Genomic DNA, 72089 nt, shown 5'->3' on the forward strand with positions numbered 1-72089 from the left:
TATATGGGCTTCCAAATATCACTTTGCCAATTCCACAAGAACTGTCTTAGCGAAAGGCTTCTTGAGGGGAAAGCTGTAACTCTGTGAGATGATTTCACAGAACACGAAGAAGTTTCTCAGAAAGCTTCTTTCTCTTTGTTATGGGAGGATATTTCCTTTGGCCATATAGTCTCCAAAGGGATCCGAAATATCTGTTATCAGATTCCACAGAAATAAGGCTAGCAAAGAGATCCACGAAATACAGATGTAACTCAGTGGGATGAATTAACAGAACAATAAGCAGTTTCTCAGAAAGCTTCTTTCCATTTTTCATCTGAGGATATTTCCTTTTTCACCATAGCCCTCTATGGGCTTCCTAATATCACTTTGTCAATTCCACAAGAACTGTCTTAGCGAAAGGCTTCTTGAGGGGAAAGCTGTAACTCTGTGAGATGATATCACAGAACACAAAGAAGTTTCTCAGAAAGCTTCTTTCTCTTTGTTATCGGAGGATATTTCCTTTGGCCCTATAGTCTCCAAAGGGAACCGAAATATCTGTTCTCAGATTCCACAGAAATATGGCTAGCAAAGAGATCCACGAAATACAGATGTAACTCTGTGAGATGAATTAACAGAACACTAAGCAGTTTCTCAGAAAGCTTCTTTCCAGATTTCATCTCAGGATATTTCCTTTTTCACCATAGCCCTCTATGGGCTTCCAAATATCACTTTGCCAATTCCACAAGAACTGTCTTAGCGAAAGTCTTCTTGAGGGGAAAGCTGTAACTCTGTGAGATGATTTCACAGAACACAAAGAAGTTTCTCAGAAAGCTTCTTTCTCTTTGTTATCGAAGGATATTTCCTTTGGCCATATAGTCTCCACAGGGATCCGAAATATCTGTTCTCAGATTCCACAGAAATAAGGCTAGCAAAGAGATCCACGAAATACAGATGTAACTCTGTGAGATGAATTAACAGAACACTAAGCAGTTTCTCAGAAAGCTTCTTTCCAGATTTCATCTGAGGATATTTCCTTTTTCACCATAGCCCTCTATGGGCTTCCAAATATCACTTTGCCAATTCCACAAGAACTGTCTTAGCGAAAGGCTTCTTGAGGGGAAAGCTGTAATTCTGTGAGATGATTTCACAGAACACAAAGAAGTTTCTCAGAAAGCTTCTTTCTCTTTGTTATCGGAGGATATTTCCTTTGGCCATATAGTCTCCAAAGGGAACCGAAATATCTGTTCTCAGATTCCACAGAAATAAGGCTAGCAAAGAGATCCACGAAATACAGATGTAACTCTGTGAGATGAATTAACAGAACACTAAGCAGTTTCTCAGAAAGCTTCTTTCCAGATTTCATCTCAGGATATTTCCTTTTTCACCATAGCCCTCTATAGGCTTCCAAATATCACTTTGCCAATTCCACCAGAACTGTCTTAGCGAAAAGCTTCTTGAGGGGAAAGCTGTAACTCTGTGAGATGATTTCACAGAACACAAAGAAGTTTCTCAGAAAGCTTCTTTCTCTTTGTTATCGGAGGATATTTCCTTTGGCCCTATAGTCTCCAAAGGGATCCGAAATATCTGTTCTCAGTTTCCACAGAAATAAGGCTAGCAAAGAGATCCACGAAATACAGATGTAACTCTGTGAGATGAATTAACAGAACACTAAGCAGTTTCTCAGAAAGCTTCTTTCCAGATTTCATCTGAGGATATTTCCTTTTTCACCATAGCCCTCTATGGGCTTCCAAATATCACTTTGTCAATTCCACAAGAACTGTCTTAGCGAAAGGCTTCTTTAGGGGAAAGCTGTAACTCTGGGAGATGATATCACAGAACACAAAGAAGTTTCTCAGAAAGCTCCTTTCTCTTTGTTATCGGAGGATATTTCCTTTGGCCCTGTAGTCTCCAAAGGGAACCGAAATATCTGTTCTCAGATTCCACAGAAATAAGGCTACCAAAGAGATCCACGAAATACAGATGTAACTCTGTGAGATGAATTAACAGAACACTAAGCAGTTTCTCAGAAAGCTTCTTTCCAGATTTCATCTGAGGATATTTCCTTTTTCACCATAGCCCTCTATGGGCTTCCAAATATCACTTTGCCAATTCCACAAGAACTGTCTTAGCGAAAGGCTTCTTGAGGGGAAAGCTGTAACTCTGTGAGATGATTTCACAGAACACAAAGAAGTTTCTCAGAAAGCTTCTTTCTTTTTGTTATCGGAGGATATTTCCTTTGGCCCTATATTCTCCAAAGGGATCCGAAATATCTGTTCTCAGATTCCACAGAAATAAGGCTAGTAAAGAGATCCACGAAATACAGATGTAACTCTGTGAGATGAATTAACAGAACACTAAGCAGTTTCTCAGAAAGCTTCTTTCCAGATTTCATCTCAGGATATTTCCTTTTTCACCATAGCCCTCTATGGGCTTCCAAATATCACTTTGCCAATTCCACAAGAACTGTCTTAGCGAAAGGCTTCTTGAGGGGAAAGCTGTAACTCTGTGAGATGATTTCACAGAACACAAAGAAGTTTCTCAGAAAGCTTCTTTCTCTTTGTTATCGAAGGATATTTCCTTTGGCCATATAGTCTCCACAGGGATCCGAAATATCTGTTCTCAGATTCCACAGAAATAAGGCTAGCAAAGAGATACACGAAATACAGATGTAACTCTGTGAGATGAATTAACAGAACACTAAGCAGTTTCTCAGAAAGCTTCTTTCCAGATTTCATCTGAGGGTATTTCCTTTTTCACCATAGAACTTTATGGGCTTCCAAATATCACTTTGCCAATTCCACAAGAACTGTCTTAGCGAAAGGCTTCTTGAGGGGAAAGCTGTAACTCTGTGAGATGATTTCACAGAACACGAAGAAGTTTCTCAGAAAGCTTCTTTCTCTTTGTTATGGGAGGATATTTCCTTTGGCCATATAGTCTCCAAAGGGATCCGAAATATCTGTTATCAGATTCCACAGAAATAAGGCTAGCAAAGAGATCCACGAAATACAGATGTAACTCAGTGGGATGAATTAACAGAACAATAAGCAGTTTCTCAGAAAGCTTCTTTCCATTTTTCATCTGAGGATATTTCCTTTTTCACCATAGCCCTCTATGGGCTTCCTAATATCACTTTGTCAATTCCACAAGAACTGTCTTAGCGAAAGGCTTCTTGAGGGGAAAGCTGTAACTCTGTGAGATGATATCACAGAACACAAAGAAGTTTCTCAGAAAGCTTCTTTCTCTTTGTTATCGGAGGATATTTCCTTTGGCCCTATAGTCTCCAAAGGGAACCGAAATATCTGTTCTCAGATTCCACAGAAATATGGCTAGCAAAGAGATCCACGAAATACAGATGTAACTCTGTGAGATGAATTAACAGAACACTAAGCAGTTTCTCAGAAAGCTTCTTTCCAGATTTCATCTCAGGATATTTCCTTTTTCACCATAGCCCTCTATGGGCTTCCAAATATCACTTTGCCAATTCCACAAGAACTGTCTTAGCGAAAGTCTTCTTGAGGGGAAAGCTGTAACTCTGTGAGATGATTTCACAGAACACAAAGAAGTTTCTCAGAAAGCTTCTTTCTCTTTGTTATCGAAGGATATTTCCTTTGGCCATATAGTCTCCACAGGGATCCGAAATATCTGTTCTCAGATTCCACAGAAATAAGGCTAGCAAAGAGATCCATGAAATAGAGATGTAACTCTGTGAGATGAATTAACAGAACACTAAGCAGTTTCTCAGAAAGCTTCTTTCCAGATTTCATCTGAGGATATTTCCTTTTTCACCATAGCCCTCTATGGGCTTCCAAATATCACTTTGCCAATTCCACAAGAACTGTCTTAGCGAAAGGCTTCTTGAGGGGAAAGCTGTAATTCTGTGAGATGATTTCACAGAACACAAAGAAGTTTCTCAGAAAGCTTCTTTCTCTTTGTTATCGGAGGATATTTCCTTTGGCCATATAGTCTCCAAAGGGAACCGAAATATCTGTTCTCAGATTCCACAGAAATAAGGCTAGCAAAGAGATCCACGAAATACAGATGTAACTCTGTGAGATGAATTAACAGAACACTAAGCAGTTTCTCAGAAAGCTTCTTTCCAGATTTCATCTCAGGATATTTCCTTTTTCACCATAGCCCTCTATAGGCTTCCAAATATCACTTTGCCAATTCCACCAGAACTGTCTTAGCGAAAAGCTTCTTGAGGGGAAAGCTGTAACTCTGTGAGATGATTTCACAGAACACAAAGAAGTTTCTCAGAAAGCTTCTTTCTCTTTGTTATCGGAGGATATTTCCTTTGGCCCTATAGTCTCCAAAGGGATCCGAAATATCTGTTCTCAGTTTCCACAGAAATAAGGCTAGCAAAGAGATCCACGAAATACAGATGTAACTCTGTGAGATGAATTAACAGAACACTAAGCAGTTTCTCAGAAAGCTTCTTTCCAGATTTCATCTGAGGATATTTCCTTTTTCACCATAGCCCTCTATGGGCTTCCAAATATCACTTTGTCAATTCCACAAGAACTGTCTTAGCGAAAGGCTTCTTGAGGGGAAAGCTGTAACTCTGGGAGATGATATCACAGAACACAAAGAAGTTTCTCAGAAAGCTCCTTTCTCTTTGTTATCGGAGGATATTTCCTTTGGCCCTGTAGTCTCCAAAGGGAACCGAAATATCTGTTCTCAGATTCCACAGAAATAAGGCTAGCAAAGAGATCCACGAAATACAGATGTAACTCTGTGAGATGAATTAACAGAACACTAAGCAGTTTCTCAGAAAGCTTCTTTCCAGATTTCATCTGAGGATATTTCCTTTTTCACCATAGCCCTCTATGGCCTTCCAAATATCACTTTGCCAATTCCACAAGAACTGTCTTAGCGAAAGGCTTCTTGAGGGGAAAGGTGTAACTCTGTGAGAAGATTTCACAGAACACAAAGAAGTTTCTCAGAAAGCTTCTTTCTCTTTGTTATCGGAGGATATTTCCTTTGGCCCTATAGGCTCCACAGGGATCCGAAATATCTGCTCTCAGATTCCACAGAAATAAGGCTAGCAAAGAGATCCACGAAATACAGATGTAACTCTGTGAGATGAATTAACAGAACACTAAGCAGTTTCTCAGAAAGCTTCTTTCCAGATTTCATCTGAGGATATTTCCTTTTTCACCATAGCCCTCTATGGGCTTCCAAATATCACTTTGCAAATTCCACAAGAACTGTCTTAGCGAAAGGCTTCTTGAGGGGAAAGCTGTAACTCTGTGAGATGATTTCACAGAACACAAAGAAGTTTCTCAGAAAGCTTCTTTCTCTTTGTTATCGGAGGATATTTCCTTTGGCCCTATAGTCTCCAAAGGGATCCGAAATATCTGTTCTCAGATTCCACAGAAATAAGGCTAGCAAAGAGATCCACGAAATACAGATGTAACTCTGTGAGATGAATTAACAGAACACTAAGCAGTTTCTCAGAAATCTTCTTTCCAGATTTCATCTGAGGATATTTCCTTTTTCACCATAGCCCTCTATGGGCTTCCAAATATCACTTTGCCAATTCCACCAGAACTGTGTTAGCGAAAGGCTTCTTGAGGGGAAAGCTGTAACTCTGTGAGATGATTTCACAGAACACAAAGAATTTTCTCAGAAAGCTTCTTTCTCTTTGTTATCGGAGGCTATTTCCTTTGGCCCTATAGTCTCCAAAGGGATCCGAAATATCTGTTCTCAGATTCCACAGAAATAAGGCTAGCAAAGAGATCCACGAAATACAGATGTAACTCTGTGAGATGAATTAACAGAACACTAAGCAGTTTCTCAGAAAGCTTCTTTCCAGATTTCATCTGAGGATATTTCCTTTTTCACCATAGCCCTCTATGGGCTTCCAAATATCACTTTGCCAATTCCACAAGAACTGTCTTAGCGAAAGGCTTCTTGAGGGGAAAGCTGTAACTCTGTGAGATGATATCACAGAACACAAAGAAGTTTCTCAGAAAGCTTCTTTCTCTTTGTTATCGGAAGATATTTCGGTTGGCCCTATAGTCTCCAAAGAGAACCGAAATATCTGTTCTCAGATTCCACAGAAATAAGGCTAGCAAAGAGATCCACGAAATACAGATGTAACTCTGTGAGATGAATTAACAGAACACTAAGCAGTTTCTCAGAAAGCTTCTTTCCAGATTTCATCTGAGGATATTTCCTTTTTCACCATAGCCCTCTATGGGCTTCCAAATATCACTTTGCCAATTCCACAAGAACTGTCTTAGCGAAAGTCTTCTTGAGGGGAAAGCTGTAACTCTGTGAGATGATTTCACAGAACACAAAGATGTTTCTCAGAAAGCTTCTTTCTCTTTGTTATCGAAGGATATTTCCTTTGGCCATATAGTCTCCACAGGGATCCGCAATATCTGTTCTCAGATTCCACAGAAATAAGGCTAGCAAAGAGATCCACGAAATACAGATGTAACTCTGTGAGATGAATTAACAGAACACTAAGCAGTTTCTCAGAAAGCTTCTTTCCAGATTTCATCTGAGGATATTTCCTTTTTCACCATAGCCCTCTATGGGCTTCCAAATATCACTTTGCCAATTCCACAAGAACTGTCTTAGCGAAAGGCTTCTTGAGGGGAAAGCTGTAACTCTGTGAGATGATTTCACAGAACACTAAGAAGTTTCTCAGAAAGCTTCTTTCTCTTTGTTATCAGAGGATATTTCCTTTGGCCCTATAGTCTCCAAAGGGAACCGAAATATCTGTTCTCAGATTCCACAGAAATAAGGCTAGCAAAGATATCCACGAAATACAGATGTAACTCTGTGAGATGAATTAACAGAACACTAAGCAGTTTCTCAGAAAGCTTCTTTCCAGATTTCATCTGAGGATATTTCCTTTTTCACCATAGCCCTCTATGGGCTTCCAAATATCACTTTGTCAATTCCACAAGAAATGTCTTAGCGAAAGGCTTCTTGAGGGGAAAGCTGTAACTCTGTGAGATGATATCACAGAACACAAAGAAGTTTCTCAGAAACCTTCTTTCTCTTTGTTATCGGAGGATATTTCCTTTGGCCCTATAGTCTCCAAAGGGAACCGAAATAACTGTTCTCAGATTCCACAGAAATAAGGCTAGCAAAGAGATCCACGAAATACAGATGTAACTCTGTGAGATGAATTAACAGAACACGAAGCAGTTTCTCAGAAAGCTTCGTTCCAGATTTCATCTGAGGATATTTCCTTTTTCACCATAGCCCTCTATGGGCTTCCAAATATCACTTTGCCAAATCCACAAGAACTGTCTTAGCGAAAGGCTTCTTGAGCGGAAAGCTGTAACTCCGTGAGATGATTTCACAGAACACAAAGATGTTTCTCAGAAAGCTTCTTTCTCTTTGTTATCGAAGGATATTTCCTTTGGCCATATAGTCTCCACAGGGATCCGAAATATCTGTTCTCAGATTCCACAGAAATAAGGCTAGCAAAGAGATCAAAGAAATACAGATGTAACTCTGTGAGAGGAATTAACAGAACACTAAGCAGTTTCTCAGAAAGATTCTTTCCAGATTTCATCCGAGGATATTTCCTTTTTCACCATAGCCCTCTATGGGCTTCCAAATATCACTTTGCCAATTCCACAAGAACTGTCTTAGCGAAAGTCTTCTTGAGGGGAAAGCTGTAACTCTGTGAGATGATTTCACAGAACACAAAGAAGTTTCTCAGAAAGCTTCTTTCTCTTTGTTATCGGAGGATATTTCCTTTGGCCCTATAGTCACCAAAGGGAACCGAAATATCTGCTCTCAGATTCCACAGATATAAGGCTAGCAAAGAGATCCACGAAATACAGATGTAACTCTGTGAGATGAATTAACAGAACACTAAGCAGTTTCTCAGAAAGCTTCTTTCCAGATTTCATGTGAGGATATTTCCTTTTTCACCATAGCCCTCTATGGGCTTCCAAATATCACTTTGCCAATTCCACAAGAACTGTCTTAGCGAAAGGCTTCTTGAGGGGAAAGCTGTAACTCTGTGAGATGATTTCACAGTACACCAAGATGTTTCTCAGAAAGCTTCTTTCTCTTTGTTATCGGAGCATATTTCCTTTGGCCCTATAGTCTCCAAAGGGAACCGAAATATCTGTTCTCAGATTCCACAGAAATAAGGCTAGCAAAGAGATCCACGAAATACAGATGTAACTCTGTGAGATGAATTAACAGAACACTAAGCAGTTTCTCAGAAAGCTTCTTTCCAGATTTCATGTGAGGATATTTCCTTTTTCACCATAGCCCTCTATGGGCTTCCAAATATCACTTTGCCAATTCCACAAGAACTGTCTTAGCGAAAGACTTCTTGAGGGGAAATCTGTAACTCTGTGAGATGATTTCACAGAACACAAAGAAGTTTCTCAGAAAGCTTCTTTATCTTTGTTATCGGAGGATATTTTCTTTGGCCCTATAGTCTCCAAAGGGATCCGAAATATCTCTTCTCAGATTCCACAGAAATAAGGCTAGCAAAGAGATCCACGAAATACAGATGTAACTCTGTGAGATGAATTAACAGAACACTAAGCAGTTTCTCAGAAAGCTTCTTTCCAGATTTCATCTCAGGATATTTCCTTTTTCACCATAGCCCTATATGGGCTTCCAAATATCACTTTGCCAAATCCACAAGAACTGACTTAGCGAAAGGCTTCTTGAGGGGAAAGCTGTAACTCTGTGAGATGATTTCACAGAACACAAAGAAATTTCTCAGAAAGCTTCTTTCTCTTTGTTATCGGAGGATATTTCCTTTGGCCATATAGTCTCCAAAGGGATCCGAAATATCTGTTCTCAGATTCCACAGAAATAAGGCTAGCAAAGAGATCCACGAAATACAGATGTAACTCTGTGAGATGAATTAACAGAACACTAAGCAGTTTCTCAGAAAGCTTCTTTCCAGATTTCATCTGAGGATATTTCCTTTTTCACCATAGCCCTCTATGGGTTTCCAAATATCACTTTGCCAATTCCACAAGAACTGTCTTAGCGAAAGGCTTCTTGAGGGGAAAGCTGTAACTCTGTGAGATGATTTCACAGAACACAAAGAAGTTTCTCAGAAAGCTTCTTTCTCTTTGTTATCGGAGGATATTTCCTTTGGCCCTATAGTCTCCAAAGGGAACCGAAATATCTGTTCTCAGATTCCACAGAAATAACGCTAGCAAAGAGATCCACGAAATACAGATGTAACTCTGTGAGATGAATTAACAGAACACTAAGCAGTTTCTCAGAAAGCTTCTTTCCAGATTTCATCTGAGGATATTTCCTTTTTCACCATAGCCCTCTATGGGCTTCCAAATATCACTTTGCCAATTCCACAAGAACTGTCTTAGCGAAAGACTTCTTGAGGGGAACTCTGTAACTCTGTGAGATGATTTCACAGAACACAAAGAAGTTTCTCAGAAAGCTTCTTTATCTTTGTTGTCGGAGGATATTTTCTTTGGCCCTATTGTCTCCAAAGGGATCCGAAATATCTCTTCTCAGATTCCACAGAAATAAGGCTAGCAAAGAGATCCACGAAATACAGATGTAACTCTGTGAGATGAATTAACAGAACACTAAGCAGTTTCTCAGAAAGCTTCTTTCCAGATTTCATCTCAGGATATTTCCTTTTTCACCATAGCCCTATATGGGCTTCCAAATATCACTTAGCGAAATCCACAAGAACTGTCTTAGCGAAAGGCTTCTTGAGGGGAAAGCTGTAACTCTGTGAGATGATATCACAGAACACAAAGAAGTTTCTCAGAAAGCTTCTTTCTCTTTGTTATCGGAGGATATTTCCTTTGGCCCTATAGTCTCCAAAGGGAACCGAAATATCTGTTCTCAGATTCCACAGAAATAAGGCTAGCAAAGAGATCCACGAAATACAGATGTAACTCTGTGAGATGAATTAACAGAACACTAAGCAGTTTCTCAGAAAGCTTCTTTCCAGATTTCTTCTGAGGATATTTCCTTTTTCACCATAGCCCTCTATGGGCTTCCAAATATCACTTTGTCAATTCCACAAGAACTGTCTTAGCGAAAGGCTTCTTGAGGGGAAAGCTGTAACTCTGTGAGATGATATCACAGAACACAAACAAGTTTCTCAGAAAGCTTCTTTCTCTTTGTTATCGGAGGATATTTCCTTTGGCCCTATAGTCTCCAAAGAGAACCGAAATATCTGTTCTCAGATTCCACAGAAATAAGGCTAGCAAAGAGATCCACGAAATACAGATGTAACTCTGTGAGATGAATTAACAGAACACTAAGCAGTTTCTCAGAAAGCTTCTTTCCAGATTTCATCTGAGGATATTTCCTTTTTCACCATAGCCCTCTATGGGCTTCCAAATATCACGTTGCCAATTCCAGAAGAACTGTCTTAGCGAAAGGCTTCTTGAGGGGAAAGCTGTAACTCTGTGAGATGATTTCACAGAACACAAAGAAGTTTCTCAGAAAGCTTCTTTCTCTTTGTTATCGAAGGATATTTCCTTTGGCCATATAGTCTCCACAGGGATCCGAAATATCTGTTCTCAGATTCCACAGTAATAAGGCTAGCAAAGAGATCCACGAAATACAGATGTAACTCTGTGAGATGAATTAAGAGAACACTAAGCAGTTTCTCAGAAAGCTTCTTTCCAGATTTCATCTGAGGATATTTCCTTTTTCACCATAGCCCTCTATGGGTTTCCAAATATCACTTTGCCAATTCCACAAGAACTGTCTTAGCGAAAGGCTTCTTGAGGGGAAAGCTGTAACTCTGTGAGATGATTTCACAGAACACAAAGAAGTTTCTCAGAAAGCTTCTTTCTCTTTGTTATCGGAGGATATTTCCTTTGGCCCTATAGTCTCCAAAGGGAACCGAAATATCTGTTCTCAGATTCCACAGAAATAAGGCTAGCAAAGAGATCCACGAAATACAGATGTAACTCTGTGAGATGAATTAACAGAACACTAAGCAGTTTCTCAGAAAGCTTCTTTCCAGATTTCATCTGAGGATATTTCCTTTTTCACCATAGCCCTCTATGGGCTTCCAAATATCACTTTGCCAATTCCACAAGAACTGTCTTAGCGAACGACTTCTTGAGAGGAAATCTGTAACTCTGTGAGATGATTTCACAGAACACAAAGAAGTTTCTCAGAAAGCTTCTTTATCTTTGTTATCGGAGGATATTTTCTTTGGCCCTATTGTCTCCAAAGGGATCCGAAATATCTCTTCTCAGATTCCACAGAAATAAGGCTAGCAAAGAGATCCACGAAATACAGATGTAACTCTGTGAGATGAATTAACAGAACACTAAGCAGTTTCTCAGAAAGCTTCTTTCCAGATTTCATCTGAGGATATTTCCTTTTTCACCATAGCCCTCTATGGGTTTCCAAATATCACTTTGCCAATTCCACAAGAACTGTCTTAGCGAAAGGCTTCTTGAGGGGAAAGCTGTAACTCTGTGAGATGATTTCACAGAACACAAAGAAGTTTCTCAGAAAGCTTCTTTCTCTTTGTTATCGGAGGATATTTCCTTTGGCCCTATAGTCTCCAAAGGGAACCGAAATATCTGTTCTCAGATTCCACAGAAATAACGCTAGCAAAGAGATCCACGAAATACAGATGTAACTCTGTGAGATGAATTAACAGAACACTAAGCAGTTTCTCAGAAAGCTTCTTTCCAGATTTCATCTGAGGATATTTCCTTTTTCACCATAGCCCTCTATGGGCTTCCAAATATCACTTTGCCAATTCCACAAGAACTGTCTTAGCGAAAGACTTCTTGAGGGGAACTCTGTAACTCTGTGAGATGATTTCACAGAACACAAAGAAGTTTCTCAGAAAGCTTCTTTATCTTTGTTGTCGGAGGATATTTTCTTTGGCCCTATTGTCTCCAAAGGGATCCGAAATATCTCTTCTCAGATTCCACAGAAATAAGGCTAGCAAAGAGATCCACGAAATACAGATGTAACTCTGTGAGATGAATTAACAGAACACTAAGCAGTTTCTCAGAAAGCTTCTTTCCAGATTTCATCTCAGGATATTTCCTTTTTCACCATAGCCCTATATGGGCTTCCAAATATCACTTAGCGAAATCCACAAGAACTGTCTTAGCGAAAGGCTTCTTGAGGGGAAAGCTGTAACTCTGTGAGATGATATCACAGAACACAAAGAAGTTTCTCAGAAAGCTTCTTTCTCTTTGTTATCGGAGGATATTTCCTTTGGCCCTATAGTCTCCAAAGGGAACCGAAATATCTGTTCTCAGATTCCACAGAAATAAGGCTAGCAAAGAGATCCACGAAATACAGATGTAACTCTGTGAGATGAATTAACAGAACACTAAGCAGTTTCTCAGAAAGCTTCTTTCCAGATTTCTTCTGAGGATATTTCCTTTTTCACCATAGCCCTCTATGGGCTTCCAAATATCACTTTGTCAATTCCACAAGAACTGTCTTAGCGAAAGGCTTCTTGAGGGGAAAGCTGTAACTCTGTGAGATGATATCACAGAACACAAACAAGTTTCTCAGAAAGCTTCTTTCTCTTTGTTATCGGAGGATATTTCCTTTGGCCCTATAGTCTCCAAAGAGAACCGAAATATCTGTTCTCAGATTCCACAGAAATAAGGCTAGCAAAGAGATCCACGAAATACAGATGTAACTCTGTGAGATGAATTAACAGAACACTAAGCAGTTTCTCAGAAAGCTTCTTTCCAGATTTCATCTGAGGATATTTCCTTTTTCACCATAGCCCTCTATGGGCTTCCAAATATCACGTTGCCAATTCCAGAAGAACTGTCTTAGCGAAAGGCTTCTTGAGGGGAAAGCTGTAACTCTGTGAGATGATTTCACAGAACACAAAGAAGTTTCTCAGAAAGCTTCTTTCTCTTTGTTATCGAAGGATATTTCCTTTGGCCATATAGTCTCCACAGGGATCCGAAATATCTGTTCTCAGATTCCACAGTAATAAGGCTAGCAAAGAGATCCACGAAATACAGATGTAACTCTGTGAGATGAATTAAGAGAACACTAAGCAGTTTCTCAGAAAGCTTCTTTCCAGATTTCATCTGAGGATATTTCCTTTTTCACCATAGCCCTCTATGGGTTTCCAAATATCACTTTGCCAATTCCACAAGAACTGTCTTAGCGAAAGGCTTCTTGAGGGGAAAGCTGTAACTCTGTGAGATGATTTCACAGAACACAAAGAAGTTTCTCAGAAAGCTTCTTTCTCTTTGTTATCGGAGGATATTTCCTTTGGCCCTATAGTCTCCAAAGGGAACCGAAATATCTGTTCTCAGATTCCACAGAAATAAGGCTAGCAAAGAGATCCACGAAATACAGATGTAACTCTGTGAGATGAATTAACAGAACACTAAGCAGTTTCTCAGAAAGCTTCTTTCCAGATTTCATCTGAGGATATTTCCTTTTTCACCATAGCCCTCTATGGGCTTCCAAATATCACTTTGCCAATTCCACAAGAACTGTCTTAGCGAACGACTTCTTGAGAGGAAATCTGTAACTCTGTGAGATGATTTCACAGAACACAAAGAAGTTTCTCAGAAAGCTTCTTTATCTTTGTTATCGGAGGATATTTTCTTTGGCCCTATTGTCTCCAAAGGGATCCGAAATATCTCTTCTCAGATTCCACAGAAATAAGGCTAGCAAAGAGATCCACGAAATACAGATGTAACTCTGTGAGATGAATTAACAGAACACTAAGCAGTTTCTCAGAAAGCTTCTTTCCAGATTTCATCTCAGGATATTTCCTTTTTCACAATAGCCCTATATGGGCTTCCAAATATCACTTTGCCAAATCCACAAGTACTGTCTTAGCGAAAGGCTTCTTGAGGGGAAAGGTGTAACTCTGTGAGATGATTTCACAGAACACAAAGAAGTTTCTCAGAAAGCTTCTTTCTCTTTGTTATCGGAGGATATTTCCTTTGGCCATATAGTCTCCAAAGGGATCCGAAATATCTGTTATCAGATTCCACAGAAATAAGGCTAGCAAAGAGATCCACGAAATACAGATGTAACTCTGTGAGATGAATTAACAGAACACTAAGCAGTTTCTCAGAAAGCTTCTTTCCAAATTTCATCTGAGGATATTTCCTTTTTCACCATAGCCCTCTTTGGGCTTCCAAATATCACTTTGCCAATTCCACAAGAACTGTCTTAGCGAAAGGCTTCTTGAAGGGAAAGCTGTAACTCTGTGATATGATTTCACAGAACGCAAAGAAGTTTCTCAGAAAGCTTCTTTCTCTTTGTTATCGGAGGATATTTCCTTTGGCCCTATAGTCTCCAAAGGGATCCGAAATATCTGTTCTCAGATTCCACAGAAATAAGGCTAGCAAAGAGATCCACGAAATACCGATGTAACTCTGTGAGATGAATTAACAGAACACTAAGCAGTTTCTCAGAAAGCTTCTTTCCAGATTTCATCTCAGGATATTTCCTTTTTCACCATAGCCCTCTATGGGCTTCCAAATATCACTTTGCCAATTCCACAAGAACTGTCTTAGCGAAAGGCTTCTTGAGGGGAAAGCTGTAACTCTGTGATTTGATTTCACAGAACACAAAGAAGTTTCTCAGAAAGCTTCTTTCTCTTTGTTATCGGAGGATATTTCCTTTGGCCCTATAGTCTCCAAAGGGATCCGAAATATCTGTTCTCAGATTCCACAGAAATAAGGCTAGCAAAGAGATCCACGAAATACAGATGTAACTCTGTGAGATGAATTAACAGAACACTAAGCAGTTTCTCAGAAAGCTTCTTTCCAGATTTCATGTGAGGATATTTCCTTTTTCACCATAGCCCTCTATGGGCTTCCAAATATCACTTTGCCAATTCCACAAGAAGTGTCTTAGCGAAAGGCTTCTTGAGGGGAAAGCTGTAACTCTGTGAGATGATATCACAGAACACAAAGAAGTTTCTCAGAAAGCTTCTTTCTCTTTGTTATCGGAGGATATTTCCTTTGGCCCTATAGTCTCCAAAGGGATCCGAAATATCTGTTCTCAGATTCCACAGAAATAAGGCTAGCAAAGAGATCCACGAAATACAGATGTAACTCTGTGAGATGAATTAACAGAACACTAAGCGGTTTCTCAGAAAGCTTCTTTCCAGATTTCATCTGAGGATATTTCCTTTTTCACCATAGCCCAATATGGGCTTCCAAATATCACTTTGTCAATTCCACAAGAACTGTCTTAGCGAAAGGCTTCTTGAGGGGAAAGCTGTAACTCTGTGAGATGATTTCACAGAACACAAAGAAGTTTCTCAGAAAGCTTCTTTCTCTTTGTTATCGGAGGATATTTTCTTTGGCCCTATTGTCTCCAAAGGGATCCGAAATATCTCTTCTCAGATTCCACAGAAATAAGGCTAGCAAAGAGATCTACGAAATACAGATGTAACTCTGTGAGATGAATTAACAGAACACTAAGCAGTTTCTCAGAAAGCTTCTTTCCAGATTTCATCTCAGGATATTTCCTTTTTCACCATAGCCCTCTATGGGCTTCCAAATATCACTTTGCCAATTCCACAAGAACTGTCATAGCGAAAGGCTTCTTGAGGGGAAAGCTGTAACTCTGTGAGATGATTTCACAGAACACAAAGAAGTTTCTCAGAAAGCTTCTTTCTCTTTGTTATCGGAGGATATTTCCTTTGGCCCTATAGTCCCCAAAGGGATCCGAAATATCTGTTCTCAGATTCCACAGAAATGAGGCTAGCAAAGAGATCCACGAAATACAGATGTATCTCTGTGAGATGAATTAACAGAACACTAAGCAGTTTCTCAGAAAGCTTCTTTCCAGATTTCATCTGAGGATATTTCCTTTTTCACCATAGCCCAATATGGGCTTCCAAATATCACTTTGTCAATTCCACAAGAACTGTCTTAGCGAAAGGCTTCTTGAGGGGAAAGCTGTAACTCTGTGAGATGATATCACAGAACACAAAGAATTTTCTCAGAAAGCTTCTTTCTCTTTGTTATCGGAGGATATTTCCTTTGGCCCTGTAGTCTCCAAAGGGAACCGAAATATCTGTTCTCAGATTCCACAGAAATAAGGCTAGCAAAGAGATCCACGAAATACAGATGTAACTCTGTGAGATGAATTAACAGAACACTAAGCAGTTTCTCAGAAAGCTTCTTTCCAGATTTCTTCTGAGGATATTTCCTTTTTCACCATAGCCCTCTATGGGCTTCCAAATATCACTTTGTCAATTCCACAAGAACTGTCTTAGCGAAAGGCTTCTTGAGGGGAAAGCTGTAACTCTGTGAGATGATATCACAGAACACAAACAGGTTTCTCAGAAAGCTTCTTTCTCTTTGTTATCGGAGGATATTTCCTTTGGCCCTATAGTCTCCAAAGAGAACCGAAATATCTGTTCTCAGATTCCACAGAAATAAGGCTAGCAAAGAGATCCACGAAATACAGATGTAACTCTGTGAGATGAATTAACAGAACACTAAGCAGTTTCTCAGAAAGCTTCTTTCCAGATTTCATCTCAGGATATTTCCTTTTTCACCATAGCCCTCTATGGGCTTCCAAATATCACGTTGCCAATTCCAGAAGAACTGTCTTAGCGAAAGGCTTCTTGAGGGGAAAGCTGTAACTCTGTGAGATGATTTCACAGAAAAAGAAGAAGTTTCTCAGAAAGCTTCTTTCTCTTTGTTATCGAAGGATATTTCCTTTGGCCATATAGTCTCCACAGGGATCCGAAATATCTGTTCTCAGATTCCACAGTAATAAGGCTAGCAAAGAGATCCACGAAATACAGATGTAACTCTGTGAGATGAATTAACAGAACACTAAGCAGTTTCTCAGAAAGCTTCTTTCCAGATTTCATCTGAGGATATTTCCTTTTTCACCATAGCCCTCTATGGGTTTCCAAATATCACTTTGCCAATTCCACAAGAACTGTCTTAGCGAAAGGCTTCTTGAGGGGAAAGCTGTAACTCTGTGAGATGATTTCACAGAACACAAAGAAGTTTCTCAGAAAGCTTCTTTCTCTTTGTTATCGGAGGATATTTCCTTTGGCCCTATAGTCTCCAAAGGGAACCGAAATATCTGTTCTCAGATTCCACAGAAATAAGGCTAGCAAAGAGATCCACGAAATACAGATGTAACTCTGTGAGATGAATTAACAGAACACTAAGCAGTTTCTCAGAAAGCTTCTTTACAGATTTCATCTGAGGATATTTCCTTTTTCACCATAGCCCTCTATGGGCTTCCAAATATCACTTTGCCAATTCCACAAGAACTGTCTTAGCGAAAGACTTCTTGAGGGGAACTCTGTAACTCTGTGAGATGATTTCACAGAACACAAAGAAGTTTCTCAGAAAGCTTCTTTATCTTTGTTATCGGAGGATATTTTCTTTGGCCCTATTGTCTCCAAAGGGATCCGAAATATCTCTTCTCAGATTCCACAGAAATAAGGCTAGCAAAGAGATCCACGAAATACAGATGTAACTCTGTGAGATGAATTAACAGAACACTAAGCAGTTTCTCAGAAAGCTTCTTTCCAGATTTCATCTCAGGATATTTCCTTTTTCACCATAGCCCTATATGGGCTTCCAAATATCACTTAGCGAAATCCAAAAGAACTGTCTTAGCGAAAGGCTTCTTGAGGGGAAAGCTGTAACTCTGTGAGATGATTTCACAGAACACAAAGAAGTTTCTCAGAAAGCTTCTTTCTCTTTGTTATCGGAGGATATTTCCTTTGGCCCTATAGTCTCCAAAGGGAACCGAAATATCTGTTCTCAGATTCCACAGAAATAAGGCTAGCAAAGAGATCCACGAAATACAGATGTAACTCTGTGAGATGAATTAACAGAACACTAAGCAGTTTCTCAGAAAGCTTCTTTCGAGATTTCTTCTGAGGATATTTCCTTTTTCACCATAGCCCTCTATGGGCTTCCAAATATCACTTTGTCAATTCCACAAGAACTGTCTTAGCGAAAGGCTTCTTGAGGGGAAAGCTGTAACTCTGTGAGATGATATCACAGAACACAAACAAGTTTCTCAGAAAGCTTCTTTCTCTTTGTTATCGGAGGATATTTCCTTTGGCCCTATGGTGTCCAAAGAGAACCGAAATATCTGTTCTCAGATTTCACAGAAATAAGGCTAGCAAAGAGATCCACGAAATACAGATGTAACTCTGTGAGATGAATTAACTGAACACTAAGCAGTTTCTCAGAAAGCTTCTTTCCAGATTTCATCTGAGGATATTTCCTTTTTCACCATAGCCCTCTATGGGCTTCCAAATATCACGTTGCCAATTCCAGAAGAACTGTCTTAGCGAAAGGCTTCTTGAGGGGAAAGCTGTAACTCTGTGAGATGATTTCACAGAACACAAAGAAGTTTCTCAGAAAGCTTCTTTCTCTTTGTTATCGAAGGATATTTCCTTTGGCCATATAGTCTCCACAGGGATCCCAAATATCTGTTCTCAGATTCCACAGTAATAAGGCTAGCAAAGAGATCCACGAAATACAGATGTAACTCTGTGAGATGAATTAAGAGAACACTAAGCAGTTTCTCAGAAAGCTTCTTTCCAGATTTCATCTGAGGATATTTCCTTTTTCACCATAGCCCTCTATGGGTTTCCAAATATCACTTTGCCAATTCCACAAGAACTGTCTTAGCGAAAGGCTTCTTGAGGGGAAAGCTGTAACTCTGTGAGATGATTTCACAGAACACAAAGAAGTTTCTCAGAAAGCTTCTTTCTCTTTGTTATCGGAGGATATTTCCTTTGGCCCTATAGTCTCCAAAGGGAACCGAAATATCTGTTCTCAGACTCCACAGAAATAAGGCTAGCAAAGAGATCCACGAAATACAGATGTAACTCTGTGAGATGAATTAACAGAACACTAAGCAGTTTCTCAGAAAGCTTCTTTCCAGATTTCATCTGAGGATATTTCCTTTTTCACCATAGCCCTCTATGGGCTTCCAAATATCACTTTGCCAATTCCACAAGAACTGTCTTAGCGAACGACTTCTTGAGGGGAAATCTGTAACTCTGTGAGATGATTTCACAGAACACAAAGAAGTTTCTCAGAAAGCTTCTTTATCTTTGTTATCGGAGGATATTTTCTTTGGCCCTATTGTCTCCAAAGGGATCCGAAATATCTCTTCTCAGATTCCACAGAAATAAGGCTAGCAAAGAGATCCACGAAATACAGATGTAACTCTGTGAGATGAATTAACAGAACACTAAGCAGTTTCTCAGAAAGCTTCTTTCCAGATTTCATCTCAGGATATTTCCTTTTTCACAATAGCCCTATATGGGCTTCCAAATATCACTTTGCCAAATCCACAAGTACTGTCTTAGCGAAAGGCTTCTTGAGGGGAAAGGTGTAACTCTGTGAGATGATTTCACAGAACACAAAGAAGTTTCTCAGAAAGCTTCTTTCTCTTTGTTATCGGAGGATATTTCCTTTGGCCATATAGTCTCCAAAGGGAACAGAAATATCTGTTATCAGATTCCACAGAAATAAGGCTAGCAAAGAGATCCACGAAATACAGATGTAACTCTGTGAGATGAATTAACAGAACACTAAGCAGTTTCTCAGAAAGCTTCTTTCCAAATTTCATCTGAGGATATTTCCTTTTTCACCATAGCCCTCTTTGGGCTTCCAAATATCACTTTGCCAATTCCACAAGAACTGTCTTAGCGAAAGGCTTCTTGAAGGGAAAGCTGTAACTCTGTGATATGATTTCACAGAACGCAAAGAAGTTTCTCAGAAAGCTTCTTTCTCTTTGTTATCGGAGGATATTTCCTTTGGCCCTATAGTCTCCAAAGGGATCCGAAATATCTGTTCTCAGATTCCACAGAAATAAGGCTAGCAAAGAGATCCACGAAATACCGATGTAACTCTGTGAGATGAATTAACAGAACACTAAGCAGTTTCTCAGAAAGCTTCTTTCCAGATTTCATCTCAGGATATTTCCTTTTTCACCATAGCCCTCTATGGGCTTCCAAATATCACTTTGCCAATTCCACAAGAACTGTCTTAGCGAAAGGCTTCTTGAGGGGAAAGCTGTAACTCTGTGATATGATTTCACAGAACACAAAGAAGTTTCTCAGAAAGCTTCTTTCTCTTTGTTATCGGAGGATATTTCCTTTGGCCCTATAGTCTCCAAAGGGATCCGAAATATCTGTTCTCAGATTCCACAGAAATAAGGCTAGCAAAGAGATCCACGAAATACAGATGTAACTCTGTGAGATGAATTAACAGAACACTAAGCAGTTTCTCAGAAAGCTTCTTTCCAGATTTCATGTGAGGATATTTCCTTTTTCACCATAGCCCTCTATGGGCTTCCAAATATCACTTTGCCAATTCCACAAGAAGTGTCTTAGCGAAAGGCTTCTTGAGGGGAAAGCTGTAACTCTGTGAGATGATATCACAGAACACAAAGAAGTTTCTCAGAAAGCTTCTTTCTCTTTGTTATCGGAGGATATTTCCTTTGGTCCTATATTCTCCAAAGGGATCCGAAATATCTGTTCTCAGATTCCACAGAAATAAGGCTAGCAAAGAGATCCACGAAATACAGATGTAACTCTGTGAGATGAATTAACAGAACACTAAGCAGTTTCTCAGAAAGCTTCTTTCCAGATTTCATCTGAGGATATTTCCTTTTTCACCATAGCCCAATATGGGCTTCCAAATATCACTTTGTCAATTCCACAAGAACTGTCTTAGCGAAAGGCTTCTTGAGGGGAAAGCTGTAACTCTGTGAGATGATTTCACAGAACACAAAGAAGTTTCTCAGAAAGCTTCTTTCTCTTTGTTATCGGAGGATATTTTCTTTGGCCCTATTGTCTCCAAAGGGATCCGAAATATCTCTTCTCAGATTCCACAGAAATAAGGCTAGCAAAGAGATCTACGAAATACAGATGTAACTCTGTGAGATGAATTAACAGAACACTAAGCAGTTTCTCAGAAAGCTTCTTTCCAGATTTCATCTGAGGATATTTCCTTTTTCACCATAGCCCTCTATGGGCTTCCAAATATCACTTTGCCAAATCCACAAGAACTGTCTTAGCGAAAGGCTTCTTGAGGGGAAAGCTGTAACTCTGTGAGATGATTTCACAGAACACAAAGAAGTTTCTCAGAAAGCTTCTTTCTCTTTGTTATTGGAGGATATTTCCTTTGGCCATATAGTCTCAAAAGGGATCCGAAATATCTGTTATCAGATTACACAGAAATAAGGCTAGCAAAGAGATCCACGAAATACAGATGTAACTCTGTGGGATGAATTAACAGAACACTAAGCAGTTTCTCAGAAAGCTTCTTTCCAGATTTCATCTGAGGATATTTCCTTTTTCACCATAGCCCTCTATGGGCTTCCAAATATCACTTTGCCAATTCCACAAGAACTGTCTTAGCGAAAGGATTCTTGAGGGGAAAGCTGTAACTCTGTGAGATGATTTCACAGAACACAAAGAAGTTTCTCACAAAGCTTCTTTCTCTTTGTTATCGGAGGATATATCCTTTGGCCCTATAGTCTCCAAAGGGATCCGAAATATCTGTTCTCAGATTCCACAGAAATAAGGCTAGCAAAGAGATCCACGAAATACAGATGTAACTCTGTGAGATGAATTAACAGAACACTAAGCAGTTTCTCAGAAAGCTTCTTTCCAGATTTCATCTGAGGATATTTCCTTTTTCACCATAGCCCTCTATGGGATTCCAAATATTACTTTGCCAATTCCACCAGACCTGTCTTAGCGAAAGGCTTCTTGAGGGGAAAGCTGTAACTCTGTGAGATGATTTCACACAACACAAAGAAGTTTCTCAGAAAGCTTCTTTCTCTTTGTTATCGGAGGATATTTCCTTTGGCCCTATAGTCTCCAAAGGGATCCGAAATATCGGTTCTCAGATTTCACAGAAATAAGGCTAGCAAAGAGATCCACGAAATACAGATGTAACTCTGTGAAATGAATTAACAGAACACTAAGCAGTTTCTCAGAAAGCTTCTATCCAGATTTCATCTGAGGATATTTCCTTTTTCACCATAGCCCTCTATGGGCTTCTAAATATCACTTTGCCAAATCCACAAGAACTGTCTTAGCGAAAGGCTTCTTGAGGGGAAAGCTGTATCTCTGTGAGATGATTTCACAGAACACAAAGAAGTTTCTCAGAAAGCTTCTTTCTCTTTGTTATTGGAGGATATTTCCTTTGGCCATATAGTCTCCAAAGGGATCCGAAATATCTGTTATCAGATTCCACAGAAATAAGTCTAGCAAAGAGATCCACGAAATACAGATGTAACTCTGTGGGATGAATTAACAGAACACTAAGCAGTTTCTCAGAAAGCTTCTTTCCAGATTTCATCTGAGGTTATTTCCTTTTTCACCATAGCCCTCTATGGGCTTCCAAATATCACTTTGCCAATTCCACAAGAACTGTCTTAGCGAAATGCTTCTTGAGGGGAAAGCTGTAACTCTGTGAGATGATTTCACAGAACACAAAGAAGTTTCTCAGAAAGCTTCTTTCTCTTTGTTATCGGAGGATATTTCCTTTGGCCCTATAGTCTCCAAAGGGATCCGAAATATCTGTTCTCAGATTCCACAGAAATAAGGCCAGCAAAGAGATCCACGAAATACAGATGTAACTCTGTGAGATGAATTAACAGAACACTAAGCATTTTCTCAGAAAGCTTCTTTCCAGATTTCATCTGAGGATATTTCCTTTTTCACCATAGCCCTCTATGGGCTTCCAAATATCACTTTGCCAATTCCACAAGAACTGTCTTAGCGAAAGGCTTCTTGAGGGGAAAGCTGTAACTCTGTGAGATGATTTCACACAACACAAAGAAGTTTCTCAGAAAGCTTCTTTCTCTTTGTTATCGGAGGATATTTCCTTTGGCCCTATAGTCTCCAAAGGGATCCGAAATATCTTTTCTCAGATTTCACAGAAATAAGGCTAGCAAAGAGATCCACGAAATACAGATGTAACTCTGTGAAATGAATTAACAGAACACTAAGCAGTTAATCAGAAAACTTCTTTCCAGATATCATCTGAGGATATTTCCTTTTTCACCATAGCCCTCTATGGGCTTCCAAATATCACTTTGCCAAATCTACAAGAACTGTCTTAGCGAAAGGCTTCTTGAGGGGAAAGCTGTAACTCTGTGAGATGATTTCACAGAACACAAAGAAGTTTCTCAGAAAGCTTCTTTCTCTTTGTTATCGAAGGATATTTCCTTTGGCCATATAGTCTCCACAGGGATCCGAAATATCTGTTCTCAGATTCCACAGAAATAAGGCTAGCAAAGAGATCCACGAAATACAGATGTAACTTTGTGAGATGAATTAACAGAACACTAAGCAGTTTCTCAGAAAGCTTCTTTCCAGATTTCATCTGAGGATATTTCCTTTTTCACCATAGCCCTCTATGGGCTTCCAAATATCACTTTGCCAATTCCACAAGAACTGTCTTAGCGAAAGGCTTCTTGAGGGGAAAGCTGTAACTCTGTGAGATGATTTCACAGAACACAAAGAAGTTTCTCAGAAAGCTTCTTTCTCTTTGTTATCGGAGGATATTTCCTTTGGCCCTATAGTCTCCAAAGGGATCCGAAATATCTGTTATCAGATTCCACAGAAATAAGGCTAGCAAAGAGATCCACGAAATACAGATGTAACTCTGTGAGATGAATTAACAGAACACTAAGCATTTTCTCAGAAAGCTTCTTTCCAGATTTCATCTGGGGATATTTCCTTTTTCACCATAGCCCTCTATGGGCTTCCAAATATCACTTTGTCAATTCCACAAGAACTGTCTTAGGGAAAGGCTTCTTGAGGGGAAAGCTGTAACTCTGCGAGATGATTTCACAGAACACAAAGAAGTTTCTCAGAAAGCTTCTTTCTCTTTGTTATCGGAGGATATTTCCTTTGGCCCTACAGGCTCCAAAGGGATCCGAAATATCTCTTCTCAGATTCCACACAAATAAGGCTAGCAAAGAGATCCACGAAATACAGATGTAACTCTGTGAGATGAATTAACAGAACACTAAGCAGTTTCTCAGAAAGCTTCTTTCCAGATTTCATCTGAGGATATTTCCTTTTTCACCATAGCCCTCTATGGGCTTCCAAATATCACTTTGCCAATTCCACAAGAACTGTCTTAGCGAAAGGCTTCTTGAGGGGAAAGCTGTAATTCTGTGAGATGATTTCACAGAACACAAAGAAGTTTCTCAGAAAGCTTCTTTCTCTTTGTTATCGAAGGATATTTCCTTTGGCCATATAGTCTCCAAAGGGATCCGAAATATCTGTTATCAGATTCCACAGAAATAAGGCTAGCAAAGAGATCCACGAAATACAGATGTAACTCTGTGGGATGAATTAACAGAACACTAAGCAGTTTCTCAGAAAGCTTCTTTCCAGATTTCATGTGAGGATATTTCCTTTTTCACCATAGCCCTCTATGGGCTTCCAAATATCACTTTGCCAATTCCACAAGAACTGTCTTAGCGAAAGGCTTCTTGAGGGGAAAGCTGAAACTCTGTGAGATGATTTCACAGAACACAAAGAAGTTTCTCAGAAAGCTTCTTTCTCTTTGTTATCGGAGGATATTTCCTTTGGCCCTATAGTCTCCAAAGGGAACCGAAATATCTGTTCTCAGATTCCACAGAAATAAGGCTAGCAAAGAGATCCAAGAAATAGAGATGTAACTCTGTGAGATGAATTAACAGAACACTAAGCAGTTTCTCAGAAAGCTTCTTTCCAGATTTCATGTGAGGATATTTCCTTTTTCACCATAGCCCTCTATGGGCTTCCAAATATCACTTTGCCAATTCCACAAGAACTGTCTTAGCGAAAGGCTTCTTGAGGGGAAAGCTGTAACTCTGTGAGATGATTTCACAGAACACAAAGAAGGTTCTCAGAAAGCTTCTTTCTCTTTGTTATCGGAGGATATTTCCTTTGGCCCTATAGTCTCCAAAGGGATCCGAAATATCTGTTCTCAGATTCCACAGAAATAAGGCTAGAAAAGAGATCCACGAAATACAGATGTAACTCTGTGAGATGAATTAACAGAACACTAAGCAGTTTCTCAGAAAGCTTCTTTCCAGATTTCATGTGAGGATATTTCCTTTTTCACCATAGCCCTCTATGGGCTTCCTAATATCACTTTGCCAATTCCAAAAGAACTGTCTTTGAGAAAGGCTTCTTGAGGGGAAAGCTGTAACTCTTTGAGATGATTTCACAGAACACAAAGAAGTTTCTCAGAAAGCTTCTTTCTCTTTGTTATGGGATGATATTTCCTTTGGCCATATAGTCTCCAAAGGGATCCGAAATATCTGTTATCAGATTCCACAGAAATAAGGCTAGCAAAGAGATCCAAGAAATAGAGATGTAACTCTGTGGGATGAATTAACAGAACACTAAGCAGTTTCTCAGAAAGCTTCTTTCCAGATTTCATCTGAGGATATTTCCTTTTTCACCATAGCCCTCTATGGGCTTCCAAATATCACTTTGCCAATTCCACAAGAACTGTCTTAACGAAAGGATTCTTGAGGGGAAAGCTGTAACTCTGTGAGATGATTTCACAGAACACAAAGAAGTTTCTCAGAAAGCTTCTTTCTCTTTGTTATCGGAGGATATTTCCTTTGGCCCCATAGTCTCCAAAGGGACCGAAATATCCGTTCTCAGATTCCACAGAAATAAGGCTAGCAAAGAGATCCACGAAATACAGATGTAACTCTGTGAGATGAATTAACAGAACACTAAGCAGTTTCTCAGAAAGCTTCTTTCCAGATTTCATGTGAGGATATTTCCTTTTTCACCATAGCCCTCTATGGGCTTCCAAATATCACTTTGCTAATTCCACAAGAACTGTCTTAGCGAAAGGCTTCTTGAGGGGAAAGCTGTAACTCTGTGAGATGATTTCACAGAACACAAAGAAGTTTCTCAGAAAGCTTCTTTCCCTTTGTTATCGGAGGATATTTCCTTTGGCCCTATAGTCTCCAAAGGGAACCGAAATATCTGTTCTCAGATTCCACAGAAATAAGGCTAGCAAATAGATCCAAGAAATAGAGATGTAACTCTGTGAGATGAATTAACAGAACACTAAGCAGTTTCTCAGAAAGCTTCTTTCCAGATTTCATCTGAGGATATTTCCTTTTTCACCATAGCCCTCTATGGGCTTCCAAATATCACTTTGCCAATTCCACAAGAACTGTCTTAGCGAAGGGCTTCTGGAGGGGAAAGCTGTAACTCTGTGAGATGATTTCACAGAACACAAAGAAGGTTCTCAGAAAGCTTCTTTCTCTTTGTTATCGGAGGATATTTCCTTTGGCCCTATAGTCTCCAAAGGGATCCGAAATATCTGTTCTCAGATTCCACAGAAATAAGGCTAGCAAAGAGATCCACGAAATACAGATGTAACTCTGTGAGATGAATTAACAGAACACTAAGCAGTTTCTCAGAAAGCTTCTTTCCAGATTTCATGTGAGGATATTTCCTTTTTCACCATAGCCCTCTATGGGCTTCCTAATATCACTTTGCCAATTCCAAAAGAACTGTCTTTGAGAAAGGCTTCTTGAGGGGAAAGCTGTAACTCTTTGAGATGATTTCACAGAACACAAAGAAGTTTCTGAGAAAGCTTCTTTCTCTTTGTTATGGGAGGATATTTCCTTTGGCCATATAGTCTCCAAAGGGATCCGAAATATCTGTTATCAGATTCCACAGAAATAAGGCTAGCAAAGAGATCCACGAAATAGAGGTGTAACTCTGTGGGATGAATTAACAGAACACTAAGCAGTTTCTCAGAAAGCTTCTTTCCAGATTTCATCTGAGGATATTTCCTTTTTCACCATAGCCCTCTATGGGCTTCCAAATATCACTTTGCCAATTCCACAAGAACTGTCTTAGCGAAAGGATTCTTGAGGGGAAAGCTGTAACTCTGTGAGATGATCTCACAGAACACAAAGAAGTTTCTCAGAAAGCTTCTTTCTCTTTGTTATCGGAGGATATTTCCTTTGGCCCCATAGTCTCCAAAGGGAACCGAAATATCTGTTCTCAGATTCCACAGAAATAAGGCTAGCAAAGAGATCCACGAAATACAGATGTAACTCTGTGAGATGAATTAACAGAACACTAAGCAGTTTCTCAGAAAGCTTCTTTCCAGATTTCATGTGAGGATATTTCCTTTTTCACCATAGCCCTCTATGGGCTTCCAAATATCAATTTGCCAATTCCACAAGAACTGTCTTAGCGAAAGGCTTCTTGAGGGGAAAGCTGTAACTCTGTGAGATGATATCACAGAACACAAAGAAGTTTCTCAGAAAGCTTCTTTCTCTTTGTTATCGGAGGATATTTCCTTTGGCCCTATAGTCTCCAAAGGGATCCGAAATATCTGTTCTCAGATTCCACAGAAATAAGGCTAGCAAAGAGATCCACGAAATACAGATGTAACTCTGTGAGATGAATTAACAGAACACTAAGCAGTTTCTCAGAAAGCTTCTTTCCAGATTTCATCTGAGGATATTTCCTTTTTCACCATAGCCCTCTATGGGCTTCCAAATATCACTTTGCCAATTCCACAAGAACTGTCTTAGCGAAAGGCTTCTTGAGGGGAAAGCTGTAACTCTGTGAGATGATTTCACAGAACACAAAGAAGTTTCTCAGAAAGCTTCTTTCTCTTTGTTATCGGAGGATATTTCCTTTGGCCCTATAGGCTCCAAAGGGAACCGAAATATCTGTTCTCAGATTCCACAGAAATAAGGCTAGCAAAGAGATCCAAGAAATAGAGATGTAACTTTGAGATGAATTAACAGAACACTAAGCAGTTTCTCAGAAAGCTTCTTTCCAGATTTCATGTGAGGATATTTCCTTTTTCACCCTAGCCCTCTATGGGCTTCCAAATATCACTTTGCCAATTCCACAAGAACTGCCTTAGCGAAAGGCTTCTTGAGGGGAAAGCTTTAACTCTGTGAGATGATTTCACAGAACACAAAGAAGTTTCTCAGAAAGCTTCTTTCTCTTTGTTATCGGAGGATATTTCCTTTGGCCCTATAGTCTCCAAAGGGATCCGAAATATCTGTTCTCAGATTCCACAGAAATAAGGCTAGCAAAGAGATCCACGAAATACAGATGTAACTCTGTGAGATGAATTAACAGAACACTAAGCAGTTTCTCAGAAAGCTTCTTTCCAGATTTCATCTGAGGATATTTCCTTTTTCACCATAGCCCTCTATGGGCTTCCAAATATCACTTTGCCAATTCCACAAGAACTGTCTTAGCGAAAGGCTTCTTGAGGGGAAAGCTGTAACTCTGTGAGATGATTTCACAGAACACAAAGAAGTTTCGCAGAAAGCTTCTTTCTCTTTGTTATCGGAGGGTATTTCCTTTGGCCCTATAGTCTCCAAAGGGAACCCAAATATCTGTTCTCAGATTCCACAGAAATAAGGCTAGCAAAGAGATCCACGAAATACAGATGTAACTCTGTGAGATGAATTAACAGAACACTAAGCAGTTTCTCAGAAAGCTTCTTTCCAGATTTCATCTCAGGATATTTCCTTTTTCACCATAGCCCTCTATGGGCTTCCAAATATCACTTTGCCAAATCCACAAGAACTGTCTTAGCGAAAGGCTTCTTGAGGGGAAGCTGTAACTCTGTGAGATGATTTCACAGAACACAAAGAAGTTTCTCAGAAAGCTTCTTTCTCTTTGTTATGGGAGGATATTTCCTTTGGCCATATAGTCTCCAAAGGGATCCGAAATATCTGTTATCAGATTCCACAGAAATAAGGCTAGCAAAGAGATCCACGAAATACAGATGTAACTCTGTGGGATGAATTAACAGAACACTAAGCAGTTTCTCAGAAAGCTTCTTTCCAGATTTCATCTGAGGATATTTCCTTTTTCACCATAGCCCTCTATGGGCTTCCAAATATCACTTTGCCAATTCCACAAGAACTGTCTTAGCGAAAGGCTTCTTGAGGGGAAAGCTGTAACTCTGTGAGATGATTTCACAGAACACAAAGAAGTTTCTCAGAAAGCTTCTTTCTCTTTGTTATCGGAGGATATTTCCTTTGGCCCTATAGTCTCCAAAGGGATCCGAAATATCTGTTCTCAGATTCCACAGAAATAAGGCTAGCAAAGAGATCCACGAAATACAGATGTAACTCTGTGAGATGAATTCACAGAACACTAAGCAGTTTCTCAGAAAGCTTCTTTCCAGATTTCATCTGAGGATATTTCCTTTTTCACCATAACCCTCTATGGGCTTCCTAACATCACTTTGCCAATTCCAAAAGAACTGTCTTTGAGAAAGGCTTCTTGAGGGGAAAGCTGTAACTCTGTGAGATGATTTCACAGAACACAAAGAAGTTTCTCAGAAAGCTTCTTTCTCTTTGTTATGGGAGGATATTTCCTTTGGCCATATAGTCTCCAAAGGGATCCGAAATATCTGTTATCAGATTCCACAGAAATAAGGCTAGCAAAGAGATCCACGAAATAGAGGTGTAACTCTGTGGGATGAATTAACAGAACACTAAGCAGTTTCTCAGAAAGCTTCTTTCCAGATTTCATCTGAGGATATTTCCTTTTTCACCATAGCCCTCTAAGGGCTTCCAAATATCACTTTGCCAATTCCACAAGAACTGTCTTAGCGAAAGGATTCTTGAGGGGAAAGCTGTAACTCTGTGAGATGATTTCACAGAACACAAAGAAGTTTCTCAGAAAGCTTCTTTCTCTTTGTTATCGGAGGATATTTCCTTTGGCCATATAGTCTCCAAAGGGATCCGAAATATCTGTTATCAGATTCCACAGAAATAAGGCTAGCAAAGAGATCCACGAAATACAGATGTAACTCTGTGGGATGAATTAACAGAACACTAAGCAGTTTCTCAGAAAGCTTCTTTCCAGATTTCATGTGAGGATATTTCCTTTTTCACCATAGCCCTCTATGGGCTTCCAAATATCACTTTGCCAATTCCACAAGAACTGTCTTAGCGAAAGGCTTCTTGAGGGGAAAGCTGTAACTCTGTGAGATGATTTCACAGAACACAAAGAAGTTTCTCAGAAAGCTTCTTTCTCTTTGTTATCGGAGGATATTTCCTTTGGCCCTATAGGCTCCAAAGGGAACCGAAATATCTGTTCTCAGATTCCACAGAAATAAGGCTAGCAAAGAGATCCAAGAAATAGAGATGTAACTCTGTGAGATGAATTAACAGAACACTAAGCAGTTTCTCAGAAAGCTTCTTTCCAGATTTCATCTGAGGATATTTCCTTTTTCACCATAGCCCTCTATGGGCTTCCAAATATCACTTTGCCAATTCCACAAGAACTGCCTTAGCGAAAGGCTTCTTGAGGGGAAAGCTGTAACTCTGTGAGATGATTTCACAGAACACAAAGAAGTTTCGCAGAAAGCTTCTTTCTCTTTGTTATCGGAGGGTATTTCCTTTGGCCCTATAGTCTCCAAAGGGAACCCAAATATCTGTTCTCAGATTCCACAGAAATAAGGCTAGCAAAGAGATCCACGAAATATAGATGTAACTCTGTGAGATGAATTAACAGAACACTAAGCAGTTTCTCAGAAAGCTTCTTTCCAGATTTCATCTCAGGATATTTCCTTTTTCACCATAGCCCTCTATGGGCTTCCAAATATCACTTTGCCAAATCCACAAGAACTGTCTTAGCGAAAGGCTTCTTGAGGGGAAAGCTGTAACTCTGTGAGATGATTTCACAGAACACAAAGAAGTTTCTCAGAAAGCTTCTTTCTCTTTGTTATGGGAGGATATTTCCTTTGGCCATATAGTCTCCAAAGGGATCCGAAATATCTGTTATCAGATTCCACAGAAATAAGGCTAGCAAAGAGATCCACGAAATACAGATGTAACTCTGTGGGATGAATTAACAGAACACTAAGTAGTTTCTCAGAAAGCTTCTTTCCAGATTTCATGTGAGGATATTTCCTTTTTCACCATAGCCCTCTATGGGCTTCCAAATATCACTTTGCCAATTCCACAAGAACTGTCTTAGCGAAAGGATTCTTGAGGGGAAAGCTGTAACTCTGTGAGATGATTTCACAGAACACAAAGAAGTTTCTCAGAAAGCTTCTTTCTCTTTGTTATCGGAGGATATTTCCTTTGGCCCCATAGTCTCCAAAGGGAACCGAAATATCTGTTCTCAGATTCCACAGAAATAAGGCTAGCAAAGAGATCCACGAAATACAGATGTAACTCTGTGAGATGAATTAACAGAACACTAAGCAGTTTCTCAGAAAGCTTCTTTCCAGATTTCATGTGAGGATATTTCCTTTTTCACCATAGCCCTCTATGGGCTTCCAAATATCACTTTGCCAATTCCACAAGAACTGTCTTAGCGAAAGGCTTCTTGAGGGGAAAGCTGTAACTCTGTGAGATGATATCACAGAACACAAAGAAGTTTCTCAGAAAGCTTCTTTCTCTTTGTTATCGGAGGATATTTCCTTTGGCCCTATAGTCTCCAAAGGGATCCGAAATATCTGTTCTCAGATTCCTCAGAAATAAGGCTAGCAAAGAGATCCACGAAATACAGATGTAACTCTGTGAGATGAATTAACAGAACACTAAGCAGTTTCTCAGAAAGCTTCTTTCCAGATTTCATCTCAGGATATTTCCTTTTTCACCATAGCCCTCTATGGGCTTCCAAATATCACTTTGCCAAATCCACAAGAACTGTCTTAGCGAAAGGCTTCTTGAGGGGAAAGCTGTAACTCTGTGAGATGATTTCACAGAACACAAAGAAGTTTCTCAGAAAGCTTCTTTCTCTTTGTTATGGGAGGATATTTCCTTTGGCCATATAGTCTCCAAAGGGATCCGAAATATCTGTTATCAGATTTCACAGAAATAAGGCTAGCAAAGAGATCCACGAAATACAGATGTAACTCTGTGGGATGAATTAACAGAACACTAAGCAGTTTCTCAGAAAGCTTCTTTCCAGATTTCATCTCAGGATATTTCCTTTTTCACCATAGCCCTCTATGGGCTTCCAAATATCACTTTGCCAATTCCACAAGAACTGTCTTAGCGAAAGGCTTCTTGAGGGGAAAGCTGTAACTCTGTGAGATGATTTCACAGAACACAAAGAAGTTTCTCAGAAAGCTTCTTTCTCTTTGTTATCGGAGGATATTTCCTTTGGCCCTATAGGCTCCAAAGGGAACCGAAATATCTGTTCTCAGATTCCACAGAAATAAGGCTAGCAAAGAGATCCAAGAAATAGAGATGTAACTCTGTGAGATGAATTAACAGAACACTAAGCAGTTTCTCAGAAAGCTTCTTTCCAGATTTCATGTGAGGATATTTCCTTTTTCACCATAGCCCTCTATGGGCTTCCAAATATCACTTTGCCAATTCCACAAGAACTGCCTTAGCGAAAGGCTTCTTGAGGGGAAAGCTTTAACTCTGTGAGATGATTTCACAGAACACAAAGAAGTTTCTCAGAAAGCTTCTTTCTCTTTGTTATCGGAGGATATTTCCTTTGGCCCTATAGTCTCCAAAGGGATCCGAAATATCTGTTCTCAGATTCCACAGAAATAAGGCTAGCAAAGAGATCCACGAAATACAGATGTAACTCTGTGAGATGAATTAACAGAACACTAAGCAGTTTCTCAGAAAGCTTCTTTCCAGATTTCATCTGAGGATATTTCCTTTTTCACCATAGCCCTCTATGGGCTTCCAAATATCACTTTGCCAATTCCACAAAAACTGTCTTAGCGAAAGGCTTCTTGAAGGGAAAGCTGTAACTCTGTGAGATGATTTCACAGAACACAAAGAAGTTTCGCAGAAAGCTTCTTTCTCTTTGTTATCGGAGGGTATTTCCTTTGGCCCTATAGTCTCCAAAGGGAACCCAAATATCTGTTCTCAGATTCCACAGAAATAAGGCTAGCAAAGAGATCCACGAAATACAGATGTAACTCTGTGAGATGAATTAACAGAACACTAAGCAGTTTCTCAGAAAGCTTCTTTCCAGATTTCATCTCAGGATATTTCCTTTTTCACCATAGCCCTCTATGGGCTTCCAAATATCACTTTGCCAAATCCACAAGAACTGTCTTAGCGAAAGGCTTCTTGAGGGGAAAGCTGTAACTCTGTGAGATGATTTCACAGAACACAAAGAAGTTTCTCAGAAAGCTTCTTTCTCTTTGTTATGGGAGGATATTTCCTTTGGCCATATAGTCTCCAAAGGGATCCGAAATATCTGTTATCAGATTCCACAGAAATAAGGCTAGCAAAGAGATCCACGAAATACAGATGTAACTCTGTGGGATGAATTAACAGAACACTAAGCAGTTTCTCAGAAAGCTTCTTTCCAGATTTCATGTGAGGATATTTCCTTTTTCACCATAGCCCTCTATGGGCTTCCAAATATCACTTTGCCAATTCCACAAGAACTGTCTTAGCGAAAGGCTTCTTGAGGGGAAAGCTGTAACTCTGTGAGATGATTTCACAGAACACAAAGAAGTTTCTCAGAAAGCTTCTTTCTCTTTGTTATCGGGGGATATTTCCTTTGGCCCTATAGTCTCCAAAGGGATCCGAAATATCTGTTCTCAGATTCCACAGAAATAAGGATAGCAAAGAGATCCACGAAATACAGATGTAACTCTGTGAGATGAATTAACAGAACACTAAGCAGTTTCTCAGAAAGCTTCTTTCCAGATTTCATCTGAGGATATTTCCTTTTTCACCATAGCCCTCTATGGGCTTCCTAACATCACTTTGCCAATTCCAAAAGAACCGTCTTTGAGAAAGGCTTCTTGAGGGGAAAGCTGTAACTCTGTGAGATGATTTCACAGAACACAAAGAAGTTTCTCAGAAAGCTTCTTTCTCTTTGTTATGGGAGGATATTTCCTTTGGCCATATAGTCTCCAAAGGGATCCGAAATATCTGTTATCAGATTCCACAGAAATAAGGCTAGCAAAGAGATCCACGAAATAGAGGTGTAACTCTGTGGGATGAATTAACAGAACACTAAGCAGTTTCTCAGAAAGCTTCTTTCCAGATTTCATCTGAGGATATTTCCTTTTTCACCATAGCCCTCTATGGGCTTCCAAATATCACTTTGCCAATTCCACAAGAACTGTCTTAGCGAAAGGATTCTTGAGGGGAAAGCTGTAACTCTGTGAGATGATTTCACAGAACACAAAGAAGTTTCTCAGAAAGCTTCTTTCTCTTTGTTATCGGAGGATATTTCCTTTGGCCCCATAGTCTCCAAAGGGAACCGAAATATCTGTTCTCAGATTCCACAGAAATAAGGCTAGCAAAGAGATCCACGAAATACAGATGTAACTCTGTGAGATGAATTAACAGAACACTAAGCAGTTTCTCAGAAAGCTTCTTTCCAGATTTCATGTGAGGATATTTCCTTTTTCACCATAGCCCTCTATGGGCTTCCAAATATCAATTTGCCAATTCCACAAGAACTGTCTTAGCGAAAGGCTTCTTGAGGGGAAAGCTGTAACTCTGTGAGATGATATCACAGAACACAAAGAAGTTTCTCAGAAAGCTTCTTTCTCTTTGTTATCGGAGGATATTTCCTTTGGCCCTATAGTCTCCAAAGGGATCCGAAATATCTGTTCTCAGATTCCACAGAAATAAGGCTAGCAAAGAGATCCACGAAATACAGATGTAACTCTGTGAGATGAATTAACAGAACACTAAGCAGTTTCTCAGAAAGCTTCTTTCCAGATATCATCTGAGGATATTTCCTTTTTCACCATAGCCCTATATTGGCTTCCAAATATCAATTTGCCAATTCCACAAGAACTGTCTTAGCGAAAGGCTTCTTGAGGGGAAAGCTGTAACTCTGTGAGATGATTTCACAGAACACAAAGAAGTTTCTCAGAAAGCTTCTTTCTCTTTGTTATCGGAGGATATTTCCTTTGGCCCCATAGTCTCCAAAGGGAACCGAAATATCTGTTCTCAGATTCCACAGAAATAAGGCTAGCAAAGAGATCCACGAAATACAGATGTAACTCTGTGAGATGAATTAACAGAACACTAAGCAGTTTCTCAGAAAGCTTCTTTCCAGATTTCATATGAGGATATTTCCTTTTTCACCATAGCCCAATATGGGCTTCCAAATATCACTTTGTCAATTCCACAAGAACTGTCTTAGCGAAAGGCTTCTTGAGGGGAAAGCTGTAACTCTGTGAGGTGATATCACAGAACACAAAGAAGTTTCGCAGAAAGCTTCTTTCTCTTTGTTTTCGGAGGATATTTCCTTTGGCCCTATAGTCTCCAAAGGGAACCCAAATATCTGTTCTCAGATTCCACAGAAATAAGGCTAGCAAAGAGATCCACGAAATACAGATGTAACTCTGTGAGATGAATTAACAGAACACTAAGCAGTTTCTCAGAAAGCTTCTTTCCAGATTTCATCTCAGGATATTTCCTTTTTCACCATAGCCCTCTATGGGCTTCCAAATATCACTTTGCCAAATCCACAAGAACTGTCTTAGCGAAAGGCTTCTTGAGGGGAAAGCTGTAACTCTGTGAGATGATTTCACAGAACACAAAGAAGTTTCTCAGAAAGCTTCTTTCTCTTTGTTATCGGAGGATATTTCCTTTGGCCATATAGTCTCCAAAGGGATCCGAAATATCTGTTCTCAGATTCCACAGAAATAAGGCTAGCAAAGAGATCCACGAAATACAGATGTAACTCTGTGGGATGAATTAACAGAACACTAAGCAGTTTCTCAGAAAGCTTCTTTCCAGATTTCATGTGAGGATATTTACTTTTTCACCATAGCCCTCTATGGGCTTCCAAATATCACTTTGCCAATTCCACAAGAACTGTCTTAGCGAAAGGCTTCTTGAGGGGAAAGCTGTAACTCTGTGAGATGATTTCACAGAACACAAATAAGTTTCTCAGAAAGCTTCTTTCTCTTTGTTATCGGAGGATATTTCCTTTGGCCCTATAGGCTCCAAAGGGAACCGAAATATCTGTTCTCAGATTCCACAGAAATAAGGCTAGCAAAGAGATCCAAGAAATAGAGATGTAACTCTGTGAGATGAATTAACAGAACACTAAGCAGTTTCTCAGAAAGCTTCTTTCCAGATTTCATGTGAGGATATTTCCTTTTTCACCATAGCCCTCTATGGGCTTCCAAATATCACTTTGCCAATTCCACAAGAACTGCCTTAGCGAAAGGCTTCTTGAGGGGAAAGCTGTAACTCTGTGAGATGATTTCACAGAACACAAAGAAGTTTCTCAGAAAGCTTCTTTCTCTTTGTTATCGGAGGATATTTCCTTTGGCCCTATAGTCTCCAAAGGGATCCGAAATATCTGTTCTCAGATTCCACAGAAATAAGGCTAGCAAAGAGATCCACGAAATACAGATGTAACTCTGTGAGATGAATTAACAGAACACTAAGCAGTTTCTCAGAAAGCTTCTTTCCAGATTTCATCTGAGGATATTTCCTTTTTCACCATAGCCCTCTATGGGCTTCCAAATATCACTTTGCCAATTCCACAAGAACTGTCTTAGCGAAAGGCTTCTTGAGGGGAAAGCTGTAACTCTGTGAGATGATTTCACAGAACACAAAGAAGTTTCGCAGAAAGCTTCTTTCTCTTTGTTATCGGAGGGTATTTCCTTTGGCCCTATAGTCTCCAAAGGGAACCCAAATATCTGTTCTCAGATTCCACAGAAATAAGGCTAGCAAAGAGATCCACGAAATACAGATGTAACTCTGTGAGATGAATTAACAGAACACTAAGCAGTTTCTCAGAAAGCTTCTTTCCAGATTTCATCTCAGGATATTTCCTTTTTCACCATAGCCCTCTATGGGCTTCCAAATATCACTTTGCCAAATCCACAAGAACTGTCTTAGCGAAAGGCTTCTTGAGGGGAAAGCTGTAACTCTGTGATATGATTTCACAGAACACAAAGAAGTTTCTCAGAAAGCTTCTTTCTCATTGTTATGGGAGGATATTTCCTTTGGCCATATAGTCTCCAAAGGGATCCGAAATATCTGTTATCAGATTCCACAGAAATAAGGCTAGCAAAGAGATCCACGAAATACAGATGTAACTCTGTGGGATGAATTAACAGAACACTAAGCAGTTTCTCAGAAAGCTTCTTTCCAGATTTCATGTGAGGATATTTCCTTTTTCACCATAGCCCTCTATGGGCTTCCAAATATCACTTTGCCAATTCCACAAGAACTGTCTTAGCGAAAGGCTTCTTGAGGGGAAAGCTGTAACTCTGTGAGATGATTTCACAGAACACAAAGAAGTTTCTCAGAAAGCTTCTTTCTCTTTGTTATCGGAGGATATTTCCTTTGGCCCTATAGTCTCCAAAGGGATCCGAAATATCTGTTCTCAGATTCCACAGAAATAAGGCTAGCAAAGAGATCCACGAAATACAGATGTAACTCTGTGAGATGAATTAACAGAACACTAAGCAGTTTCTCAGAAAGCTTCTTTCCAGATTTCATCTGAGGATATTTCCTTTTTCACCATAGCCCTCTATGGGCTTCCTAACATCACTTTGCCAATTCCAAAAGAACTGTCTTTGAGAAAGGCTTCTTGAGGGGAAAGCTGTAACTCTTTGAGATGATTTCACAGAACACAAAGAAGTTTCTCAGAAAGCTTCTTTCTCTTTGTTATGGGAGGATATTTCCTTTGGCCATATAGTCTCCAAAGGGATCCGAAATATCTGTTCTCAGATTCCACAGAAATAAGGCTAGCAAAGAGATCCACGAAATAGAGGTGTAACTCTGTGGGATGAATTAACAGAACACTAAGCAGTTTCTCAGAAAGCTTCTTTCCAGATTTCATCTGAGGATATTTCCTTTTTCACCATAGCCCTCTATGGGCTTCCAAATATCACGTTGCCAATTCCACAAGAACTGTCTTAGCGAAAGGATTCTTGAGGGGAAAGCTGTAACTCTGTGAGATGATTTCACAGAACACAAAGAAGTTTCTCAGAAAGCTTCTTTCTCTTTGTTATCGGAGGATATTTCCTTTGGCCCCATAGTCTCCAAAGGGAACCGAAATATCTGTTCTCAGATTCCACAGAAATAAGGCTAGCAAAGAGATCCACGAAATACAGATGTAACTCTGTGAGATGAATTAACAGAACACTAAGCAGTTTCTCAGAAAGCTTCTTTCCAGATTTCATGTGAGGATATTTCCTTTTTCACCATAGCCCTCTATGGGCTTCCAAATATCACTTTGCCAATTCCACAAGAACTGTCTTAGCGAAAGGCTTCTTGAGGGGAAAGCTGTAACTCTGTGAGATGATATCACAGAACACAAAGAAGTTTCTCAGAAAGCTTCTTTCTCTTTGTTATCGGAGGATATTTCCTTTGGCCCTATAGTCTCCAAAGGGATCCGAAATATCTGTTCTCAGATTCCACAGAAATAAGGCTAGCAAAGAGATCCACGAAATACAGATGTAACTCTGTGAGATGAATTAACAGAACACTAAGCAGTTTCTCAGAAAGCTTCTTTCCAGATTTCATCTCAGGATATTTCCTTTTTCACCATAGCCCTCTATGGGCTTCCAAATATCACTTTGCCAAATCCAAAAGAACTGTCTTAGCGAAAGGCTTCTTGAGGGGAAAGCTGTAAATCTGTGAGATGATTTCACAGAACACAAAGAAGTTTCTCAGAAAGCTTCTTTCTCTTTGTTATCGGAGGATATTTCCTTTGGCCCTATAGTCTCCAAAGGGATCCGAAATATCTGTTCTCAGATTCCACAGAAATAAGGCTAGCAAAGAGATCCACGAAATACAGATGTAACTCTGTGGGATGAATTAACAGAACACTAAGCAGTTTCTCAGAAAGCTTCTTTCCAGATTTCATGTGAGGATATTTACTTTTTCACCATAGCCCTCTATGGGCTTCCAAATATCACTTTGCCAATTCCACAAGAACTGTCTTAGCGAAAGGCTTCTTGAGGGGAAAGCTGTAACTCTGTGAGATGATTTCACAGAACACAAAGAAGTTTCTCAGAAAGCTTCTTTCTCTTTGTTATCGGAGGATATTTCCTTTGGCCCTATAGGCTCCAAAGGGAACCGAAATATCTGTTCTCAGATTCCACAGAAATAAGGCTAGCAAAGAGATCCAAGAAATAGAGATGTAACTCTGTGAGATGAATTAACAGAACACTAAGCAGTTTCTCAGAAAGCTTCTTTCCAGATTTCATGTGAGGATATTTCCTTTTTCACCATAGCCCTCTATGGGCTTCCAAATATCACTTTGCCAATTCCACAAGAACTGCCTTAGCGAAAGGCTTCCTGAGGGGAAAGCTGTAACTCTGTGAGATGATTTCACAGAACACAAAGAAGTTTCTCAGAAAGCTTCTTTTCTTTGTTATCAGAGGATATTTCCTTTGGCCCTATAGTCTCCAAAGGGATCCGAAATATCTGTTCTCAGATTCCACAGAAATAAGGCTAGCAAAGAGATCCACGAAATACAGATGTAACTCTGTGAGATGAATTAACAGAACACTAAGCAGTTTCTCAGAAAGCTTCTTTCCAGATTTCATCTGAGGATATTTCCTTTTTCACCATAGCCCTCTATGGGCTTCCAAATATCACTTTGCCAATTCCACAAGAACTGTCTTAGCGAAAGGCTTCTTGAGGGGAAAGCTGTAACTCTGTGAGATGATTTCACAGAACACAAAGAAGTTTCGCAGAAAGCTTCTTTCTCTTTGTTATCGGAGGGTATTTCCTTTGGCCCTATAGTCTCCAAAGGGAACCCAAATATCTGTTCTCAGATTCCACAGAAATAAGGCTAGCAAAGAGATCCACGAAATACAGATGTAACTCTGTGAGATGAATTAACAGAACACTAAGCAGTTTCTCAGAAAGCTTCTTTCCAGATTTCATCTCAGGATATTTCCTTTTTCACCACAGCCCTCTATGGGCTTCCAAATATCACTTTGCCAAATCCACAAGAACTGTCTTAGCGAACGGCTTCTTGAGGGGAAAGCTGTAACTCTGTGAGATGATTTCACAGAACACAAAGAAGTTTCTCAGAAAGCTTCTTTCTCTTTGTTATGGGAGGATATTTCCTTTGGCCATATAGTCTCCAAAGGGATCCGAAATATCTGTTATCAGATTCCACAGAAATAAGGCTAGCAAAGAGATCCACGAAATACAGATGTAACTCTGTGGGATGAATTAACAGAACACTAAGCAGTTTCTCAGAAAGCTTCTTTCCAGATTTCATGTGAGGATATTTCCTTTTTCACCATAGCCCTCTATGGGCTTCCAAATATCACTTTGCCAATTCCACAAGAACTGTCTTAGCGAAAGGCTTCTTGAGGGGAAAGCTGTAACTCTGTGAGATGATTTCACAGAACACAAAGAAGTTTCTCAGAAAGCTTCTTTCTCTTTGTTATCGGAGGATATTTCCTTTGGCCCTATAGTCTCCAAAGGGATCCGAAATATCTGTTCTCAGATTCCACAGAAATAAGGCTAGCAAAGAGATCCACGAAATACCGATGTAACTCTGTGAGATGAATTAACAGAACACTAAGCAGTTTCTCAGAAAGCTTCTTTCCAGATTTCATGTGAGGATATTTCCTTTTTCACCATAGCCCTCTATGGGCTTCCTAACATCACTTTGCCAATTCCAAAAGAACTGTCTTTGAGAAAGGCTTCTTGAGGGGAAAGCTGTAACTCTTTGAGATGATTTCACAGAACACAAAGAAGTTTCTCAGAAAGCTTCTTTCTCTTTGTTATGGGAGGATATTTCCTTTGGCCATATAGTCTCCAAAGGGATCCGAAATATCTGTTATCAGATTCCACAGAAATAAGGCTAGCAAAGAGATCCACGAAATAGAGGTGTAACTCTGTGGGATGAATTAACAGAACACTAAGCAGTTTCTCAGAAAGCTTTTTTCCAGATTTCATGTGAGGATATTTCCTTTTTCACCATAGCCCTCTATGGGCTTCCAAATATCACGTTGCCAATTCCACAAGAACTGTCTTAGCGAAAGGCTTCTTGAGGGGAAAGCTGTAACTCTGTGAGATGATATCACAGAACACAAAGAAGTTTCTCAGAAAGCTTCTTTCTCTTTGTTATCGGAGGATATTTACTTTGGCCCTATAGTCTCCAAAGGGATCCGAAATATCTGTTCTCAGATTCCACAGAAATAAGGCTAGCAAAGAGATCCACGAAATACAGATATAACTCTGTGAGATGAATTAACAGAACACTAAGCAGTTTCTCAGAAAGCTTCTTTCCAGATTTCATCTCAGGATATTTCCTTTTTCACCATAGCCCTCTATGGGCTTCCAAATATCACTTTGCCAAATCCACAAGAACTGTCTTAGCGAAAGGCTTCTTGAGGGGAAAGCTGTAACTCTGTCAGATGATTTCGCAGAACACAAAGAAGTTTCTCAGAAAGCTTCTTTCTCTTTGTTATCGGAGGATATTTCCTTTGGCCATATAGTCTCCAAAGGGATCCGAAATATCTGTTATCAGATTCCACAGAAATAAGGCTAGCAAAGAGATCCACGAAATACAGATGTAACTCTGTGGGATGAATTAACAGAACACTAAGCAGTTTCTCAGAAAGCTTCTTTCCAGATTTCATGTGAGGATATTTACTTTTTCACCATAGCCCTCTATGGGCTTCCAAATATCACTTTGCCAATTCCACAAGAACTGTCTTAGCGAAAGGCTTCTTGAGGGGAAAGCTGTAACTCTGTGAGATGATTTCACAGAACACAAAGAAGTTTCTCAGAAAGCTTCTTTCTCTTTGTTATCGGAGGATATTTCCTTTGGCCCTAGAGGCTCCAAAGGGAACCGAAATATCTGTTCTCAGATTCCACAGAAATAAGGCTAGCAAAGAGATCCAAGAAATAGAGATGTAACTCTGTGAGATGAATTAACAGAACACTAAGCAGTTTCTCAGAAAGCTTCTTTCCAGATTTCATGTGAGGATATTTCCTTTTTCACCATAGCCCTCTATGGGCTTCCAAATATCACTTTGCCAATTCCACAAGAACTGCCTTAGCGAAAGGCTTCTTGAGGGGAAAGCTGTAACTCTGTGAGATGATTTCACAGAACACAAAGAAGTTTCTCAGAAAGCTTCTTTCTCTTTGTTATCGGAGGATATTTCCTTTGGCCCTATAGTCTCCAAAGGGATCCGAAATATCTGTTCTCAGATTCCACAGAAATAAGGCTAGCAAAGAGATCCACGAAATACAGATGTAACTCTGTGAGATGAATTAACAGAACACTAAGCAGTTTCTCAGAAAGCTTCTTTCCAGATTTCATCTCAGGATATTTCCTTTTTCACCATAGCCCTCTATGGGTTTCCAAATATCACTTTGCCAAATCCACAAGAACTGTCTTAGCGAAAGGCTTCTTGAGGGGAAAGCTGTAACTCTGTGAGATGATTTCACAGAACACAAAGAAGTTTCTCAGAAAGCTTCTTTCTCTTTGTTATCGGAGGATATTTCCTTTGGCCATATAGTCTCCAAAGGGATCCGAAATATCTGTTATCAGATTCCACAGAAATAAGGCTAGCAAAGAGATCCACGAAATACAGATGTAACTCTGTGGGATGAATTAACAGAACACTAAGCAGTTTCTCAGAAAGCTTCTTTCCAGATTTCATGTGAGGATATTTCCTTTTTCACCATAGCCCTCTATGGGCTTCCAAATATCACTTTGCCAATTCCACAAGAACTGTCTTAGCGAAAGGCTTCTTGAGGGGAAAGCTGTAACTCTGTGAGATGATTTCACAGAACACAAAGAAGTTTCTCAGAAAGCTTCTTTCTCTTTGTTATCGGAGGATATTTCCTTTGGCCCTATAGTCTCCAAAGGGATCCGAAATATCTGTTCTCAGATTCCACAGAAATAAGGCTAGCAAAGAGATCCACGAAATACAGATGTAACTCTGTGAGATGAATTAACAGAACACTAAGCAGTTTCTCAGAAAGCGTCTTTCCAGATTTCATCTGAGGATATTTCCTTTTTCACCATAGCCCTCTATGGGCTTCCTAACATCACTTTGCCAATTCCAAAAGAACTGTCTTTGAGAAAGGCTTCTTGAGGGGAAAGCTGTAACTCTGTGAGATGATTTCACAGAACACAAAGAAGTTTCTCAGAAAGCTTCTTTCTCTTTGTTATGGGAGGATATTTCCTTTGGCCATATAGTCTCCAAAGGGATCCGAAATATCTGTTATCAGATTCCACAGAAATAAGGCTAGCAAAGAGATCCACGAAATACAGATGTAACTCTGTGGGATGAATTAACAGAACACTAAGCAGTTTCTCAGAAAGCTTCTTTCCAGATTTCATGTGAGGATATTTCCTTTTTCACCATAGCCCTCTATGGGCTTCCAAATATCACTTTGCCAATTCCACAAGAACTGTCTTAGCGAAAGGATTCTTGAGGGGAAAGCTGTAACTCTGTGAGATGATTTCACAGAACACAAAGAAGTTTCTCAGAAAGCTTCTTTCTCTTTGTTATCGGAGGATATTTCCTTTGGCCCCATAGTCTCCAAAGGGAACCGAAATATCTGTTCTCAGATTCCACAGAAATAAGGCTAGCAAAGAGATCCACGAAATACAGATGTAACTCTGTGAGATGAATTAACAGAACACTAAGCAGTTTCTCAGAAAGCTTCTTTCCAGATTTCATGTGAGGATATTTCCTTTTTCACCATAGCCCTCTATGGGCTTCCAAATATCACTTTGCCAATTCCACAAGAACTGTCTTAGCGAAAGGCTTCTTGAGGGGAAAGCTGTAACTCTGTGAGATGATATCACAGAACACAAAGAAGTTTCTCAGAAAGCTTCTTTCTCTTTGTTATCGGAGGATATTTCCTTTGGCCATATAGTCTCCAAAGGGATCCGAAATATCTGTTATCAGATTCCACAGAAATAAGGCTAGCAAAGAGATCCACGAAATACAGATGTAACTCTGTGGGATGAATTAACAGAACACTAAGCAGTTTCTCAGAAAGCTTCTTTCCAGTTTTCATGTGAGGATATTTACTTTTTCACCATAGCCCTCTATGGGCTTCCAAATATCACTTTGCCAATTCCACAAGAACTGTCTTAGCGAAAGGCTTCTTGAGGGGAAAGCTGTAACTCTGTGAGATGATTTCACAGAACACAAAGAAGTTTCTCAGAAAGCTTCTTTCTCTTTGTTATCGGAGGATATTTCCTTTGGCCCTATAGGCTCCAAAGGGAACCGAAATATCTGTTCTCAGATTCCACAGAAATAAGGCTAGCAAAGAGATCCAAGAAATAGAGATGTAACTCTGTGAGATGAATTAACAGAACACTAAGCAGTTTCTCAGAAAGCTTCTTTCCAGATTTCATGTGAGGATATTTCCTTTTTCACCATAGCCCTCTATGGGCTTCCAAATATCACTTTGCCAATTCCACAAGAACTGCCTTAGCGAAAGGCTTCTTGAGGGGAAAGCTGTAACTCTGTGAGATGATTTCACAGAACACAAAGAAGTTTCTCAAAAAGCTTCTTTCTCTTTGTTATCGGAGGATATTTCCTTTGGCCCTATAGTCTCCAAAGGGATCCGAAATATCTGTTCTCAGATTCCACAGAAATAAGGCTAGCAAAGAGATCCACGAAATACAGATGTAACTCTGTGAGATGAATTAACAGAACACTAAGCAGTTTCTCAGAAAGCTTCTTTCCAGATTTCATCTGAGGATATTTCCTTTTTCACCATAGCCCTCTATGGGCTTCCAAATATCACTTTGCCAATTCCACAAGAACTGTCTTAGCGAAAGGCTTCTTGAGGGGAAAGCTGTAACTCTGTGAGATGATTTCACAGAACACAAAGAAGTTTCGCAGAAAGCTTCTTTCTCTTTGTTATCGGAGGGTATTTCCTTTGGCCCTATAGTCTCCAAAGGAAACCCAAATATCTGTTCTCAGATTCCACAGAAATAAGGCTAGCAAAGAGATCCACGAAATACAGATGTAACTCTGTGAGATGAATTAACAGAACACTAAGCAGTTTCTCAGAAAGCTTCTTTCCAGATTTCATCTCAGGATATTTCCTTTTTCACCATAGCCCTCTATGGGCTTCCAAATATCACTTTGCCAAATCCATAAGAACTGTCTTAGCGAAAGGCTTCTTGAGGGGAAAGCTGTAACTCTGTGAGATGATTTCACAGAACACAAAGAAGTTTCTCAGAAAGCTTCTTTCTCTTTGTTATGGGAGGATATTTCCTTTGGCCATATAGTCTCCAAAGGGATCCGAAATATCTGTTATCAGATTCCACAGAAATAAGGCTAGCAAAGAGATCCACGAAATACAGATGTAACTCTGTGGGATGAATTAACAGAACACTAAGCAGTTTCTCAGAAAGCTTCTTTCCAGATTTCATGTGAGGATATTTCCTTTTTCACCATAGCCCTCTATGGGCTTCCAAATATCACTTTGCCAATTCCACAAGAACTGTCTTAGCGAAAGGCTTCTTGAGGGGAAAGCTGTAACTCTGTGAGATGATTTCACAGAACACAAAGAAGTTTCTCAGAAAGCTTCTTTCTCTTTGTTATCGGAGGATATTTCCTTTGGCCCTATAGTCTCCAAAGGGATCCGAAATATCTGTTCTCAGATTCCACAGAAATAAGGCTAGCAAAGAGATCCACGAAATACAGATGTAACTCTGTGAGATGAATTAACAGAACACTAAGCAGTTTCTCAGAAAGCTTCTTTCCAGATTTCATCTGAGGATATTTCCTTTTTCACCATAGCCCTCTATGGGCTTCCTAACATCACTTTGCCAATTCCAAAAGAACTGTCTTTGAGAAAGGCTTCTTGAGGGGAAAGCTGTAACTCTGTGAGATGATTTCACAGAACACAAAGAAGTTTCTCAGAAAGCTTCTTTCTCTTTGTTATGGGAGGATATTTCCTTTGGCCATATAGTCTCCAAAGGGATCCGAAATATCTGTTATCAGATTCCACAGAAATAAGGCTAGCAAAGAGATCCACGAAATACAGATGTAACTCTGTGGGATGAATTAACAGAACACTAAGCAGTTTCTCAGAAAGCTTCTTTCCAGATTTCATGTGAGGATATTTCCTTTTTCACCATAGCCCTCTATGGGCTTCCAAATATCACTTTGCCAATTCCACAAGAACTGTCTTAGCGAAAGGATTCTTGAGGGGAAAGCTGTAACTCTGTGAGATGATTTCACAGAACACAAAGAAGTTTCTCAGAAAGCTTCTTTCTCTTTGTTATCGGAGGATATTTCCTTTGGCCCCATAGTCTCCAAAGGGAACCGAAATATCTGTTCTCAGATTCCACAGAAATAAGGCTAGCAAAGAGATCCACGAAATACAGATGTAACTCTGTGAGACGAATTAACAGAACACTAAGCAGTTTCTCAGAAAGCTTCTTTCCAGATTTCATCTGAGGATATTTCCTTTTTCACCATAGCCCTCTATGGGCTTCCAAATATCACTTTGCCAATTCCACAAGAACTGTCTTAGCGAAAGGCTTCTTGAGGGGAAAGCTGTAACTCTGTGAGATGATTTCACAGAACACAAAGAAGTTTCTCAGAAAGCTTCTTTCTCTTTGTTATCGGAGGATATTTCCTTTGGCCCTATAGTCTCCAAAGGGATCCGAAATATCTGTTCTCAGATTCCACAGAAATAAGGGTAGCAAAGAGATCCACGAAATACAGATGTAACTCTGTGAGATGAATTAACAGAACACTAAGCAGTTTCTCAGAAAGCTTCTTTCCAGATTTCATCTGAGGATATTTCCTTTTTCACCATAGCCCAATATGGGCTTCCAAATATCACTTTGTCAATTCCACAAGAACTGTCTTAGCGAAAGGCTTCTTGAGGGGAAAGCTGTATCTCTGTGAGATGATATCACAGAACACAAAGAAGTTTCTCAGAAAGCTTCTTTCTCTTTGTTTTCGGAGGATATTTCCTTTGGCCCTATAGTCTCCAAAGGGAACCGAAATATCTGTTCTCAGATTCCACAGAAATAAGGCTAGCAAAGAGATCCACGAAATACAGATGTAACTCTGTGAGATGAATTAACAGAACACTAAGCAGTTTCTCAGAAAGCTTCTTTCCAGATTTCATCTCAGGATATTTCCTTTTTCACCATAGCCCTCTATGGGCTTCCAAATATCACTTTGCCAAATCCACAAGAACTGTCTTAGCGAAAGGCTTCTTGAGGGGAAAGCTGTAACTCTGTGAGATGATTTCACAGAACACAAAGAAGTTTCTCAGAAAGCTTCTTTCTCTTTGTTATCCGAGGATATTTCCTTTGGCCATATAGACTCCAAAGGGATCCGAAATATCTGTTATCAGATTCCACAGAAATAAGGCTAGCAAAGAGATCCACGAAATACAGATGTAACTCTGTGGGATGAATTAACAGAACACTAAGCAGTTTCTCAGAAAGCTTCTTTCCAGATTTCATCTGAGGATATTTCCTTTTTCACCATAGCCCTCTATGGGCTTCCAAATATCACTTTGCCAATTCCACAAGAACTATCTTAGCGAAAGGCTTCTTGAGGGGAAAGCTGTAACTCTGTGAGATGATTTCACAGAACACAAAGAAGTTTCTCAGAAAGCTTCTTTCTCTTTGTTATCGGAGGATATTTCCTTTGGCCCTATAGGCTCCAAAGGGAACCGAAATATCTGTTCTCAGATTCCACAGAAATAAGGCTAGCAAAGAGATCCAAGAAATAGAGATGTAACTCTGTGAGATGAATTAACAGAACACTAAGCGGTTTCTCAGAAAGCTTCTTTCCAGATTTCATGTGAGGATATTTCCTTTTTCACCATAGCCCTCTATGGGCTTCCAAATATCACTTTGCCAATTCCACAAGAACTGCCTTAGCGAAAGGCTTCTTGAGGGGAAAGCTGTAATTCTGTGAGATGATTTCACAGAACACAAAGAAGTTTCTCAGAAAGCTTCTTTCTCTTTGTTATCGGAGGATATTTCCTTTGGCCCTATAGTCTCCAGAGGGATCCGAAATATCTGTTCTCAGATTCCACAGAAATAAGGCTAGCAAAGAGATCCACGAAATACAGATGTAACTCTGTGAGATGAATTAACAGAACACTAAGCAGTTTCTCAGAAAGCTTCTTTCCAGATTTCATCTGAGGATATTTCCTTTTTCACCATAGCCCTCTATGGGCTTCCAAATATCACTTTGCCAATTCCACAAGAACTGTCTTAGCGAAAGGCTTCTTGAGGGGAAAGCTGTAACTCTGTGAGATGATTTCACAGAACACAAAGAAGTCTCTCAGAGAGCTTCTTTCTCTTTGTTATCGGAGGATATTTCCTTTGGCCCTATAGTCTCCAAAGGGATCCGAAATATCTGTTCTCAGATTCCAAAGAAATAAGGCTAGCAAAGAGATCCACGAAATACAGATGTAACTCTGTGAGATGAATTAACAGAACACTAAGCAGTTTCTCAGAAAGCTTCTTTCCAGATTTCATCTGAGGATATTTCCTTTTTCACCATAGCCCAATATGGGCTTCCAAATATCACTTTGTCAATTCCACAAGAACTGTCTTAGCGAAAGGCTTCTTGAGGGGAAAGCTGCAACTCTGTGAGATGATATCACAGAACACAAAGAAGTTTCTCAGAAAGCTTCTTTCTCTTTGTTATCGGAGGATATTTCCTTTGGCCCTATAGTCTCCAAAGGGAACCGGAATATCTGTTCTCAGATTCCACAGAAATAAGGCTAGCAAAGAGATCCACGAAATACAGATGTAACTCTGTGAGATGAATTAACAGAACACTAAGCAGTTTCTCAGAAAGCTTCTTTCCAGATTTCATCTCAGGATATTTCCTTTTTCACCAAAGCCCTCTATGGGCTTCCAAATATCACTTTGCCAATTCCACAAGAACTGTCTTAGCGAAAGGCTTCTTGAGGGGTAAGCTGTAACTCTGTGATATGATTTCACAGAACACAAAGAAGTTTCTCAGAAAGCTTCTTTCTCGTTGTTATCGAAGGATATTTCCTTTGGCCATATAGTCTCCACAGGGATCCGAAATATCTGTTCTCAGATTCCACAGAAATAAGGCTAGCAAAGAGATCCACGAAATACAGATGTAACTCTGTGAGATGAATTAACAGAACACTAAGCAGTTTCTCAGAAAGCTTCTTTCCAGATTTCATCTGAGGATATTTCCTTTTTCACCATAGCCCTCTATGGGCTTCCAAATATCACTTTGTCAATTCCACAAGAACTGTCTTAGCGAAAGGCTTCTTGAGGGGAAAGCTGTAACTCTGTGAGATGATATCACAGAACACAAAGAAGTTTCTCAGAAAGCTTCTTTCTCTTTGTTTTCGGAGGATATTTCCTTTGGCCCTATAGTCTCCAAAGGGAACCGAAATATCTGTTCTCAGATTCCACAGAAATAAGGCTAGCAAAGAGATCCACGAAATACAGATGTAACTCTGTGAGATGAATTAACAGAACACTAAGCAGTTTCTCAGAAAGCTTCTTTCCAGATTTCATCTCAGGATATTTCCTTTTTCACCATAGCCCTCTATGGGCTTCCAAATATCACTTTGCCAAATCCACAAGAACTGTCTTAGCGAAAGGCTTCTTGAGGGGAAAGCTGTAACTCTGTGAGATGATTTCACAGAACACAAAGAAGTTTCTCAGAAAGCTTCTTTCTCTTTGTTATCGGAGGATATTTCCTTTGGCCATATAGTCTCCAAAGGGATCCGAAATATCTGTTATCAGATTCCACAGAAATAAGGCTAGCAAAGAGGTCCACGAAATACAGATGTAACTCTGTGGGATGAATTAACAGAACACTAAGCAGTTTCTCAGAAAGCTTCTTTCCAGATTTCATCTGAGGATATTTCCTTTTTCACCATAGCCCTCTATGGGCTTCCAAATATCACTTTGCCAATTCCACAAGAACTGTCTTAGCGAAAGGCTTGTTGAGGGGAAAGCTGTAACTCTGTGAGATGATTTCACAGAACACAAAGAAGTTTCTCAGAAAGCTTCTTTCTCTTTGTTATGGGAGGATATTTCCTTTGGCCCTATAGTCTCCAAAGGGATCCGAAATATCTGTTCTCAGATTCCACAGAAATAAGGCTAGCAAAGAGATCCACGAAATACAGATGTAACTCTGTGAGATGAATTAACAGAACACTAAGCAGTTTCTCAGAAAGCTTCTTTCCAGATTTCATCTGAGGATATTTCCTTTTTCACCATAGCCCTCTATGGGCTTCCAAATATCACTTTGCCAATTCCACAAGAACTGTCTTAGCGAAAGGCTTCTTGCGGGGAAAGCTGTAACTCTGTGAGATGATTTCACAGAACACAAAGAAGTTTCTCAGAAAGCTTCTTTCTCTTTGTTATGGGAGGATATTTCCTTTGGCCCTATAGTCTCCAAAGGGATCCGAAATATCTGTTCTCAGATTCCACAGAAATAAGGCTAGCAAAGAGATCCACGAAATACAGATGAAACTCTGTGAGATGAATTAACAGAACACTAAGCAGTTTCTCAGAAAGCTTCTTTCCAGATTTCATCTGAGGATATTTCCTTTTTCACCATAGCCCAATATGGGCTTCCAAATATCACTTTGTCAATTCCACAAGAACTGTCTTAGCGAAAGGCTTCTTGAGAGGAAAGCTGTAACTCTGTGAGATGATATCACAGAACACAAAGAAGTTTCTCAGAAAGCTTCTTTCTCTTTGTTATCGGAGGATATTTCCTTTGGCCCTATAGTCTCCAAAGGGAACCGAAATATCTGTTCTCAGATTCCACAGAAATAAGGCTAGCAAAGAGATCCACGAAATACAGATGTAACTCTGTGAGATGAATTAACAGAACACTAAGCAGTTTCTCAGAAAGCTTCTTTCCAGATTTCATCTCAGGATATTTCCTTTTTCACCATAGCCCTCTATGGGCTTCCAAATATCACTTTGCCAATTCCACAAGAACTGTCTTAGCGAAAGGCTTCTTGAGGGGAAAGCTGTAACTCTGTGAGATGATTTCACAGAACACAAGGAAGTTTCTCAGAAAGCTTCTTTCTCTTTGTTATCGAAGGATATTTCCTTTGGCCATATAGTCTCCACAGGGATCCGAAATATCTGTTCTCAGATTCCACAGAAATAAGGCTAGCAAAGAGATCCACGAAATACAGATGTAACTCTGTGAGATGAATTAACAGAACACTAAGCAGTTTCTCAGAAAGCTTCTTTCCAGATTTCATCTGAGGATATTTCCTTTTTCACCATAGCCCTCTATGGGCTTCCTAACATCACTTTGCCAATTCCAAAAGAACTGTCTTTGAGAAAGGCTTCTTGAGGGGAAAGCTGTAACTCTGTGAGATGATTTCAAAGAACACAAAGAAGTTTCTCAGAAAGCTTCTTTCTCTTTGTTATGGGAGGATATTTCCTTTGGCCATATAGTCTCCAAAGGGATCCGAAATATCTGTTATCAGATTCCACAGAAATAAGGCTAGCAAAGAGATCCACGAAATACAGATGTAACTCTGTGGGATGAATTAACAGAACACTAAGCAGTTTCTCAGAAAGCTTCTTTCCAGATTTCATGTGAGGATATTTCCTTTTTCACCATAGCCCTCTATGGGCTTCCAAATATCACTTTGCCAATTCCACAAGAACTGTCTTAGCGAAAGGATTCTTGAGGGGAAAGCTGTAACTCTGTGAGATGATTTCACAGAACACAAAGAAGTTTCTCAGAAAGCTTCTTTCTCTTTGTTATCGGAGGATATTTCCTTTGGCCCCATAGTCTCCAAAGGGAACCGAAATCTCTGTTCTCAGATTCCACAGAAATAAGGCTAGCAAAGAGATCCACGAAATACAGATGTAACTCTGTGAGATGAATTAACAGAACACTAAGCAGTTTCTCAGAAAGCTTCTTTCCAGATTTCATGTGAGGATATTTCCCTTTTCACCATAGCCCTCTATGGGCTTCCAAATATCACTTTGCCAATTCCACAAGAACTGTCTTAGCGAAAGGCTTCTTGAGGGGAAAGCTGTAACTCTGTGAGATGATATCACAGAACACAAAGAAGTTTCTCAGAAAGCTTCTTTCTCTTTGTTATCGGAGGATATTTACTTTGGCCCTATAGTCTCCAAAGGGATCCGAAATATCTGTTCTCAGATTCCACAGAAATAAGGCTAGCAAAGAGATCCACGAAATACAGATGTAACTCTGTGAGATGAATTAACAGAACACTAAGCAGTTTCTCAGAAAGCTTCTTTCCAGATTTCATCTGAGGATATTTCCTTTTTCACCATAGCCCTATATGGGCTTCCAAATATCACTTTGCCAATTCCACAAGAACTGTCTAAGCGAAAGGCTTCTTGAGGGGAAAGCTGTAACTCTGTGAGATGATTTCACAGAACACAAAGAAGTTTCTCAGAAAGCTTCTTTCTCTTTGTTATCGGAGGATATTTCCTTTGGCCCTATAGTCTCCAAAGGGATCCGAAATATCTGTTCTCAGATTCCACAGAAATAAGGCTAGCAAAGAGATCCACGAAATACAGATGTAACTCTGTGAGATGAATTAACAGAACACTAAGCAGTTTCTCAGAAAGCTTCTTTCCAGATTTCATCTGAGGATATTTCCTTTTTCACCATAGCCCAATATGGGCTTCCAAATATCACTTTGTCAATTCCACAAGAACTGTCTTAGCGAAAGGCTTCTTGAGGGGAAAGCTGTAACTCTGTGAGATGATATCACAGATCACAAAGAAGTTTCTCAGAAAGCTTCTTTCTCTTTGTTTTCGGAGGATATTTCCTTTGGCCCTATAGTCTCCAAAGGGAACCGAAATATCTGTTCTCAGATTCCACAGAAATAAGGCTAGCAAAGAGATCCACGAAATGCAGATGTAACTCTGTGAGATGAATTAACAGAACACTAAGCAGTATCTCAGAAAGCTTCTTTCCAGATTTCATCTCAGGATATTTCCTTTTTCACCATAGCCCTCTATGGGCTTCCAAATATCACTTTGCCAAATCCACAAGAACTGTCTTAGCGAAAGGCTTCTTGAGGGGAAAGCTGTAACTCTGTGAGATGATTTCAGAGAACACAAAGAAGTTTCTCAGAAAGCTTCTTTCTCTTTGTTATCGGAGGATATTTCCTTTGGCCATATAGACTCCAAAGGGATCCGAAATATCTGTTATCAGATTCCACAGAAATAAGGCTAGCAAAGAGATCCACGAAATACAGATGTAACTCTGTGGGATGAATTAACAGAACACTAAGCAGTTTCTCAGAAAGCTTCTTTCCAGATTTCATGTGAGGATATTTCCTTTTTCACCATAGCCCTCTATGGGCTTCCAAATATCACTTTGCCAATTCCACAAGAACTGTCTTAGCGAAAGGCTTCTTGAGGGGAAAGCTGTAACTCTGTGAGATGATTTCACAGAACACAAAGAAGTTTCTCAGAAAGCTTCTTTCTCTTTGTTATCGGAGGATATTTCCTTTGGCCCTATAGGCTCCAAAGGGAACCGAAATATCTGTTCTCTGATTCCACAGAAATAAGGCTAGCAAAGAGATCCAAGAAATAGAGATGTAACTCTGTGAGATGAATTAACAGAACACTAAGCAGTTTCTCAGAAAGCTTCTTTCCAGATTTCATGTGAGGATATTTCCTTTTTCACCATAGCCCTCTATGGGCTTCCAAATATCACTTTGCCAATTCCACAAGAACTGCCTTAGCGAAAGGCTTCTTGAGGGGAAAGCTGTAACTCTGTGAGATGATTTCACAGAACACAAAGAAGTTTCTCAGAAAGCTTCTTTCTCTTTGTTATGGGAGGATATTTCCTTTGGCTCTATAGTCTCCAAAGGGATCCGAAATATCTGTTCTCAGATTCCACAGAAATAAGGCTAGCAAAGAGATCCACGAAATACAGATGTAACTCTGTGAGATGAATTAACAGAACACTAAGCAGTTTCTCAGAAAGCTTCTTTCCAGATTTCATCTGAGGATATTTCCTTTTTCACCATAGCCCTCTATGGGCTTCCAAATATCACTTTGCCAATTCCACAAGAACTGTCTTAGAGAAAGGCTTCTTGAGGGGAAAGCTGTAACTCTGTGAGATGATTTCACAGAACACAAAGAAGTTTCTCAGAGAGCTTCTTTCTCTTTGTTATCGGAGGATATTTCCTTTGGCCCTATAGTCTCCAAAGGGATCCGAAATATCTGTTCTCAGATTCCACAGAAATAAGGCTAGCAAAGAGATCCACGAAATACAGATGTAACTCTGTGAGATGAATTAACAGAACACTAAGCAGTTTCTCAGAAAGCTTCTTTCCAGATTTCATCTGAGGATATTTCCTTTTTCACCATAGCCCAATATGGGCTTCCAAATATCACTTTGTCACTTCCACAAGAACTGTCTTAGCGAAAGGCTTCTTGAGGGGAAAGCTGCAACTCTGTGAGATGATATCACAGAACACAAAGAAGTTTCTCAGAAAGCTTCTTTCTCTTTGTTATCGGAGGATATTTCCTTTGGCCCTATAGTCTCCAAAGGGAACCGGAATATCTGTTCTCAGATTCCACAGAAATAAGGCTAGCAAAGAGATCCACGAAATACAGATGTAACTCTGTGAGATGAATTAACAGAACACTAAGCAGTTTCTCAGAAAGCTTCTTTCCAGATTTCATCTCAGGATATTTCCTTTTTCACCAAAGCCCTCTATGGGCTTCCAAATATCACTTTGCCAATTCCACAAGAACTGTCTTAGCGAAAGGCTTCTTGAGGGGTAAGCTGTAACTCTGTGATATGATTTCACAGAACACAAAGAAGTTTCTCAGAAAGCTTCTTTCTCGTTGTTATCGAAGGATATTTCCTTTTTCCATATAGTCTCCACAGGGATCCGAAATATCTGTTCTCAGATTCCACAGAAATAAGGCTAGCAAAGAGATCCACGAAATACAGATGTAACTCTGTGAGATGAATTAACAGAACACTAAGCAGTTTCTCAGAAAGCTTCTTTCCAGATTTCATCTGAGGATATTTCCTTTTTCACCATAGCCCTCTATGGGCTTCCAAATATCACTTTGCCAATTCCACAAGAACTGTCTTAGCGAAAGGCTTCTTGAGGGGAAAGCTGTAACTCTGTGAGATGATTTCACAGAACACAAAGAAGTTTCTCAGAAAGCTTCTTTCTCTTTGTTATCGGAGGATATTTCCTTTGGCACTATAGTCTCCAAAGGGAACCGAAATATCTGTTCTCACATTCCACAGAAATAAGGCTAGCAAAGAGATCCACGAAATACAGATGTAACTCTGTGAGATGAATTAACAGAACACTAAGCAGTTTCTCAGAAAGCTTCTTTCCAGAATTCATCTGAGGATATTTCCTTTTTCACCATAGCCCTCTATGGGCTTCCAAATATCACTTTGTCAATTCCACAAGAACTGTCTTAGCGAAAGGCTTCTTGAGGGGAAAGCTGTAACTCTGTGAGATGATATCACAGAACACAAAGAAGTTTCTCAGAAAGCTTCTTTCTCTTTGTTATCGGAGGATATTTCCTTTGGCCCTATAGTCTCCAAAGGGATCCGAAATATCTGTTCTCAGATTCCACAGAAATAAGGCTAGCAAAGAGATCCACGAAATACAGATGTAACTCTGTGAGATGAATTAACAGAACGCTAAGCAGTTTCTCAGAAAGCTTCTTTCCAGATTTCATCTCAGGATATTTCCTTTTTCACCATAGCCCTCTATGGGCTTACAAATATCACTTTGCCAAATCCACAAGAACTGTCTTAGCGAAAGGCTTCTTGAGGGGAAAGCTGTAACTCTGTGAGATGATTTCACAGAACACAAAGAAGTTTCTCAGAAAGCTTCTTTCTCTTTGTTATCGGAGGATATTTCCTTTGGCCATATAGTCTCCAAAGGGATCCGAAATATCTGTTATCAGATTCCACAGAAATAAGGCTAGCAAAGAGGTCCACGAAATACAGATGTAACTCTGTGGGATGAATTAACAGAACACTAAGCAGTTTCTCAGAAAGCTTCTTTCCAGATTTCATCTGAGGATATTTCCTTTTTCACCATAGCCCTCTATGGGCTTCCAAATATCACTTTGCCAATTCCACAAGAACTGTCTTAGCGAAAGGCTTCTTGAGGGGAAAGCTGTAACTCTGTGAGATGATTTCACAGAACACAAAGAAGTTTCTCAGAAAGCTTCTTTCTCTTTGTTATGGGAGGATATTTCCTTTGGCCCTATAGTCTCCAAAGGGATCCGAAATATCTGTTCTCAGATTCCACAGAAATAAGGCTAGCAAAGAGATCCACGAAATACAGATGTAACTCTGTGAGATGAATTAACAGAACACTAAGCAGTTTCTCAGAAAGCTTCTTTCCAGATTTCATCTGAGGATATTTCCTTTTTCACCATAGCCCTCTATGGGCTTCCAAATATCACTTTGCCAATTCCACAAGAACTGTCTTAGCGAAAGGCTTCTTGCGTGGAAAGCTGTAACTCTGTGAGATGATTTCACAGAACACAAAGAAGTTTCTCAGAAAGCTTCTTTCTCTTTGTTATCGGAGGATATTTCCTTTGGCCCTATAGTCTCCAAAGGGATCCGAAATATCTGTTCTCAGATTCCACAGAAATAAGGCTAGCAAAGAGATCCACGAAATACAGATGAAACTCTGTGAGATGAATTAACAGAACACTAAGCAGTTTCTCAGAAAGCTTCTTTCCAGATTTCATCTGAGGATATTTCCTTTTTCACCATAGCCCAATATGGGCTTCCAAATATCACTTTGTCAATTCCACAAGAACTGTCTTAGCGAAAGGCTTCTTGAGAGGAAAGCTGTATCTCTGTGAGATGATATCACAGAACACAAAGAAGTTTCTCAGAAAGTTTCTTTCTCTTTGTTATCGGAGGATATTTCCTTTGGCCCTATAGTCTCCAAAGGGAACCGAAATATCTGTTCTCAGATTCCACAGAAATAAGGCTAGCAAAGAGATCCACGAAATACAGATGTAACTCTGTGAGATGAATTAACAGAACACTAAGCAGTTTCTCAGAAAGCTTCTTTCCAGATTTCATCTCAGGATATTTCCTTTTTCACCAAAGCCCTCTATGGGCTTCCAAATATCACTTTGCCAATTCCACAAGAACTGTCTTAGCGAAAGGCTTCTTGAGGGGAAAGCTGTAACTCTGTGATATGATTTCACAGAACACAAGGAAGTTTCTCAGAAAGCTTCTTTCTCTTTGTTATCGAAGGATATTTCCTTTGGCCTTATAGTCTCCACAGGGATCCGAAATATCTGTTCTCAGATTCCACAGAAATAAGGCTAGCAAAGAGATCCACGAAATACAGATGTAACTCTGTGAGATGAATTAACAGAACACTAAGCAGTTTCTCAGAAAGCTTCTTTCCAGATTTTATGTGAGATTATTTCCTTTTTCACCATAGCCCTCTATGGGCTTCCAAATATCACTCTGCCAATTCCACAAGAACTGTCTTAGCGAAAGGCTTCTTGAGGGGAAAGCTGTAACTCTGTGAGATGATTTCACAGAACACAAAGAAGTTTCTCAGAAAGCTTCTTTCTCTTTGTTATCGGAGGATATTTCCTTTGGCCCTATAGTCTCCAAAGGGAACCGAAATATCTGTTCTCAGATTCCACAGAAATAAGGCTAGCAAAGAGATCCACGAAATACAGATGTAACTCTGTGAGATGAATTAACAGAACACTAAGCAGTTTCTCAGAAAGCTTCTTTCCAGATTTCATCTGAGGACATTTCCTTTTTCACCATAGCCCTCTATGGGCTTCCAAATATCACTTTGCCAATTCCACAAGAACTGTCTTAGCGAAAGGCTTCTTGAGGGGAAATCTGTAACTCTGTGAGATGATTTCAGAGAACACAAAGAAGTTTCTCAGAAAGCTTCTTTCTCTTTGTTATCGGAGGATATTTCCTTTGGCCCTATAGTCTCCAAAGGGATCCGAAATATCTGTTCTCAGATTCCACAGAAATAAGGCTAGCAAAGAGATCCACGCAATACAGATGTAACTGTGTGAGATGAATTAACAGAACGCTAAGCAGTTTCTCAGAAAGCTTCTTTCCAGATTTCATCTGAGGATATTTCCTTTTTCACCATAGCCCTCTATGGGCTTCCTAATATCACTTTGCCAATTCCACAAGAACTGTCTTTGAGAAAGGCTTCTGGAGGGGAAAGCTGTAACTCTGTGAGATGATTTCACAGAACACAAAGAAGTTTCTCAGAAAGCTTCTTTCTCTTTGTTATGGGAGGATATTTCCTTTGGCCCTATAGGCTCCAAAGGGATCCGAAATATCTGTTATCAGATTCCACAGAAATAAGGCTAGCAAAGAGATCCACGAAATACAGATGTAACTCTGTGGGATGAATTAACAGAACACTAAGCAGTTTCTCAGAAAGCTTCTTTCCAGATTTCATCTGAGGATATTTCCTTTTTCACCATAGCCCTCTATGGGTTTCCAAATATCACTTTGCCAATTCCACAAGAACTGTCTTAGCGAAAGGCTTCTTGAGGGGAAAGCTGTAACTCTGTGAGATGATTTCACGGAACACAAAGAAGTTTCTCAGAAAGCTTCTTTCTCTTTGTTATCGGAGGATATTTCCTTTGGCCCTATAGTCTCCAAAGGGATCCGAAATATCTGTTCTCAGATTCCACAGAAATAAGGCTAGCAAAGAGATCCACGAAATACAGATGTAACTCTGTGAGATGAATTAACAGAACACTAAGCAGTTTCTCAGAAAGCTTCTTTCCAGATTTCATCTCAGGATATTTCCTTTTTCACCATAGCCCTCTATGGGCTTCCAAATATCACTTTGCCAATTCCACAAGAACTGTCTTAGCGAAAGGCTTCTTGAGGGGAAAGCTGTAACTCTGTGAGATGATTTCACAGAACACAAAGAAGTTTCTCAGAGAGCTTCTTTCTCTTTGTTATCGGAGGATATTTCCTTTGGCCCTATAGTCTCCAAAGGGATTCGAAATATCTGTTCTCAGATTCCACAGAAATAAGGCTAGCAAAGAGATCCACGAAATACAGATGTAACTCTTTGAGATGAATTAACAGAACACTAAGCAGTTTCTCAGAAAGATTCTTTCCAGATTTCATCTGAGGATATTTCCTTTTTCACCATAGCCCAATATGGGCTTCCAAATATCACTTGGTCAATTCCACAAGAACTGTCTTAGTGAAAGGCTTCTTGAGGGGAAAGCTGCAACTCTGTGAGATGATATCACAGAACACAAAGAATTTTCTCAGAAAGCTTCTTTCTCTTTGTTATCGGAGGATATTTCCTTTGGCCCTATAGTCTCCAAAGGGAACCGGAATATCTGTTCTCAGATTCCACAGAAATAAGGCTAGCAAAGAGATCCACGAAATACAGATGTAACTCTGTGAGATGAATTAACAGAACACTAAGCAGTTTCTCAGAAAGCTTCTTTCCAGATTTCATCTCAGGATATTTCCTTTTTCACCAAAGCCCTCTATGGGCTTCCAAATATCACTTTGCCAATTCCACAAGAACTGTCTTAGCGAAAGGCTTCTTGAGGGGTAAGCTGTAACTCTGTGATATGATTTCACAGAACACAAAGAAGTTTCTCAGAAAGCTTCTTTCTCGTTGTTATCGAAGGATATTTCCTTTGGCCATATAGTCTCCACAGGGATCCGAAATATCTGTTCTCAGATTCCACAGAAATAAGGCTAGCAAAGAGATCCACGAAATACAAATGTAACTCTGTGAGATGAATTAACAGAACACTAAGCAGCTTCTCAGAAAGCTTCTTTCCAGATTTCATCTGAGGATATTTCCTTTTTCACCATAGCCCTCTATGGGCTTCCAAATATCACTTTGCCAATTCCACAAGAACTGTCTTAGCGAAAGGCTTCTTGAGGGGAAAGCTGTAACTCTGTGAGATGATTTCACAGAACACAAAGAAGTTTCTCAGAAAGCTTCTTTCTCTTTGTTATCGGAGGATATTTCCTTTGGCCCTATAGTCTCCAAAGGGATCCGAAATATCTCTTCTCAGATTCCACAGAAATAAGGCTAGCAAAGAGATCCACGAAATACAGATGTAACTCTGTGAGGTGAATTAACAAAACACTAAGCAGTTTCTCAGAAAGCTTCTTTCCAGATTTCATGTGAGGATATTTCCTTTCTCACCATAGCCCTCTATGGGCTTCCAAATATCACTTTGCCAATTCCACAAGAACTGTCTTAGTGAAAGGCTTCTTGAGGGGAAAGCTGTAACTCTGTGAGATGATATCACAGAACACAAAGAAGTTTCTCAGAAAGCTTCTTTCTCTTTGTTATCGGAGGATATTTCCTTTGGCCCTATAGTCTCCAAAGGGATCCGAAATATCTGTTCTCAGATTCCACAGAAATAAGGCTAGCAAAGAGATCCACGAAATACAGATGTAACTCTGTGAGATGAATTAACAGAACACTAAGCAGTTTCTCAGAAAGCTTCTTTCCAGATTTCATCTGAGGATATTTCCTTTTTCACCATAGCCCTCTATGGGCTTCCAAATATCACTTTGCCAATTCCACAAGAACTGTCTTAGCGAAAGGCTTCTTGAGGGGAAAGCTGTAACTCTGTGAGATGATTTCACAGAACACAAAGAAGTTTCTCAGAAAGCTTCTTTCTCTTTGTTATCGGAGGATATTTCCTTTGGCCCTATAGTCTCCAAAGGGATCCGAAATATCTGTTCTCAGATTCCACAGAAATAAGGCTAGCAAAGAGATCCACGAAATACAGATGTAACTCTGTGAGATGAATTAACAGAACACTGAGCACTTTCTCAGAAAGCTTCTTTCCAGATTTCATCTGAGGATATTTCCTTTTTCACCATAGCCCAAAATGGGCTTCCAAATATCACTTTGTCAATTCCACAAGAACTGTCTTAGCGAAAGGCTTCTTGAGGGAAAGCTGTAACTCTGTGAGATGATATCACAGAACACAAAGAAGTTTCTCAGAAAGCTTCTTTCTCTTTGTTTTCGGAGGATATTTCCTTTGGCCCTATAGTCTCCAAAGGGAACCGAAATATCTGTTCTCAGATTCCACAGAAATAAGACTAGCAAAGAGATCCACGAAGTACAGATGTAACTCTGTGAGATGAATTAACAGAACACTAAGCAGTTTCTCAGAAAGCTTCTTTCCAGATTTCATCTGAGGATATTTCCTTTTTCACCATAGCCCTCTATGGGCTTCCAAATATCACTTTGCCAAATCCACAAGAACTGTCTTAGCGAAAGGCTTCTTGAGGGGAAAGCTGTAACTCTGTGAGATGATTTCACAGAACACAAAGAAGTTTCTCAGAAAGCTTCTTTCTCTTTGTTATCGGAGGATATTTCCTTTGGCCCTATAGTCTCCAAAGGGATCCGAAATATCTGTTATCAGATTCCACAGAAATAAGGCTAGCAAAGAGGTCCACGAAATACAGATGTAACTCTGTGGGATGAATTAACAGAACACTAAGCAGTTTCTCAGAAAGCTTCTTTCCAGATTTCATCTGAGGATATTTCCTTTTTCACCATAGCCCTCTATGGGCTTCCAAATATCACTTTGCCAATTCCACAAGAACTGTCTTAGCGAAAGGCTTCTTGAGGGGAAAGCTGAAACTCTGTGAGATGATTTCACAGAACACAAAGAATTTTCTCAGAAAGCTTCTTTCTCTTTGTTATCGGAGGATATTTCCTTAGGCCATATATTCTCCAAAGGGATCCGAAATATCTGTTCTCAGATTCCACAGAAATAAGGCTAGCAAAGAGATCCACGAAATACACATGTAACTCTGTGAGATGAATTAACAGAACACTAAGCAGTTTCTCAGAAAGCTTCTTTCCAGATTTCATCTGAGGATATTTCCTTTTTCACCATAGCCCTCTATGGGCTTCCTAATATCACTTTGCCAATTCCACAAGAACTGTCTTTGAGAAAGGCTTCTTGCGGGGAAAGCTGTAACTCTGTGAGATGATTTCACAGAACACAAAGAAGTTTCTCAGAAAGCTTCTTTCTCTTTGTTATGGGAGGATATTTCCTTTGGCCCTATAGTCTCCAAAGGGATCCGAAATATCTGTTATCAGATTCCACAGAAATAAGGCTAGCAAAGAGATCCACGAAATACAGATGTAAATCTGTGGGATGAATTAACAGAACACTAAGCAGTTTCTCAGAAAGCTTCTTTCCAGATTTCATGTGAGGATATTTCCTTTTTCACCATATCCCTCTATGGGCTTCCAAATATCACTTTGCCAATTCCACAAGAACTGTCTTAGCGAAAGGCTTCTTGAGGGGAAAGCTGTAACTCTGTGAGATGATTTCACAGAACACAAAGAAGTTTCTCAGAAAGCTTCTTTCTCTTTGTTATCGGAGGATATTTCCTTTGGCCCTATAGTCTCCAAAGGGATCCGAAATATCTGTTCTCAGATTCCACAGAAATAAGGCTAGCAAATAGATCCACGAAAAACAGATGTAACTCTGTGAGATGAATTAACAGAACACTAAGCAGTTTCTCAGAAAGCTTCTTTCCAGATTTCATCTGAGGATATTTCCTTTTTCACCATAGCCCTCTATGGGCTTCCTAACATCACTTTGCCAATTCCAAAAGAACTGTCTTAGCGAAAGGCTTCTTGAGGGGAAAGCTGTAACTCTGTGAGATGATTTCACAGAACACAAAGAAGTTTCTCAGAAAGCTTCTTTCTCTTTGTTATCGGAGGATATTTCCTTTGGCCCCATAGTCTCCAAAGGGATCCGAAATATCTGTTCTCAGATTCCACAGACATAAGGCTAGCAAAGAGATCCACGAAATACAGATGTAACTCTGTGAGATGAATTAACAGAACACTAAGCAGTTTCTCAGAAAGCTTCTTTCCAGATTTCATGTGAGGATATTTCCTTTTTCACCATAGCCCTCTATGGGCTTCCAAATATCACTTTGCCAATTCCACAAGAACTGTCTTAGCGAAAGGCTTCTTGAGGGGAAAGCTGTAACTCTGTGAGATGATTTCACAGAACACAAAGAAGTTTCTCAGAAAGCTTCTTTCTCTTTGTTATCGGAGGATATTTCCTTTGGCCCTATAGTCTCCAAAGGGATCCGAAATATCTGTTCTCAGATTCCACAGAAATAAGATTAGCAAAGAGATCCACGAAATACAGATGTAACTCTGTGAGATGAATTAACAGAACACTAAGCAGTTTCTCAGAAAGCTTCTTTCCAGATTTCATCTGAGGATATTTCCTTTTTCACCATAGCCCTCTATGGGCTTCCAAATATCACTTTGCCAAACCCACAAGAACTGTCTTAGCGAAAGGCTTCTTGAGGGGAAAGCTGTAACTCTGTGAGATGATTTCACAGAACACAAAAAAGTTTCTCAGAAAGCTTCTTTCTCTTTGTTATCGGAGGATATTTCCTTTGGCCCTATAGTCTCCAAAGGGATCCGAAATATCTGTTCTCAGATTCCACAGAAATAAGGCTAGCAAAGAGATCCACGAAATACAGATGTAACTCTGTGAGATGAATTAACAGAACACTAAGCAGTTTCTCAGAAAGCTTCTTTCCAGATTTCATCTGAGGATATTTCCTTTTTCACCATAGCCCTCTATGGGCTTCCTAACATCACTTTGCCAATTCCAAAAGAACTGTCTTAGCGAAAGGCTTCTTGAGGGGAAAGCTGTAACTCTGTGAGATGATTTCACAGAACACAAAGAAGTTTCTCAGAAAGCTTCTTTCTCTTTGTTATCGGAGGATATTTCCTTTGGCCCTATAGTCTACAAAGGGATCCGAAATATCTGTTCTCAGATTCCACAGAAATAAGGCTAGCAAAGAGATCCACGAAATACAGATGTAACTCTGTGAGATGAATTAACAGAACACTAAGCAGTTTCTCAGAAAGCTTCTTTCCAGATTTCATCTGAGGATATTTCCTTTTTCACCATAGCCGTATATGGGCTTCCAAATATCACTTTGCCAATTCCACAAGAACTGTCTTAGCGAAAGGCTTCTTGAGGGGAAAGCTGTAACTCTGTGAGATGATTTCACAGAACACAAAGAAGTTTCTCAGAAAGCTTCTTTCTCTTTGTTATCGGAGGATATTTCCTTTGGCCCTATAGTCTCCAAAGGGATCCGAAATATCTGTTCTCAGATTCCACAGAAATAAGGCTAGCAAAGAGATCCACGAAATACAGATGTAACTCTGTGAGATGAATTAACAGAACACTAAGCAGTTTCTCAGAAAGCTTCTTTCCAGATTTCATCTGAGGATATTTCCTTTTTCACCATAGCTCTCTATGGGCTTCCTAATATCACTTTGCCAATTCCACAAGAACTGTCTTTGAGAAAGGCTTCTTGAGGGGAAAGCTGTAACTCTGTGAGATAATTTCACAGAACACAAAGAAGTTTCTCAGAAAGCTTCTTTCTCTTTGTTATGGGAGGATATTTCCTTTGGCCATATAGTCTCCAAAGGGATCCGAAATATCTGTTATCAGATTCCACAGAAATAAGGCTAGCAAAGAGATCCACGAAATAGAGATGTAACTCTGTGGGATGAATTAACAGAACACTAAGCAGTTTCTCAGAAAGCTTCTTTCCAGATTTCATCTGAGGATATTTCCTTTTTCACCATAGCCCTCTATGGGCTTCCAAATATCACTTTGCCAATTCCACAAGAACTGTCTTAGCGAAAGGATTCTTGAGGGGAAAGCTGTAACTCTGTGAGATGATTTCACAGAACACAAAGAAGTTTCTCAGAAAGCTTCTTTCTCTTTGTTATCGGAGGATATTTCCTTTGGCCCCATAGTCTCCAAAGGGATCCGAAATATCTGTTCTCAGATTCCACAGAAATAAGGCTAGCAAAGAGATCCACGAAATACAGATGTAACTCTGTGAGATGAATTAACAGAACACTAAGCAGTTTCTCAGAAAGCTTCTTTCCAGATTTCATGTGAGGATATTTCCTTTTTCACCATAGCCCTCTATGGGCTTCCAAATATCACTTTGCCAATTCCACAAGAACTGTCTTAGCGAAAGGCTTCTTGAGGGGAAAGCTGTAACTCTGTGAGATGATTTCACAGAACACAAAGAAGTTTCTCAGAAAGCTTCTTTCTCTTTGTTATCGGAGGATATTTCCTTTGGCCCTATAGTCTCCAAAGGGATCCGAAATATCTGTTCTCAGATTCCACAGAAATAAGATTAGCAAAGAGATCCACGAAATACAGATGTAACTCTGTGAGATGAATTAACAGAACACTAAGCAGTTTCTCAGAAAGCTTCTTTCCAGATTTCATCTGAGGATATTTCCTTTTTCACCATAGCCCTCTATGGGCTTCCAAATATCACTTTGCCAAACCCACAAGAACTGTCTTAGCGAAAGGCTTCTTGAGGGGAAAGCTGTAACTCTGTGAGATGATTTCACAGAACACAAAGAAGTTTCTCAGAAAGCTTCTTTCTCTTTGTTATCGGAGGATATTTCCTTTGGCCCTATAGTCTCCAAAGGGATCCGAAATATCTGTTCTCAGATTCCACAGAAATAAGGCTAGCAAAGAGATCCACGAAATACAGATGTAACTCTTTGAGATGAATTAACAGAACACTAAGCAGTTTCTCAGAAAGCTTCTTTCCAGATTTCATCTGAGGATATTTCCTTTTTCACCATAGCCCAATATGGGCTTCCAAATATCACTTTGTCAATTCCACAAGAACTGTCTTAGCGAAAGGCTTCTTGAGGGGAAAGCTGTAACTCTGTGAGATGATATCACAGAACACAAAGAAGTTTCTCAGAAAGCTTCTTTCTCTTTGTTTTCGGAGGATATTTCCTTTGGCCCTATAGTCTCCAAAGGGAACCGAAATATCTGTTCTCAGATTCCACAGAAATAAGGCTAGCAAAGAGATCCACGAAATACAGATGTAACTCTGTGAGATGAATTAACAGAACACTAAGCAGTTTCTCAGAAAGCTTCTTTCCAGATTTCATCTGAGGATACTTCCTTTTTCACCATAGCCCTCTATGGGCTTCCTAATATCACTTTGCCAATTCCACAAGAACTTTCTTTGAGAAAGGCTTCTTGAGGGGAAAGCTGTAACTCTGTGAGATGATTTCACAGAACACAAAGAAGTTTCTCAGAAACCTTCTTTCTCTTTGTTATGGGAGGATATTTCCTTTGGCCATATAGTCTCCAAAGGGATCCGAAATATCTGTTATCAGATTCCACAGAAATAAGGCTAGCAAAGAGATCCACGAAATACAGATGTAAATCTGTGGGATGAATTAACAGAACACTAAGCAGTTTCTCAGAAAGCTTCTTTCCAGATTTCATCATAGGATATTTCCTTTTTCACCATAGCCGTCTATGGGCTTCCAAATATCACTTTGCCAATTCCACAAGAACTGTCTTAGCGAAAGGCTTCTTGAGGGGAAAGCTGTAACTCTGTGAGATGATTTCACAGAACACAAAGAAGTTTCTCAGAGAGCTTCTTTCTCTTTGTTATCGGAGGATATTTCCTTTGGCCCCATAGTCTCCAAAGGGAACCGAAATATCTGTTCTCAGATTCCACAGAAATAAGGCTAGCAAAGAGATCCACGAAATACAGATGTAACTCTGTGAGATGAATTAACAGAACACTAAGCAGTTTCTCAGAAAGCTTCTTTCCAGATTTCATCTGAGGATATTTCCTTTTTCACCATAGCCGTCTATGGGCTTCCAAATATCACTTTGCCAATTCCACCAGAACTGCCTTAGCGAAAGGCTTCTTGAGGGGAAAGCTGTAACTCTGTGAGATGATTTCACAGAACACAAAGAAGTTTCTCAGAAAGCTTCTTTCTCTTTGTTATCGGAGGATATTTCCTTTGGCCCTATAGTCTCCAAAGGGATCCGAAATATCTGTTCTCAGATTCCACAGAAATAAGGCTAGCAAAGAGATCCACGAAATACAGATGTAACTCTGTGAGATGAATTAACAGAACACTAAGCAGTTTCTCAGAAAGCTTCTTTCCAGATTTCATCTGAGGATATTTCCTTTTTCACCATAGCCCAATATGGGCTTCCAAATATCACTTTGCCAATTCCACAAGAACTGTCTTAGCGAAAGGCTTCTTGAGGGGAAAGCTGTAACTCTGTGAGATGATTTCACAGAACACAAAGAAGTTTCTCAGAAAGCTTCTTTCTCTTTGTTATCGGAGGATATTTCCTTTGGCCCTATAGTCTCCAAAGGGATCCGAAATATCTGTTCTCAGATTCCACAGAAATAAGGCTAGCAAATAGATCCACGAAAAACAGATGTAACTCTGTGAGATGAATTAACAGAACACTAAGCAGTTTCTCAGAAAGCTTCTTTCCAGATTTCATCTGAGGATATTTCCTTTTTCAACATAGCCCACTATGGGCTTCCTAACATCACTTTGCCAATTCCAAAAGAACTGTCTTAGCGAAAGGCTTCTTGAGGGGAAAGCTGTAACTCTGTGAGATGATTTCACAGAACACAAAGAAGTTTCTCAGAAAGCTTCTTTCTCTTTGTTATGGGAGGATATTTCCTTTGGCCATATAGTCTCCAAAGGGATCCGAAATATCTGTTATCAGATTCCACAGAAATAAGGGTAGCAAAGAGATCCACGAAATACAGATGTAACTCTGTGGGATGAATTAACAGAACACTAAGCAGTTTCTCAGAAAGCTTCTTTCCAGATTTCATGTGAGGATATTTCCTTTTTCACCATAGCCCTCTATGGGCTTCCAAATATCACTTTGCCAATTCCACCAGAACTGTCTTAGCGAAAGGCTTCTTGAGGGGAAAGCTGTAACTCTGTGAGATGATATCACAGAACACAAAGAAGTTTCTCAGAAAGCTTCTTTCTCTTTGTTATCGGAGGATATTTCCTTTGGCCCTATAGTCTCCAAAGGGATCCGAAATATCTGTTCTCACATTCCACAGAAATAAGGCTAGCAAAGAGATCCACGAAATACAGATGTATCTCTGTGAGATGAATTAACAGAACACTAAGCAGTTTCTCAGAAAGCTTCTTTCCAGATTTCATCTGAGGATATTTCCTTTTTCACCATAGCCCTATATGGGCTTCCAAATATCACTTTGCCAATTCCACAAGAACTGTCTTAGCGAAAGGCTTCTTGAGGGGAAAGCTGTAACTCTGTGAGATGATTTCACAGAACACAAAGAAGTTTCTCAGAAAGCTTCTTTCTCTTTGTTATCGGAGGATATTTCCTTTGGCCCTATAGTCTCCAAAGGGAACCGAAATATCTGTTCTCAGATTCCACAGAAATAAGGCTAGCAAAGAGATCCACGAAATACAGATGTAACTCTGTGAGATGAATTAACAGAACACTAAGCAGTTTCTCAGAAAGCTTCTTTCCAGATTTCATCTGAGGATACTTCCTTTTTCACCATAGCCCTCTATGGGCTTCCTAATATCACTTTGCCAATTCCACAAGAACTTTCTTTGAGAAAGGCTTCTTGAGGGGAAAGCTGTAACTCTGTGAGATGATTTCACAGAACACAAAGAAGTTTCTCAGAAACCTTCTTTCTCTTTGTTATGGGAGGATATTTCCTTTGGCCATATAGTCTCCAAAGGGATCCGAAATATCTGTTATCAGATTCCACAGAAATAAGGCTAGCAAAGAGATCCACGAAATACAGATGTAAATCTGTGGGATGAATTAACAGAACACTAAGCAGTTTCTCAGAAAGCTTCTTTCCAGATTTCATCATAGGATATTTCCTTTTTCACCATAGCCGTCTATGGGCTTCCAAATATCACTTTGCCAATTCCACAAGAACTGTCTTAGCGAAAGGCTTCTTGAGGGGAAAGCTGTAACTCTGTGAGATGATTTCACAGAACACAAAGAAGTTTCTCAGAGAGCTTCTTTCTCTTTGTTATCGGAGGATATTTCCTTTGGCCCCATAGTCTCCAAAGGGAACCGAAATATCTGTTCTCAGATTCCACAGAAATAAGGCTAGCAAAGAGATCCACGAAATACAGATGTAACTCTGTGAGATGAATTAACAGAACACTAAGCAGTTTCTCAGAAAGCTTCTTTCCAGATTTCATCTGAGGATATTTCCTTTTTCACCATAGCCGTCTATGGGCTTCCAAATATCACTTTGCCAATTCCACCAGAACTGCCTTAGCGAAAGGCTTCTTGAGGGGAAAGCTGTAACTCTGTGAGATGATTTCACAGAACACAAAGAAGTTTCTCAGAAAGCTTCTTTCTCTTTGTTATCGGAGGATATTTCCTTTGGCCCTATAGTCTCCAAAGGGATCCGAAATATCTGTTCTCAGATTCCACAGAAATAAGGCTAGCAAAGAGATCCACGAAATACAGATGTAACTCTGTGAGATGAATTAACAGAACACTAAGCAGTTTCTCAGAAAGCTTCTTTCCAGATTTCATCTGAGGATATTTCCTTTTTCACCATAGCCCAATATGGGCTTCCAAATATCACTTTGCCAATTCCACAAGAACTGTCTTAGCGAAAGGCTTCTTGAGGGGAAAGCTGTAACTCTGTGAGATGATTTCACAGAACACAAAGAAGTTTCTCAGAAAGCTTCTTTCTCTTTGTTATCGGAGGATATTTCCTTTGGCCCTATAGTCTCCAAAGGGATCCGAAATATCTGTTCTCAGATTCCACAGAAATAAGGCTAGCAAATAGATCCACGAAAAACAGATGTAACTCTGTGAGATGAATTAACAGAACACTAAGCAGTTTCTCAGAAAGCTTCTTTCCAGATTTCATCTGAGGATATTTCCTTTTTCAACATAGCCCACTATGGGCTTCCTAACATCACTTTGCCAATTCCAAAAGAACTGTCTTAGCGAAAGGCTTCTTGAGGGGAAAGCTGTAACTCTGTGAGATGATTTCACAGAACACAAAGAAGTTTCTCAGAAAGCTTCTTTCTCTTTGTTATGGGAGGATATTTCCTTTGGCCATATAGTCTCCAAAGGGATCCGAAATATCTGTTATCAGATTCCACAGAAATAAGGGTAGCAAAGAGATCCACGAAATACAGATGTAACTCTGTGGGATGAATTAACAGAACACTAAGCAGTTTCTCAGAAAGCTTCTTTCCAGATTTCATGTGAGGATATTTCCTTTTTCACCATAGCCCTCTATGGGCTTCCAAATATCACTTTGCCAATTCCACCAGAACTGTCTTAGCGAAAGGCTTCTTGAGGGGAAAGCTGTAACTCTGTGAGATGATATCACAGAACACAAAGAAGTTTCTCAGAAAGCTTCTTTCTCTTTGTTATCGGAGGATATTTCCTTTGGCCCTATAGTCTCCAAAGGGATCCGAAATATCTGTTCTCACATTCCACAGAAATAAGGCTAGCAAAGAGATCCACGAAATACAGATGTATCTCTGTGAGATGAATTAACAGAACACTAAGCAGTTTCTCAGAAAGCTTCTTTCCAGATTTCATCTGAGGATATTTCCTTTTTCACCATAGCCCTATATGGGCTTCCAAATATCACTTTGCCAATTCCACAAGAACTGTCTTAGCGAAAGGCTTCTTGAGGGGAAAGCTGTAACTCTGTGAGATGATTTCACAGAACACAAAGAAGTTTCTCAGAAAGCTTCTTTCTCTTTGTTATCGGAGGATATTTCCTTTGGCCCTATAGTCTCCAAAGGGATCCGAAATATCTGTTCTCAGATTCCACAGAAATAAGGCTAGCAAAGAGATCCACGAAATACAGATGTAACTCTGTGAGATGAATTAACAGAACACTAAGCAGTTTCTCAGAAAGCTTCTTTCCAGATTTCATCTGAGGATATTTCCTTTTTCACCATAGCCCAATATGGGCTTCCAAATATCACTTTGTCAATTCCACAAGAACTGTCTTAGCGAAAGGCTACTTGAGGGGAAAGCTGTAACTCTGTGAGATGATTTCACAGAACACAAAGAAGTTTCTCAGAAAGCTTCTTTCTCTTTGTTATCGGAGGATATTTCCTTTGGCCCTATAGTCTCCAAAGGGATCCGAAATATCTGTTCTCAGATTCCACAGAAATAAGGCTAGCAAAGAGATCCACGAAATACAGATGTAACTCTGTGAGATGAATTAACAGAACACTAAGCAGTTTCTCAGAAAGCTTCTTTCCAGATTTCATCTGAGGATATTTCCTTTTTCACCATAGCCCAATATGGGCTTCCAAATATCACTTTGTCAATTCCACAAGAACTGTCTTAGCGAAAGGCTTCTTGAGGGGAAAGCTGTAACTCTGTGAGATGATATCACAGAACACAAAGAAGTTTCTCAGAAAGCTTCTTTCTCTTTGTTTTCGGAGGATATTTCCTTTGGCCTTATAGTCTCCAAAGGGAACCGAAATATCTGTTCTCAGATTCCACAGAAATAAGGCTAGCAAAGAGATCCACGAAATACAGATGTAACTCTGTGAGATGAATTAACAGAACACTAAGCAGTTTCTCAGAAAGCTTCTTTCCAGATTTCATCTGAGGATACTTCCTTTTTCACCATAGCCCTCTATGGGCTTCCTAATATCACTTTGCCAATTCCACAAGAACTGTCTTTGAGAAAGGCTTCTTGAGGGGAAAGCAGTAACTCTGTGAGATGATTTCACAGAACACAAAGAAGTTTCTCAGAAACCTTCTTTCTCTTTGTTATGGGAGGATATTTCCTTTGGCCATATAGTCTCCAAAGGGATCCGAAATATCTGTTATCAGATTCCACAGAAATAAGGCTAGCAAAGAGATCCACGAAATAAAGATGTAAATCTGTGGGATGAATTAACAGAACACTAAGCAGTTTCTCAGAAAGCTTCTTTCCAGATTTCATCTGAGGATATTTCCTTTTTCACCATAGCCCTCTATGGGCTTCCAAATATCACTTTGCCAATTCCACAGGAACTGTCTTAGCGAAAGGCTTCTTGAGGGGAAAGCTGTAACTCTGTGAGATGATTTCACAGAACACAAAGAAGTTTCTCAGAAAGCTTCTTTCTCTTTGTTATGGGAGGATATTTCCTTTGGCCATATAGTCTCCAAAGGGATCCGAAATATCTGTTATCAGATTCCACAGAAATAAGGCTAGCAAAGAGATCCACGAAATACAGATGTAACTCTGTGGGATGAATTAACAGAACACTAAGCAGTTTCTCAGAAAGCTTCTTTCCAGATTTCATGTGAGGATATTTCCTTTTTCACCATAGCCCTCTATGGGCTTCCAAATATCACTTTGCCAATTCCACCAGAACTGTCTTAGCGAAAGGCTTCTTGA

The sequence above is a fragment of the Macaca mulatta genome, chromosome 20, assembly GCF_049350105.2.
Source record: "Macaca mulatta isolate MMU2019108-1 chromosome 20, T2T-MMU8v2.0, whole genome shotgun sequence".
Taxonomy (NCBI): domain Eukaryota; kingdom Metazoa; phylum Chordata; class Mammalia; order Primates; family Cercopithecidae; genus Macaca; species Macaca mulatta.